The 72,089-nt window shown below is 34.9% G+C and overlaps 4 protein-coding genes across 11 annotated transcripts in view; 3 read left to right on the top strand and 1 right to left on the bottom strand.

Annotated features, from left to right (window-relative positions):
* Window positions 1-3,578, top strand: part of LOC114288687 (SNF7 family protein) — a 6,207-nt gene extending 2,629 nt beyond the window's left edge. For both annotated transcript variants that reach the window (XM_028232252.2, XM_082899792.1), the window contains exons 4-8: window positions 58-240; window positions 1,230-1,360; window positions 1,786-1,954; window positions 2,063-2,192; window positions 3,040-3,578. In XM_028232252.2, coding sequence (XP_028088053.2) covers window positions 58-240; window positions 1,230-1,360; window positions 1,786-1,954; window positions 2,063-2,192; window positions 3,040-3,338 — 912 coding nt within the window. In that variant the 3' untranslated portion in view covers window positions 3,339-3,578. The remainder of the gene's footprint in view (window positions 1-57; window positions 241-1,229; window positions 1,361-1,785; window positions 1,955-2,062; window positions 2,193-3,039) is intronic.
* Window positions 3,579-4,957: 1,379 nt separating this feature from the next.
* ASY3 (asynaptic protein) lies at window positions 4,958-13,703 on the bottom strand. 2 transcript variants are annotated; one of them, XM_028232251.2, is made up of 11 exons: window positions 13,540-13,703; window positions 12,994-13,079; window positions 11,133-12,656; window positions 10,879-11,023; window positions 9,640-9,777; window positions 9,422-9,485; window positions 9,147-9,296; window positions 9,014-9,072; window positions 7,797-7,931; window positions 6,346-6,437; window positions 4,958-5,668 (listed from the first exon to the last, which is right to left on the bottom strand). In XM_028232251.2, exons 2-11 carry the CDS (start codon window positions 13,024-13,026, stop codon window positions 5,597-5,599), a joined length of 2,412 nt encoding a protein of 803 aa, XP_028088052.2. In that variant the 5' UTR covers window positions 13,027-13,079; window positions 13,540-13,703; the 3' UTR covers window positions 4,958-5,596. The 2 variants fall into 2 exon arrangements, with proteins under 2 accessions (XP_028088052.2, XP_082755917.1); XM_082899791.1 differs by lacking the exon at window positions 9,640-9,777.
* Window positions 13,704-26,796: 13,093 nt separating this feature from the next.
* Window positions 26,797-35,296, top strand: PPOX (Flavin containing amine oxidoreductase family). The gene is made up of 9 exons (XM_028232250.2): window positions 26,797-27,507; window positions 28,171-28,356; window positions 28,511-28,595; window positions 29,150-29,297; window positions 29,400-29,480; window positions 32,063-32,234; window positions 33,860-34,019; window positions 34,196-34,299; window positions 34,788-35,296. The coding sequence occupies exons 1-9, from the start codon at window positions 27,025-27,027 to the stop codon at window positions 35,094-35,096; spliced, it is 1,728 nt and encodes a 575-aa protein (XP_028088051.2). The 5' UTR covers window positions 26,797-27,024; the 3' UTR covers window positions 35,097-35,296.
* Window positions 35,297-43,828: 8,532 nt separating this feature from the next.
* Window positions 43,829-60,788, top strand: LOC114288684 (uncharacterized). 6 transcript variants are annotated; one of them, XM_082899799.1, is made up of 6 exons: window positions 43,829-44,283; window positions 44,427-44,575; window positions 45,523-45,614; window positions 47,942-48,022; window positions 48,097-48,147; window positions 55,652-57,692. In XM_082899799.1, the coding sequence occupies exons 3-6, from the start codon at window positions 45,559-45,561 to the stop codon at window positions 55,776-55,778; spliced, it is 315 nt and encodes a 104-aa protein (XP_082755925.1). In that variant the 5' UTR covers window positions 43,829-44,283; window positions 44,427-44,575; window positions 45,523-45,558; the 3' UTR covers window positions 55,779-57,692. The 6 variants fall into 6 exon arrangements, 5 of the variants coding, with proteins under 5 accessions (XP_082755925.1, XP_082755928.1, XP_082755924.1 ...); XR_014347143.1 differs by lacking the exons at window positions 44,427-44,575; window positions 55,652-57,692 and adding exons at window positions 59,184-59,854; window positions 59,938-60,788 and having other exon boundaries at window positions 43,852-44,283; window positions 48,102-48,147; XM_082899800.1 differs by having other exon boundaries at window positions 43,854-44,283; window positions 44,502-44,575; window positions 55,652-55,926.
* The last annotated feature ends 11,301 nt before the right edge of the window (window positions 60,789-72,089 follow it).

Here is a 72,089-nt window from a genome sequence, read left to right as displayed (position 1 = left end):
TCTATACTATTTTAGTTTAGAATGTTGTTGTAAAAGTTTTCCTTTCTTAATATGTAGGATAAAGCTGCTGAAGTTGTCAAATCTATATCTGAAAGTCATTGGACTTCTTCATGCATCATTACAATGAGGAAGTTCCAGGACATCTGTAGAGGATCCAAGGAAGCATCTGCCATTTTGAGTTACTTGTCAGGATGCAGGAAAGTGCAGTACCTTGCAATCAATAAGGGGGAATTCATGGAGGTACTGTTTGTGATATTTTTATTCCTGGATGTTATGTGAAGTTTGATTCTTTAAGGAGCTGAATCATCATTGATGAAGTAAAATCATGGTATACTTGCAACTGATTGACACCTTTGTCAGTAGAAATAACACAATGTATACAAATTATAGCATACCAGTAAAAGAGAAAACTACACTCAGTTTAGTCCTTCATTTGATGGGGGTCTTTGGGGGGGGGGGGGGGGGGGGGGGGGGGGGGGGGGGGTGTAGATTGGGTACAGGCCTAACCTTTGGCATGATTTGTGCAAAGTGGCTGCCCTCAGCTTCAAACCCACAATCTCAAGGTTAGTAGGCTGAGTTTTAACCACTGAACAAGTGATGTAAAAATGCATTATGTAGTCAAACTTATATACTTGAGGCAGTATGATTGAGGGGCAACGAAAAGGAGTTGGATGAAGAGAGATTTAAAATTAGGGTATTTAATGATTTATTTTGACATTATTTAAAAGAATTTTGTATCAAAACCTTCTAAAGATGCTACCCATGTGGAGGAAATTGTTCTCAGTTGCCTCAACATTCAACTGAACTGCTATCAGCAAAGGAAGAAGATCATTGTTAAATGGCTGAAACCTACCATTGAGATTGAGATATTTGATTGGGATTGGGATCCCGGGTTTCTTCTTCTTCTTCTTCTTGGTGCTACAAATTTTTGAATTCATGTCGAAAACAGCCCAAAATACATTTATCAACCCTGACAGAAGTTCTATTTCCAAATCGTCACCTTGATTCAACTATGCCTTTGTGAAATATCTTATGCATTTTCTGTTATTCTGTTTAATACTTAAGCGTAGTTAGTCTTATCATATGTAATTAGCACTCTAGGGTTTTTTTTCATTTTGCCTATTTAACTTGTACTAGCTTGATGGTTTTTTCAATAAGACAATATAATATTCTGGTTACATATGTTTACAACCTTTAGTTATGTCAAGACATGTATTTATCTCTTGCAGGGTGTCAAAGTCTCTCTCTTGCCCGAAGCAGTTTCAAGTATCACAAGTCTGGATTGTGATGTTTTGCATTTGATTTCAACAGCAGAAAAACTTCAGCAACAACTTCATGTGATTAATCAACGTTGGGAAATGTGATCATAGCTAACTCTTTATACTCTTCTTATGTTAACATTATAGGTTGGCAGAACGCAAATAGATTAATATAGTCCATCTGAATTAGTATGAGGCAATGTCATACAAATCACTAGTATTGCAAAATGCATACATAATGGGTATTATAAAAAGGGGACACAAATTTTTAATCATGATTCAACATGACATTCTAGGAAGTGTGGATTATTGATATTGACCCCTTTCTGGCACTGTGCCAGCTCGTTAAAGCATTTTATTTAAATATTCTCTGAAGTTTAAGCCAATTAGGAGAGAATCAATTGACAATTTCTATGGTGGGGATATAATTGATTATTCTTTATGGTTTCTCTTAACATGTGAATACTAAGCAATAGTAACATGGATTTAGTTTCTTTTCTCATATAAACATTGGTTCTTTGCACAGGTATAGAAAGTTAGCTTTAGCTTCTCTGCAATCTGGGAACAAAAAAGTGGCTCTGAAGCATGCAAGGGAATTAAAATTATCCTCTGAAAGTAGAGAAAAATGTACTACACTTCTCAACAGAGTGGAGGAAGTCCTCAGAGTCATTGCGGATGCCGAATCCTCAAAAAAGGTAGGCTGACAAAATATTTTGCATTTGCTTCAGCTGCACCTCCATTGTACCATATTTCTTAACACCAAAATATCTTCGATTCACTCACCTGTCACCTTCTGATGGCAGGTTTCTGAAGCCATCCAGATTGGTGCACGGGCAATGAAGGATAACAGGATCAATGTAGAAGAAGTTCAGCTCTGTTTAGAAGAACTTGAGGACGCCATTGATTCACAGAAGCAAGTTGAAAATGTTCTAGGTAATTTTCTTGGTTTAACCGATTTGAGTTGTACTTTTTTTGGATTATTCAAAATAAATAACTTACTAATTTTTTATTGAAGCATACTACTACTTGAACATGACAATGAAACAGACCGGGGGAAAACTTACTAAAATGTACTCTCTGTGTTATAAGGGGGAATGGGGGAGTGAGAGAAGGGGTTCGGGGCTGTCGGAGGGAGGAGCTGAAGGAAGAAGAAGGGGCTGGGGGGAGGAGGAGTTGGGTGGTAGCGGGAGTGGTGGTCATAGCTAGCATTTTGCAAAGGGGAGGGTCGCCTGAATGGAGGGAAGGGGGTGAGGACTGGTGGGAAGGAGTTAGGTGGTTGCATTGGGGGAAGAGGATGGGACTGCCTAGAGATCGGGGAGTGATGGGCAGGCAGGGAAGGGGGCTGTTGAAGATGGGGGTGGCGGGGGAGGGAGATGTCCAAGGTGGGTGGCAAGGGTGGGGTCCTAAAGGGTATAGTTGGGATTATCGTGGGGGTTCAAAGAAAAAAAGGTTGAGAGCAATTTTGGGAAGTTTCCAAAGTAAAATGGTGGGGGCTATTTGCAACGCTCACCAAAAAAAGGTTTTCAATCAATTTTTTGTTTTTACTTGGAAATGGAAGTGGCATTGAATTCCACAATTGCCGAGAATGGAGAAATTATCTTGTAGGTGTGATCTATAGGACGCATGGTGTATGCTCCCAATTGTAGGGGAATATATGGCCACCTTATTTCCTACTATAGGAGGGTGAGCACAGTCACATGGTAGGCCAGATCTCTACTAGAATGAGCCATTCTGCTTGTTTTGATACCTTTTTTAACTCCAGTCTGTGTTGCTACTGCAGAATCAACTTCATCATACACAGGGATTGAGGATGAAGATGTTGAAGATGAGTTCAAGAAACTGGAGCTGGAGTTGGAAGTTGGAAGCGATTCCTCCCCCTCCCAAGTTTGCATCTCCGAAGTTGGGGTGAAGAGTGTGAGGGAAGAAATGGAGGATCAAAAAATTGCGGAATCGATAAGTGATGCTTTATCAAATCTTAACCTTGTGGATGTTGCACCCATGGTATCAATAACTCGGCAGGATTCTACGGACTCAACAAGAAACAACTTATCAAAAACTCCCAAGCTTGAAGCTGCATAGTTTGAGCTTTTCTCATTCTGTAAAAACTTATAATCAGATTCACCCTGTAATTTACTTACAGCTTGACTTTTAGAAGAACAAAAAAAATTAAAACTTTTTCCAAAATGTTGTTAAGACCCCAAGGAAACATTTGTAATTCAAATGTACTTCTGTAAATATTAGATTTACACTCATTTGTAAAATGCAAAAAATGTGTGCAGAACATTAGTTTTTGATTTATATAACTTGCATTTGTGGCCACTATAAACATATTTGACATTTTTCTTGGTACATCGGAGACTGTAGCTGAGGAGCACCTATGGTAAAATTCAAACCCGTTAATAGTTCCAACCAACTGAATTAGTCCAAGTTAGTTATATTTGATATATTTTTCTATGAAGATATTAGTGTTGGTACTTTCTAAATAAAAAGTGAAAATTATCAAAAAAACATTGATTGGTGGCCCGAAAAATCATGGCTCAAATGGCTCGAAACATCTAAAACGACATTGTTTTGGGTGTAAAACGACGTCGTTTTGACATATTCGAACCATTCGAGTCACAAAAATTTAGACCACCAAATATTTTCCATTATCAAATAAGGTGATAAGTGTTATGTAAAAGGTCACATAAGATGTCTCTCGAAAGTTGTCATCCTAGCATAGTAGCATTATCTTTGATCAAGTGTAATTTCTGTTATAATTGGTTTTAAATGGTTAAAGAAAATTCTAGATACTTATATGCCAACCATTGGCATAAACACAGCACAAGTAGGGTTGTAAATGAATCGAGCTGTTCATGAATAAGTTCGGCTCGGCTTGTTAAGGGCTCGGCTCGTTTAGTAAACGAGCCGAGCTCGAGCTCGAATATTAGACTCGTTTAATAAACGAGCCGAACTCAAACTCACATAAGCTCGGCTCGTTTATCTTTACTTAAATTATATAATAAATATATTATTTATATATTAAATAATATATAAATATATATATAAATAATAATATAAATACATTTTTTATATATTAAATAATATAAATAATATTTTTTATTTAAATATTTATGTTTAAATAATATAAATAATACTAAAAATAATTATCGAGCCGAGCTGAGCTCGAGTTTCATTAAAATCAACAAGCCGAGCCGAGCTCGAGCCCAACTCTTTATCGAGCCGAGCTCGAGCTCAATAAACAAGCTCGATAAGTAAACGGGCCGACCTCAAGCTCGGCTCGGCTCGGTTTGTTTGCAACCCTAAGCACAAGTGGCTTGGCGCAAGGTTCAGATATAATATTTTACTTAGTCCCTACAACACTTGCAAAGTAATCTTCTAATTACCCTAAACTCATCACAAAATCACATCATATTATGTTGTGTTGTCCTAGAGATAGAGACCAGTTCCAAGTCCCCACTCTTTTTGGACTATAGGGAGAGTCCAAGAGGGAGACAGCAAACTCAGGAAATTTACCAAGAAAAACACCGGAAATAAATTTTCCCAGTCTCCACAGTCCACAATTCAATCCAAAATAAAAAAAAAAAAGGCATTTCAAAGGGCATTGACATGTTAACAATAATAAGGGCGAAGAGATATTAGCACTTATAATACTAGAGGCAACTGAATCCCACATTGAAAAGTAAGAGAGTTATGAATAGCTATAATGGCAGTAAATTTAATATAAATTTCTAATAATATGTATAGTAGTAACATGTACCAGGTGACCTCTTTTTCTAGCACAATCTTCCTGTCAGGGATCCACAATGAGAAGATTGTATACCGTTGTGCACCTCCACTCTTTAGAACAATGCCAAATGGAAAACAAAAAATGCCTGGAGTCCTTTTACAAATGAAAACAAAGAGAAAAAAAAAAGGGCAGGGGGAAATCATATTTCAGTGTATTTGTTCCGTGCAACAGTCAGTTTTTTTCATCATCAAGTATTTTACTATCCTATGCTGTCAGTTCAACTCTTGATTCATCTGAGTTCATTACATATATCTGGTGACTAGGCAACCCACTCATTAAGCTACTCCATGAACCTAAAACAGCAAAAGACCAAGTTAACGCCATTCGGAGAGAATTCTCTCATCTTTACAACTAAGAATGTAAGTGGAAAACAGTTGAAAAATGAGCAATGAAATCCAAAGTAGGAGTTGATTGCAGCGCCACTCTGTTACTGACGAAATGAGTAGGTTTACATTCACAACCAAGTCCTCAGCACAAACAAAATCTTAGGACTATTGCCTAGCTGCATATTGTGTCTCCAACGTGGTAGATTCCAGTAGAAATCATGTCAACTGAGAATACCCTCTTTTAAACACTCCGCTACAACATATTTTAATTGAAGCATCTTTTCCCTTGCCGACTGCAATGAATAAAACAAATTACATGAAAATCATTTAAAATATAGAAGTTGCCTCAGTAATAAAAGGTAAAATGCAGAGTTTCAAGTAATATGGAACTATAATATTATATCACAATTTTCAGACAGCTGAGCCTGGCTCTTTTACATATGAGGATCAACTGGCCTGGCTCTTACATATGAGAACCAAAATATGGAATACGCTATACATGCAGCAATGACATATGAGGATCCATTTTGATAGGCAAAGCTCTGGGATCCATTAGCATGAAATATGGTGTAGATGATTAAATATACAAATATTCTCAATGAAAAGAGAACATCTCACAGTGGAGAAGAAGAGGGATTATTAACTCATAAGCTTTACTTCTAAGTAACACCTTACAAGTGCAGCCCACTTGATGGAGAAGGATTATATAATACTTAACAGGTGTGACCTATAAATGGAGATATCAAACCACTACATGCTATCATTAACACATATTGACATTGTGCTCACCAGTCTAGTCATCTCCAATACCTATATCAAACCACAACACGCTAAACGGATAGCTAGGAACATGCTAAATGTACAGCTACGAGCCTAGGATCCTGCTAAAAAAATAACTAGGGTCCAAAATCAAGTAGAGAACCATTTGGAATGCAACAAATTATCCAGATTCTAAGAGAAGGAAACTTGCATTGTGGACAGCGGTGATTCTTCTTTGAGCGTCACTGAGTTGGGTCTCAACTGCTTCTTCCAATTGCTTGAGAAGCTTTCTCTGCGATGTTTCTGATCACATTAAAGAATCAATAGAGCATATCAGAATTATGAACTGCACAAGTGTACTTGTCAAAAATAAAGCCCAAGGTCTCCCAAAGTCCCAAGGTAAGACATAGAATGTAAATAAGAGTGAAAAATGACAAGGTATAGGCATTTCAATATCTTGATTCTTCATTTCAACAATTAAAAATAGAAAATGGGGAGAACATGATAAATGAAAAAAATTAACCAATCTAACACAGTTAAGGAGCATATTGGCATGGTTAAACCCAAAAGGATAAAATCAAAAAAAAAAAAAAATTGCGTATGAAGCACATTAAATATAACAAATACACATGCAAAAATATGCATTTGGTAAGACACTTGGCTGTTATTAATTACGACCAAGTCACAGAAGAGATGTAATTGATCAATTGTAGAGTTGATGCGTAAGGCACCTCATGAGTCTTGAGGTGCCTTAATAATGCATGTACCTCTTGGACCCTTGCCTAGCTTCGAAACCCTCGAAACGTTTTAGGACCACCTCTCCTCAAGGCAAGCTTTGAAGGGAGCCTCAAAAAAGGCTAAAGAACATTGAGGTTACAGGATCACCAAATATAGGAGCTTGTGTTTAGTTTAGCATATTTTAGTTCAACCAGAAATGAGGATGATGCATGTGGGCATCCCTTGGATATCAAATAATTGGCTCTGTTTCACATAGAATTTAAATGATGCACCGTATTTCTTTAAGCATTAAAATAAATCTGTTCCTTTCTCTAAAATTAGTTCAAACTAAGGGCATGTTAAGACTTCAAAGATGAAGCTCATCCATTTGCTTTCATAATGAGGGTAATGTTGTTGTACTACCTACCTTTTTCTGTCATATGTGAACTTAAAAGACTAGTCGATTTCTACAGGAAACCCAAACTTTCCCTAATTGTATAATTGGGCACAGATTCCGAGCAATATCCACTTGTGAAAGCTTCTACACAGTTGTATTCCCACCCGAAGATGATGACATAGGCACATAGTATTCATATCTCATACACAGTAACAAAATATATAGCATGTATTCACATGACAGATCACATTTACATACAACCCAATTAACAGTCACATCACATCCCACTAAATGGTTGCAATTATAATGTCCTACAACTCCCATTTGACTGAAGATTGGGCATTATGGTTCAAGTTTTCAGTTTGTATCATGTTACAGGCCATAGATGTAACAAAATATTCACAGAAAATATGGACCAGCTTGCATATGTTTAATGTGGAGATGATAGGGTATGATTACTAATATCATGACTGGACATATAACTTGTCAACTATCTGAAACCATTAAGGCAATCAAATAGAATCTATAAGATAAAGCTAGGGCCATACTTTGTTTCTCCACAACTCCTCTAAACTCTCTCTCCTGTGTGTCCAGTCCTTCAACTGTGCTCTTGCATTCCTCCAGATGCCGATTAACCTCTGCTTTGAACTTTTGATATATGAATTTCAGTTGTTCCTGTTGCTCTGCATAATAAATTTGCCCATTTAAGTTTAAAAAACAGTGGGAAAAGAGTCCAACCCATTTGTGCATGCGTAAATACATTCTCTGAATGGACATGACCCATTGCAAGGATCACACAGCCATTGAAGAGTAACCTCATAGAAGGTATGCTGAAAGCATATATGATCTATGACACCCAAACACACTAAAATGGAAAGCATATTGAAGGTATTCTCTAATACTAAAATGGAAAGCATGGTGCTGCAAAGCTTAGTCTCAGTCCAAGTACTATAGATGGATATAGGACACACAGATAGTGGGCTACTAGGCTAGGACTCAGCAATAGGTGTTGGCAATCATGCCAAAAAATGAACATAATTACCGGAAGAAGTAATTTGAGCAACAAACTAAGCACTTTGTATATTTTCATAAAATATTATATATATACATATATTGTTAGGACATCATTAGTTAGTTTGGCTATTTTTAAATAACAAGATCTCCAGGATCTGTATTTTTGGGGCTTTGGATTGGTAAGATTTTTAGTTGAGCTAGTGAGATTGAGTTCACCTCTTGAAGATTATTCTCAGCAGTTGATGTGATGCAAGTCTTCAATTTGTTTGCCGGAGGTTTGAAGACTTGTTAAAGAGGATATTTTTCAACTAAGGTCAACAATTTGTTAAATATGTGATGCAAGCTTTAGTTAAATATAACAAAAGACAAGCTTCAGTTAAATAGGATATTTTTACAACCAAGGTCAACAATTCGTTTGCCGGTGGTTCTTTTATACCACATAGATCCCATAGGCGTAAACTGTGATTTGATGGGGTTTTATGTTTTTTTGCAACTCAAATATGTACAGTACGTAAGGTGCTTATTGAAACCTAAACACCCAATTCAAGAATTTCAAAATACACAGTACTGTTTAACTTCTATCATGATCTGTATTTCGTCATGTGCCAAATGCCAAAGAAAAATAAGCACATTTAACGGTGGGTATGTGGGCAAATATATCCAGTTATCGTAGCAATCTGACCAATTCAATATAGAACTAGTACTCATTTAAAACCAATTAAGGTCATCACATTATCACAAGTTTCATTACCTTCAAATTCAGTTTCTAGACGTTTTCTTTTTGATTTACTGAGGCTTGTTAGCTTCCCCCTGAAACAACATCACAATCACATTTAAAAAGCTAATTCCTTCAATTCTCAATCCTGTAATCTCAAAATACGTACACATCTCTTTGGATCTGAGATTCAGCATTCTGAAGCTGTGAGTGTATTCCCTCAGCAACAGGCATCAGAACTTCAGCAGATTTCTTGCTAGTCACCAATTTTATTTTGCTTTTAACTCGTTCTAAAGCCAAAGCAAATAGAGTGATGGCACTGAGACATTGAGAAAGAGGAACAAATGTCAAACAGAAACAAGGGAAAGAATATATATTGGCACAAAATAGTTATATTTTCCTTCAACAAAAACTTTTGTGGCTTGTTTGAACAAAAAGAAATACTTGGCCAATCCATCCTCTTGGTTCTGGCCTAAAGGTCCCTGGAGTCCTTTACTTTCCTCAGTCTCTGTCCATATTATACAGCCAAAGAAGAAGTCAAAAACAATAACAAACAATAAACAAACAACTGCAACGCTGAGAGAGAGATTAAGAGAGAGAGAGAGCAAAGAACAACAAAACAATGATAAGGAAAGCATAACATATTAAATTTAGTGAAGTGCCTTTGGGAGAGTTTGAGATGGGACTGAATCCATTAAATTTAATGTTTTCTTGGCTCCTGATCCGTTTACTTGGATGAAGTGCAAACTTTGAATTCCAAGCATTACCAATTTCTGGAGACAGCGATTCTGTTCCCCTACCTGCACATGTTCCTTAGAATTAAAAAAAAAGTGGCTGTTTCTTAAAAAGAAAATAAAGAAGGAAATGAGAAATGAAAACACAATGAGAGAAACACATGGTGGTATCCCACACAACAGGCTCCACCCTGGTTGGAACCTATTAATCCATCAATTGCCTGGATGAATTATGGTTCAAAAGTATACCTACACTGAACAGGTATGATTAAACTGTGACTATACTAAAGCTTGCATCCTATGAATATAGTGTTCCTGCAAGGTTTATCCATACAATAATCATCAAAGGAACATTATTAAGGCTTCATGACCTGATGCAGCAATCACTAAATATTGTAACTAGAATCTCTGACTCCATGAACTCATTCTATACCAATTCTGGGTATATATGTATGTGTGTGTGTAAGCAAGAATGCGTGCACATTTGGATTTGTTGTGGGTTTAGATCAAGGTTCATAGACCATTGACTTTTTCTAACTAATGTCATGCAAGACAAAATTTTTGACACACGACAACCTACATTGGACGATCACTTTTATTCAGGGCTACATTCCTTGATCATTTTAGTTTTGTTTGCTTATTAAGAACTCTCACTGGGATAAGAATGGATGTATTATATTTAAAGTACAAGGCCATTAATCACTTGGGCACATTCACATGCAACGAGGTATAACAAGAGGTTCACCCAGCCAGGAATTGAGAATTTTTTCCAGTGGGAGTTAAATGTTTAATATTAGTTCCACTCCTGTTCATCAGAGTCAAGCTTGAGCCCAAATTGATTGAGGTCTTGATGCCTTGGCCGGTTACCAAGAACAAGTCTACAGCCGAAATTGGCCAAGTTTAGAGCACCAGATACTAATTCTGAACCTTGTCTCGGGTCCATGTAAACTAATATCAGTTTATATGCTTTATACATTTCCTCCAAATAATATTGTGTTCAAAGCAGCTTTCTCACTGCAGGTTGAGCATGAGAAATTGGTTTCCTTACATGAATCTAATGTGTGTTCTTTTGTTGTTAGTGGAGACATTAACACATTTTTAAAATAGTAAATAAATAATATTAGAGGAATATATTCATGTGTAAATACTTTAGTGTGTCTTTATAACCTTTGTGAATAGATGAACCTTCTTTAGAGCTCTTGGAGTCCCTTTCTTTTGATGATGATTCAGACAGTCTATTTTTTGCATCTTCCTCTTCCATAATAGGATCTGATTTCATGAAAGGAGAACCTTCAAGTTCCTCTGCATCATCCTGAAAGCTAAATAAGGAATAGCAAAAGAAAAAAAGACTGAAGCAGGTTGGAAAACAATACGTGTAATTGAAATCATCAGAACTGGGACCCGCATGACAGCAAGGATACAGATGATTCCGTCCCCACATCTGTTCTATAATAATCTGGTTTTGAGGCTAACAAACTATTGAAGCTACAGTGTGCATGACTGTGATCATCCAGTTCTCCATGGTTGGTTTTTGGTGGGGAGCAAGGAGAAATGCTTTTGGTGGGTGTTCTAATCTCAAATGTCGGGCTCTGGAGATCAGAATGTGGATCCACAATGTTCTCTAAAGATGAATTAGCCAAGTCTTCTTGCTGGCCCCGATGTTGTGGGAATGTTGTCACATGGTTAACATTACGTGGCTGAACTGTCATCTTCATCGTCTCTGATAACTGATGGGAATCTTTTTTCTGGATTCCATTCTCCCGCTCAACAAACTCAATGTTGTTCTCATGAGATAACCTTTGAAAACTCCCTTTTCTATTTCCAAGTGATGATGTCTTCTCAGCACATCTAGTTGTTTTATTCATATCAGTTGCCTGCTGAATCTCATCGGCATTGTCCTTTGCAGGAAAGCAGATCTTATGTGCCTCAGTTTTGAAACCCTTTCTCTCTCTCTTCTTTCTGTAGAATTTTGGAGAACCACCAGTGACAGCAGTATCTAGTCTTCCAGAAAATCCGTCTTCAAAAGAATAAATGTTCTCTGGGTATTTCTTTGTATGAGTAGAGGATGTCAGGTTCCTAAGTTTGTTTGTTTGTACTTTACTTGGAGCTCTATTCCTGGTCGAAGAACGAGTTACTGGCCTCCTAATAGCATGATCAGGACTCTCGGAATCAGTCTCTATTGTGTCAGAATTCTGTCTAGGCTTGACAACAGATTTACATTTTTTATCAATGTTCTGCTCTGGGCTTAAGTTATTCACACACATCTCAGGATCCTGAGAAACTTGCTTGTTTGGTGAAGAAACAGTCCCCAATATATCCCAAAGCTTCATTCTCAAAGTTTCCCTCATGTCTTCTGTTTTGTTTGCTTTATTCTCTAACACTTCTTTTTCTGGAACAAAACTGTCCTGTACTGCAAACGAAAACTCTTCCACACCCTTTCGGGTTCCTTCCTTGCCTCCCTCAGTTCTGCAAGAGACCTCATCAAAGTTCTTTTGCTTGCCATCATCAGACTGTAAAGCCGACATCTGGTTCGCAAAAAACTGAACAGAGTATGTTGTTGGTGCTGCCTTTACACCATTTAATTTGTTGCTCATGCCATCACCAGACGGTAAATTTGTAGTTAGGTTTGCATAATGAACGGTCTCTGAAGTTGTGTTTTTCTGGTGGAAGGATCTAGTAGAGACCCATGGGGAAGTCTCATTCTCTGGAGCCTCAGTTTGTTTTCCTTTAATGGCAGCCTTGACTCCTTCCCCGTTTCTTCCATCACCCATGGAATTTACCTTGCTAGAAACCTTTTCCGCAATTGGCATTGAGCCCTCATCTTCCTTTGTATTTTTGGGTCTTGTTTTCACAAATGAGTCTACCATGACTCCTATTGAAATCTTCCTGGACTGGCTACATTTTTGGGAATTGCTACCAAAACTCCGACAATCACTCTTGCGATTCTGAAATTCATAATAAGAATGCATTTTCAAACTAAGTTTGTCTAGTTTGCTATGACTAAAAAATAAAATAACAGAAACAGTAGTAGGGTACTTAATAACATAAGTTTTGTTAAACATAAAGCACCAAAGCAAAAACTGGTGTCTTAAGGCAATCATATGGTCATGACAACATGGATATAACTTGACAACTTAACCCAGAATCCTCCAAAATTTATAATAAATACGGTGAGAAATTCTACAGATAAGTGTTATACAAATTCAAATCATTCAAGAACCATGAAAAAAAAAAATGGATTGAAATAATAGCTAAACTTGTAGAATGTATGTAACCCCTTACATCTCGTGCGCGTCGGATTCTATCAATGTCCATTGCCACAAGTTTAGCAGCGTGAACAGAGATCGATATAAAAATCAGCTAAAAACCTGCAAATTAGCCACAGCAATCAATAAGAACTATTGAATCAGAAGTAAATAAGTAACAGGCCAGAACCAACAAAAATTAAATAAAAAATAAATAAATTCATGCTTATTTGTGTGGGTAGATCACATTATCGGGAAATAGTAAAATTGTTTACAGTTTGTTCTTGTGTGTCTCGTATTATGATATGAGAATATCATTTAACTAGCGCAACAAACATGTAAAACCTGATAATTATGAAATCGTTACACAAATTCATTGTCAGACATTCATAAACTTCAGGTTTTTCAAATTAAATCCCATACAGATCAGTTTACACATTTATTCAACTATGAAATTTTTTGAAGATTCGAGAATAATCGAGATGAACCTATAATAATCATCAAAATCATAAAATAATAAACCATAGAAAAAAATAATAATTTGCAGAATTAAGTAAATAAATGGTTATAATTCGGATAATACCAGAAATAATCTCAGCGCCGGTGATCGAGCAACTCCATTATCCCCAATTATAATGGAAAAATTCGAATCGAAACTTTCAGAAACAATGCCTGCACGCTGAGAGAGAGAGAGAGTTTTGCGAAATGTAGAGAGAGAGTGACGAGTTTCGTGCTCGGAAGATTTACAGAAACAAAGAGGCGGGAAAAAATTAATTAATACTTACTAATAATAATGTAAATAATAATAATTGGTAAATTAATACGATCAGACTTATCAGACTGAGGATATAGATATCAACAATGATTCATCCCACTAAAAATATCACCACTAATAGCATTAATGCATTAAAAAAATAAAAAAAATAAAAAAAAATTACAACTCCAAGACCAAAACATCACATCATTCATGACGGGACCCACTGCCACCTAATTAGTGGGAGCACTAATTAGTGCTCCCAAGCATTTTTCTATAGATATTCGTTTAGAGGAATATTACGAATCTCAAATATTTTACAAAACAACGATGATTCATCCCACTAAAAATATCACCACTAATAGTACTAATGCATTAAAAATGTAAAAAAAAAAAATATAACTCTAAAATCAAAACATCACATCATTAACGGGACCCACTGCAACCTAATTAGTGGGAGCACTAATTAGTGCTCCTAAGCATTTTTCTTTACAAAATTTACACGGGTGTGAGATCCAAATAAATACATTTGTGTATAGGTCTTATATCTATACGTGAGATTTGATAAAATATTTAATAAATTATTTAAGGTTCATAACATGTTTCTCCTTCTAAGCTTAATTTGTTTGGGAATAATTTTTTTAACTTGTTTTTTTTTTTTTGATTAATTTAGGCCTCGTTTGGAAACCTTTCTTTTTAGTCAAAAAGTCAAAAAGTTACTAAATTAATCAAAAAATCAACAACGTATATCAAAAAGTCAAAAATTCTCTTTTCTCTTTACTTTTTATACATCTTTTCGTAAAAATTCCAATAGTTATTCCAAACATACTAATTTTTTTTAGCTCATATTTTAGCCAAATAGTCAAAAAGTTACTAAATTAGTCTGTTCCCAAACGAGGCCTTAGTCGGACTAAATTAGCTTCACTTGGAAAGAATTTTTTATTTTTATGACATTTTTATTTTTTTGTAAAAAAAAATTAAAATAATTATAATTTGAATATAACATTTTATTTTATTGACTTGTTTAATTTATTTTGTCTTTTTATTTTTTTTAATCCCAACTAAACCCTAACTCACTTGACAAACAGTAACCTAAAATGATTAGATTAGGCCCAATACCGAACTCAACTGAGTTTTGAATAACGAGTAACACACATGCTCCTGCAATATGGTGACGACCCAACTCGAGCTTAGCCTAACTCATGTTTGTACTCCCCACGTTATCATTACTTTTAATTTTAAAAAATGAATAATTTATTCAAAATGAATAATTTATTCTCAAAACCATAAATATATTGTTTATTTTTATAAATAAATATAATAAAATATACATACAACAACTAAAAAATAAATAAGATGGACAGTTTGATCATCTCACAAGATGTAGCTAGATAATCCCTTCCATATTAATGTGATAAAAACAATCTAAATCCAAAATAGTATTCACCATGTTTTCTAAAAAATTGAATCAACTCTTCAAAAAATTAAGTTTTTTATTTTCCCATTTTTTAATGAATTTTTAATATATTTTATGCAATTTTTTATTTTTATTTTTAGATACATCTAATATAAATACACTTTAAAAGTATAATATTTGTAAGAAAAAAACTTTTAAAAAAAAATTACAAAAAAAAAAATCAATATCTTTTCATTTTTTTTGTATTCAATTAATTTTTTTAAGATTTTTGTACATTTTTTTTATAAAAAACTTTTTGAGTAAGTTAGTGGATCTAAAATTTTTTAAAAATTATTAAAAATAAAAAAATGCAAATTAAAAACTCATAAAAGTGTTTTTAAAACTCAAATGCTTCTACCCAATTGAATCACGTGCTATACTTTTGAATATATTTTAAAATTTCAAACAGTTTATTGGGTTAATTGGTGAAAAATCTGATTTAAGAAAAGTATATGGCTAGGTTTAGTGAATATATTTTTGTTGGTGGGAGGTCAACTTTTGTGAAATAATTTGATGAGAAGTCTAAAATGATATTTTGTTTCAAATTTTACCCCTTAATTTATTTGTTAATCGTTTTTTATCTCGTTGGCTATCTATTCAAGTTTATATCTATCTGCTTAATTATTTTCTATCTGTTTGACTTTTTTGATTTTCTGTTCAAATTATCTTTTATTTGTTGAACTTTTTTTTTTTATTCAAATTTATATCTATATGTTCAAAATTTTCCCTTATCTGTTAACTTTTTTTCCATTATTTGTTCATTTTTTTCCGCTATCTATTTAATTTTTTGATTATCTGGCCAATTTTTCCCCTTATATATTCAATTTATTCTTATGCATACGCAAATAGATAGAGATAGAAATAGAGCTCCTACAATTTTATCTGTTCAAATTCTCAACAATGGCTATTTGTTCAACAAGACACTTTCAACAGATCTGTTCTGTAACAAATCTGTAACAGATCATATCAAAATTTTCAAAAAAAAAAAAAAATTCATCCACACTATCTGTTCAAACAATAACAACAATCAACAACTTAAAAAAAAAAAAAAAAAAAACTACAACAGTCAACACATATCTAATGAGAAAGTAAAGCAAAAATCAAAATGAAGCACATTCAAGCATATATGTATATATATATGTTAGTATATATTAGTGATTAGTATCTTTTGTATATTATGTACATCTAGTAGTGTTAGTCATAATTATTAGTGTATCATTATGTCTAGCTTTCATAATGAGTGTTCCCCATTTGCTTTATGCTTTCGGTGCTAATTGGCACCCTATGTATCTTTTCCTCTCTATAAAAGAGAGTGCACATTTCCTTGTAATATATACAATAACATACATCAATCAATAACATCAATCATAATATATACAATTTCTCTGTATATCAATTTATCTTACATGGTATCAGAGCAAGGTTAAGAATCTAGTAATTTTGCTTCACCGGCGGGCGGCAATCTCGCCTTGGCCGCCCGCCGGACCTCAACCTATTCCACGGCAGTGGTGGTAGTTGTTGCCGGAGTTTAGATCCAGAAAACGCTTCAAAGATCATAGGTTACATCTTCATTCAAGAACCTGGTGAGAAGGAGATGATTCGCTTAGCCTGTGGACCTGAGACCCTCTTGTTATCCCTCATCAGCCAAGCCAAAACTCGGTTGGGACTTTCGTCGAACACTTCGTCTACACCCTCAACACCCTCCTCTCCTTCTCCCTTCAATCCCATGTCTAACCCCAACAACAACAACAGACCCAACCCATTTCTCCAATCTTCGCCAAGAATCATCATTTCCAACAATGGGTTTCACATGAACCCTTCTTCTTCTCCTTCCTCACCTTGGTCTGTTTCTGGGTTTTCGGTCACTCTATTTCTCACTTTGTGTTGGCTTTCTCTTGCTAATCGGCCACCAAGAGATCGGATTCAGACACTCGATTTTCTTACCCACAAATTCAAACATGAAAATCTTCGTCAAGACGTTCAAAGGCACTCACTTCGAAACCGAAGTGAACCCTCAACACACTGTTGCCGATGTGAAGAAAAATATGGAAACAAACTCAAGGAATCGACTACTGGTCCAACCATGAGCGCACCGGTTGGCTCACCAAACAAGGCGACTACATCAAGACCTGGCGTCGCCGCTGGTTCGTCCTCAAACAAGGCAAGCTCCTCTGGTTCAAGGACTCCTCCGTCACACGCGCCTCCCTCCCCCGCGGCGTCATCTCCGTCGCCACCTGCCTCACCGTCAAGGGCGCCGAGGACGTCCTCAACAAGCCCTTCGCCTTCGAGCTCTCCCAAATTTCACTTCACACGATTTTTCACTCTCATCAATGATACCTTTCATATATTCAGTGACTTCAACCGTAATACCAATTCCCGTGCTATTTGCTTTGGGACGTGGTTTCGGCACATCAGTAGGCACAGTCAAGCCAATAGTTTTATTTTCAGCTTCTTTAACAGAGTTTCTCCTAGAATCCTGCACTCAACAATAAGAGCATCATAAGAATGGAACTCAAAAACAGTAGCCTTTTACAGACAGCATTCGCAGCTCATAACTTGACTGCTAACAAGCAGGTGCTTCAGTCCACATCACAACATCAGAGCAGAATGCAATGAACCTTTGGAAGAGTTGGCATCGATCTGCTTATAAGGGCATCTACTGGTTTGGATTGGTCCGTCTGGGTCTTAGTCTGATTGCCGGAGTTTGCCCTATTGTGTTGCTCAAAAACTTTAAGAACATTTGAAGTTGAAGTCTGCGGCTCTTCACCGATCGCTTCACTGAGAGTTGCGGCTGCCAAGAGGGACAACCCGGAGGTGTTGACGAGGTCAAGTCAAATCTCTCTCTACCCTTAGATTTGTCTCTCTTTTCGATCCATCAATGGCTTCTGTCACTGGATCGTCCTTGACCTCTTTCTCATGCTTATTCAAACAAAACCAGGCACCCACCAGGATCTCTAGTCCGAATTCGGTGTCCCTGTTGATTAAAGGGACAAGCTTTACATCACTCAGGAGTCACCCATGTGACCCACTTTACAAAAAAAAAACAAAAAAACAAAAAAAAAAACAAAACAAATGGCATGGCATGCATCATCGTCACCTTTCATCATTCCCTTCACGCTTTTACACACCACCTCCACTCAACTTTCTTTTATTTTTTTCATATATATATATATTTACATACGAGCCCACAGATTCCATCACCTTTTGCTTCTCTCACATCTGTTTTTCCTACTTGGGAAGTGGACTCACGTGGATGGTAATTTGACCCACGGTTTTGATCAAACCCAGTATATAATTTCAAAGAGGCACAGAGATGCTCCACTTTTTCTATTCAGACACCACTCTTCTTTTTTTTTTTTTTTCTTTATTTTTTTCTTTTATTTCTTTATTTATTATTATTATTATTATTATTTTTTTTTTTTTTTTTTTGCAATCATCATCATCTCTTCCACCCAAACATCTTTCACATCCATATCCATCACATTTTTTTTTAATATTTCCACCGGATGCTCTCTTCTTTTCATTCTTTTCTTTTCTTTTTATTTCTATATATTCGACCGCCAAAAAAAAAAAAAAAAAAAAAAAAAACAACAGCAACTATCTCGGTTTTCATTCCACAAACTTGTCCTTTTTTTTTTTTTTCATGACGGGATCTACCCCGATCACACTTTTACACATCAACCAAAAAAAAAAAAAAAAAAAAAAAAAAAAACAAAAACAAAAAACAATAATACAAACCAACACAACCACATCCACAGGCGGGTTTTTTCTTCTCTACTCTGCCGCCGGTCTTTTCTTCTTGCCTCCGTCCTGGGCGGCCCTTGCCGGTGTTGCCTCCGTGTTTCCCACTCCACTGGGCATGCTCACTACTCCCTGCTCCTCCACTGCAGCATATGGTGGACCTCCAAATCGGAACATAACGGTGGCCTTCCGCTTCAGTTCCTTATTTTCCGCCTTTAGCACACTTATCTCTGCTCGCGCATCCTTATACATGCGTTGGAGCAGAGCCAGTTGGGCGTTTAACTGCTGCACCTCATTTGTCCTACTCTGCAGCCGGTGCGACAGGTTTGTGACCGCCGTCATGGTCTCCACACATGACTTCAAAGTATACTGATTGGCCTCAATATCCGTTTGCATCGCTATTTTTTGCTCCACAGACCGCATCGGAAAGTTCAACGGAGCAAAACCAGAGGTGTTTGGTTGAGGTTCACTGGCCACCGCCCCAGTTATTTCTCTTGTGGACTCGTTCAGTTCTGGAAAGAGCGTGAGCAGCCCACGGGAAGAGGATGCCATGTTCTGGGTAGCTGGACGGGAAGAAGAGGCCATGTTATGGGTTGCTGAGTGTTTCAGAGAAGGGTTGGTTACAGAATGTTTACAGAGTGTTACAGAGTTTCTCTCTCCGCAAATGCAGATTTTTTTTTTTTCAGAAGTTTTTCTTCGCAAGTTGTTTGTCTTCGCCTCAGCCTCAGCCTCCGTCTTATAGCCAAGGCAGACACGCGCATCATGCGCCGCTCGACGACAAACGGGCACGCCAGCCACGGCACTCACGTGCCTCGCCATCATATCTGGCACGCCTTTTGATGCATCGGGCACGCCTTTTGATGGCACGCCTTTTGACAGATTGGGTACACCTTTTGAGGGCACGACTTTTGAGGGCTCGATATCTACATCCATGTATATTTTTTTTTTTTGGGCAGCCTATATACACACTCATACAGTGTCTTCTACACCGGTCAGCTTTATCAATCCCTTTGTTTCAACCTCAAATAGGTTTTATCTTCACACCTATTTGAGTTTGAGGGGGGGTTATACACAGTATCATGTATAAGTCGCTCATGGCGCACTCCCTAAGTCGCCCCCTTGGTGCACCACTACAACGGTCCGACATGACCTCGTAAACTGTCTTGACATTGATTCCGGTTAGCTTTTACATCGGTCCGACATGACCCCATAAACTGTCCCGACATTGATTCCGGTCAACTTCTACAACGGTCCGACATGACCCCGTAAACTGTCTTCTACATCGGTCTGACACGACCACACAGTGTCTGCTACAACGGTCCGATATGACCCCGTAAACTGTCTTCTACAACGATCCGACATGACCCCATAAACTGTCTGCTACATCGGTCTGACACGACCATACCGTGTCTCCTATCCTGTTTTATTTTATTTATCAGTTTACTTTCCTGTCTGTTACTCTCTCCAAACTCAAGTTGGTTAGTACCTATCCTCCTTGAGTTTGAGGGGGGCTGTTAGTATATATTAGTGATTAGTATCTTTTGTATATTATGTACATCTAGTAGTGTTAGTCATAATTGTTAGTGTATCATTATGTCTAGCTTTCATAATGAGTGTTCCCCATTTGCTTTATGCTTTCGGTGCTAATTGGCACCCTATGTATCTTTTCCTCTCTATAAAAGAGAGTGCACATTTCCTTGTAATATATACAATAACATACATCAATCAATAACATCAATCATAATATATACAATTTCTCTCTATATCAATTTATCTTACAAGAGAGAGAGAGAAATAGACGAAATGGAGCAGATCTGCTCAGATCTGAAGTTGCAGAAAGAGGAGCTGGATCACCCAGGGTTCATTTTCGTCGTCACCGTTGTGGACCACCACGATCTCCACCAGTTGAGGCGGATCGAAGCACTCGGTGTATACATTTGTGAGGCACGTTTTCGGCAAAGCTGCTGGTGTACAGATCTCTGTTCGGCGAAAGCATTTTTGCGGCGGAGGTGGATCGTCTGGCGGCTAGATCAAACGATGGAGACGCTGAAGGCATCAGAGGCGACTGCGAGCTTGATGGAGTAGAAGTTCGCTAAAGGAGGATAAGACAAAGCGAGAGAGAAAGAAATGGAGACCGGTTTTGATTGTTTGGCAGTGTATAGAATCATGAAAAAAAAAATCATGAAGATGATATGAAAAAATTTTCACTTTTAGGTTACATATATAATAAAATATCACACATTTATCAAAAGAAAAAAAAAATCATGATATATTTCATGATATTTTTTCATAATTCCTAACCTTACTCGATATATATAAAAGGAATTTTGTTCATTTAGCCTGAACTTGTTCTTATAGTCAAACTAATTCAACGCTTGATCTCTCACCAAACAAAATTTAAAATTGGATCTTTGGCCCAAGCATCCTAATTTATTTTGTAAAATTAAACAAAAAAATCAATGAAATTGATTGAAAATTAATGTTATAGACTGTTTTGTTATGAATGTATAAGAATTCATCTTTTGAATATTTTGGAAAGATGGTTAAAAGTTATTATTTTTTTTATTATTTAACTTTTTTATTATTTTATGTGAGAAGTGATGTGATTCAAAATAAGTTAAAAATTAACTTTTGATTTTTTTAATATATTGCCAAACCACTCTTTTGTTGATTATGAAAATGCATAAATGCTACTTGTTGAATGATAAATCAAAACACGTGGTGGTAAAGACAATTTATAACATCATTGTTTTTTTAAGTAAATAAACTTTAAAACAATATAATATTAAAGTATGTTTTTAATAAAATTAATATTTATTTATTTATTTGATCAATATCTTTAAAAAAAAACAACAATGATTCATCCCACTAAAAATATTATCACTAATAGCACTAATACATTAAAAAAGTAAAAAAAAAATAAAAAAATACAACTCTAAGACCAAAACATCACATCATTAATGACGGGACCCACTGTCACCTAATTAGTGGGAGCAGTAATTAGTACTCCCAAACATTTTTTTAAAAAAAATCAATAACATTGAAGAAAAAAAAAAGTCAACGGTTAGGTTTATTTGTCCCATTTTGAAATTAATTTAATTTGATAAGGATTGAGGTCAAAGTAACCTCAGATAAAAAATATATTTTATACCATCGAAACTATGATTCAACAACAAAATAAGACATAAACTTGTTTAATCAGATGACATGACTTTTCAATAAAGTCAAAGTTCAAAATCAAAACAGTCAATTTTTGCAAAAATAACCACTTATAATTGTTTTAAGTGCATAGATTAAAAAATAAATAAAATTACTTTCATTCAAACACCATAAACTTAAATAATAACACATAATATAAATAAAATTTTAGCACCAAAATCAAACTGAGCATTCACACACTCTTGTAGCGTATGAAAATTACGCTTAATCAACCAGTATTTGAGTCGGCGAAGGTGCTTGTTTAATAGAGTTGCAAAATTAAAAATTAAAATTTGAAATTTTAAGTGTTGAACTAAAAGTAAATTGTTTGATATGTATAAGATTAAATTTAAAATTTATTATTTTTAAATTATTTTAATTTTTATATTGTGATAGTAGTGGTGGTGATGGTAATGGTAGTGGTAGTGGTAGTGGTAGTGGTGGTAACAGCGGCGACGACGATGACATAGTAGTGGCGGCGGCGTTTGCTATAGTGGCATGATGGTTGTCACGACCCGCTCCACGTATCCAAGGGTTAAGTATCGTGATGGCCAGTAATTAAAGTTACCTACGGCCAATTCATAAACAAATTAATAAACGCAAGTAGAAGAAATATTTGAGTAAGGGTACCAAAATAATCATTGGAACTTCTATTTTTATTACAAAATATATTGACAAAAAATGCCAATATTTACATATAAAAATATATCAAAAAAGTACTGTGTGGGTGTCTACTCTGCAGCCCCGCATCTAAGATTTTTCAAAGGCTATTTTTGAATTGCATGTTTCCTGAAAATGGATAAAAACTATAAGCACATGGCAGAGTGAGAAATATTATACAAAGAGTATAAGGGACAAGAAATAACCATGGATCGTTAGTTAGGCCAAAACATTTAAGATAACTTAGTCGGAACAAATAATCTTTTAAGTAGCAAAACTGAGATTATTTTCATTTAAGTGGCAGAAACTGAAATACAGATATTATATAAATATATAACCATAACTACGGTACAGAACAGAACAGAGGTCACAGAACTGACAGTCAGAACAGAGGTACGGATTCAAGAGGTGGCTCGTATGGATTCTAGAGGTGGCTCCTACAATAGTGTAGCACTTAGTTCCGCACAGCACTTTAGTCTGCACAGAACAGAGGTACGGATTCAAGAGATGACTCGTACGGATTCTAGAAGTGATTCCCACAATAGTGTAGCACTTAGTTCCGCACAGCACTTTGGTCCGCACAAAACAAAGGTCAGTGGATCCATGACAGACAGAAGACCACAAAGCGGTCAAACAGAGACCAATGGTTATTTAAGTCCTCCAAGGCGTGGGACTCCATGTAGTACTTACAAAACATAATTGTTTATAAGGTCATAATCAAATTTTCTTTAAAATATAAACAGACATATCCATGGGTTTCATTTTAAACAAATAGAGTTCAGAAGATAAATCACGTAACTGAAAACTTTATAAAACATAACTTTTATTAAAAATATAATTTGTATGAAATAGATTTTGGTAAGTCAAAACATAAGTAAAATACATTTTGACAACTCAAGGTATAATATAACTCACTTTAACTTTAATACCCCACTCTTCCTTTCCACTATCAAAAACTTTTCCACCCTCCATTATTTTTCCCTTGTCTTCCTTTCTTTTCTTTCTTGTTTCTTTTTCTTTCTTCCGATCCTCCTCAGCCTCTACTCAACACGCGTCCCTCCCCAATTCAATCAGCAGATTCGATTATAATTATATAGATTCGTTTATATCCTTAATAGATTTTTAAGATAATTACTTTTTGGCCTAACTTTTTAATATAATTATATAAATTAATTAATTTTTAATTAAATTATACATTATCACATACTAACAGCAAAATAATTATTTATTTTATTATTATGTCTATTATTATTATTATTATTTATATTTTAACTCCTAAATTTTAATAATTATATTATTTTACAAAATTACACATAATAATATATAATAAATTATATATTTTTCAAACTGAGATTAAATAATATTAGTATAAATTCTATAGAATAATTAAAAATCTGAGTTGTTACAATGGTGGTTATGGTAGTGAGTTTATAATAGTGTATATTGATACTTATATCTAATATTTATAAATTCAATCATAATTAAGTAAATTTCATATGACTTAATTTTTTTTAAAGTTTTAACTTACATTTTAATAGGTACTTAAATTTTTAAGTGATATCAGTTGTGATTATTAAATGGATTTAATTGAATATCACTTAATATATTTAGTTTTGGGTTATGTTAGAGATCCCAAATGATTTATTAAATTTTTTACCAAACTTCTCATATGGATGTGACAACGCACACATTTGGATTTGTATAAATCTCACACCCATGTAAAAAGTTTGATAAAAAATTTAGTAAATTATTTTGGGTGTGTAGCATTTTCCTTTGGTTTTAAGTGCCGAATCACCTAAATTAATGATAAAATAATCGCAAAAAATTACAATGTGCACTCTTTTAAATGGTAAACATTGTAAAGAAGTTATGATTTTTTTAGGATAAATGTTATAATTGTTTGTAAGGTGTGTTATGATATTTTGTAATAGAGTTATAAATAACAAATTTATGATGTGCATCTTAAAGTTAAGAATGATAATGTTATGATATTTTATGATTTTTGTTATGATACTTTGAGATTTTATTATGACATTTTTTAATAAAAAAAAATTATGACTTTTATAATGAAAAAATGATGACATTTTAAATTTAGCCTGCGTTTGGCAAGTTGAGTTTAGGCTAAATTAGCCACTAAATGACAAAAGTGGCTAGTTTAGCCACATCCGGACAAAAGCATGACAGGAGCATGGCTGCAACAATTTTACTGGTAAATTTACCATATTACCCCCACGTTAAAGAGGGGCGACGTCAGCCCACACAAAGTAAAAAAAAATCAAATCAGGCTTTTTACCAGGAAAAATAAAGAAAGTTGAAAAAAAAATTAAAAACTTTTTTTTTTGTTTTTTGTTAAAATATTTTATGAAAATAAATTTAAACTATATTTTATAAAAAAAAAATTAATTTTTTTTTTTTGTTATGTATTTGGTTATGATTTAAGTGTAGAGTTGTGAAAGTAGTATGGAATTTCGAGTTATGTGTTTGGTTATGAGTTAACTCAATAATTTATTAATTGAGTTTTATTTTATGTGTTTGGTTACGACTTGAATGTAGAGTTGTTTTTAAATGTAAAATATTAACATTTTAAATTATTTAAATTTTTTGAATATTTAAATTATTTAAATTTTGTTGTTAAAATAATTTTTTGAATATTTAAATTGATTAAATTTTTACAATTGAAATATTTTTTGAATATTTAATTTAAATTTTTTAGATTATTTACAAATAAATAAAACAAATGAAAATCCATTTTTGAAATATAAAAATAAATTAATATGGGTTAATAAAAAAATGCCAAAATCGTAAATTAAAAAAAAATAACGACAAAAATATGCTTCATTGAATTTTTTTTTAAAAACAAAACATGAAAACATAAATTACCATTCGCCGCGTAATTAAATAAGGCAATAAAAATAAAATTAAATAAGGCAGAAAATAAATAATTAATGTATAAAACAATAAATAAAAATAAATATGGCAAAAAAATAAATAAATAAGGAAAAAAATAAATAATTAATGTATAAAACAATATATAAAAATAAATATGGCAAAAATATAAATAAATAAGGAAAAAAATAAATAATTAATGTATAAAACAATAAATAAAAATAAATATGGCAAAAATATAAATAAATAAGGCAAAAAATAAATAAATAATGTATAAAACAATAAATAAAAATAAATATGGCAAAAAAATAAATAAATAAGGAAAAAAATAAATAATTAATGTATAAAACAATATATAAAAATAAATATGGCAAAAATATAAATAAACAAGGCAAAAAATAAATAATTAATGTATAAAACAATAAATAAAAATAAATATGGCAAAAATATAAATAAATAAGGCAAAAAATAAATAATTAATGTATAAAACAATAAATAAAAATAAATATGGCAAAAAATAAATAAATAAGGAAAAAAATAAATAATTAATGTATAAAACAATATATAAAAATAAATATGGCAAAAATATAAATAAATAAGGCAAAAAATAAATAATTAATGTATAAAACAATAAATAAAAATAAATATGGCAAAAATAAAAATAAATAAGGCAGAAAATAAATAATTAATGTATAAAACAATAAATAAAAATAAATATGGCAAAAAAATAAATAAATAAGGAAAAAAATAAATAATTAATGTATAAAAAAATATATAAAAATAAATATGGCAAAAATATAAATAAATAAGGCAAAAAATAAATAATTAATGTATAAAACAATAAATAAAAATAAATATGGCAAAAATATAAACCAACAATTTCAGACCTTTTTGGAAGCTGACGTGGACTTTGCAAAATTACAGATATATGTGGCTCAAGGGCAATCAAGGGCACTTTGGTAAATTAATAGGAAGACACCTCATCAAAAAGTTAAAAAAGTCAAAATTTTTTTTTAAATTAGACTTTTTAGTCCCAGACTAAAATAGTCAAAAAAATCAAAAAATCAACCAACTTCCTAAACAGAGACTTAATTTATGAAATTTTATGAAAAATTATAAAAGGCATACTCTGTGTACATTTCTAAGGGTACACATTGTTACATCTTCCAAAATAATCATCAATTAATAAGGTGCGTCAATCATACCATCGTCGCCACATGTGTAGTACGCGTGTGAGTGTATTAGACTCAAGGTTTTCCTAAAAGATAATGATATCAGTCAGGGTCGTTGGAGTTGCCTGAAACAACAAACGAAGGGGGAGCTGAAGCCGTCTATGATCCAGTAGCCTCTCTCTCTCTCTCTCTCTCTACTCAATGACTACCGTCACAGACTTTCGTTATTTAAATGCATACAATAGTCACAGTCAATTTCCAGCTACAAATCGCCATACAAAACCCTTGTCGCCCTCTTCTCGCATCCACCTTTCAAGCCTCTCTATCTATGGTTCGTCTCCGTTTACACGCAACAACCGAAACAGAGACAATTGTAGGTGGGGAGGATTCCGATGCTCGATCGCCGAGGAGTCCACAATTGCTCCGTCCAAGGTCGGTTTCCAAGACACCGGCGGCAGTGGTGGTGAATCCGTGTTGGATTGCGTCATTGTCGGCGCCGGTATCAGTGGCCTCAGCATTGCCCAGGCTCTGGCGACCAAGCACTCCGATGTAGCCCCAAATGTCATCGTGACGGAGGCTAGAGATCGAGTTGGCGGCAACATCACCACTGTCGAGAGGGACGGTTTTCTCTGGGAAGAAGGTCCCAACAGCTTTCAGCCTTCCGATTCCATGCTCACCATGGTGGTAAGTACGTTTCTGCTCACCTATACCCCTAGCCTAGGGTTTCCTCAACCCCTAAGATCCTGTTTAATTAATAGGATTTATGGGATTAGTTATCTAACTAGATTAGTGGGATAAATTATTATTATCTCTTGTCCAGGATGATTTTGCGTTAATAGTTATAAGATTAAACAATCCGTCAATTTTAATTGATACAATGCCCATTGAAATCTAATTCGGAAAACTAAACGCTGGAATCGAGTCCTAGGATCCTATGGCATAATCCACCCAAATTGTTGCTTATCTGTCATTGTTTTTAAAATTTTATTTTATAAAAGGAACTTTGTCACTCAGAAAATGTTATCCATTACAAATAGATTTAATTGTTGTTCGCACATTATTTTGTAAGCCTTTATTTATTTAGTTTTTAACCCAATTCACTGTAAGGACCCCCGCAGTACCAGCATTTCAAGTGTTTGTGATCAACTACTTGCTCATGCTGTAAAAGCATTGCACGATGACTACTGTCTTTTGTGAACTCTTCATCTTGATTTTGCATTTATTTTGCTCTATCTTTGAAATTTATGCATGATCTTCTCAAGTGTTATTTGCTTAATATTATTTTGTTGGGTTGTCTAATCTACTTGTATATCTAAATTCTCTCTCGCCCGATCAAATCCTTGCCAGGTGGACAGTGGTTTGAAGGATGATTTAGTGTTGGGCGACCCTAATGCACCTCGATTTGTATTGTGGGATGGTAAATTAAGACCAGTACCCTCCAAGCCAACCGATCTCCCCGTCTTTGACTTGATGAGCTTTGGTGGGAAACTCAGGGCAGGCTTTGGTGCTCTTGGCCTTCGGCCTTCTCCGCCAGTTTGTCCTCTTCTTGACCTCGTTTTTTTCTACACTTGAGGATAGCAAGTGTATTGCTTTGGGGTTGTTTGTGACTCGAGCACAATCAAACTCAACATTTATGTGATGTTGACTGTAATTTTCTCATTGGTTTATGTTTTGACGAAGGTGACAGGGTCATGAGGAATCCGTGGAAGAGTTTGTGCGTCGTAATCTTGGTGATGAGGTTTTTGAACGTTTGATAGAGCCTTTCTGTTCAGGTAATTGGGTCATCCTTGTTGTGGACCAATTTACAATTTCACTGGATAAGGTGAAATTACTTAAAATAAACTGCGGACCAATAAACTGCTGCTCTTGTTATCCGTAATGCATCCACATCTTGGAAATATGATTAAAAACACCTATACTTGCCATTACTTAAATCTTGAGAAACCAGGCTTGCTTTTATGATGCAGGATAATAAGTATGGCGTTATTCGAATGATATTGTTCTTGGCCTCCGCCTGACCATTTAACTTTGGTTGTCAATTATTGTATAAAATATGTTGGATGTTTCTTACTGTTAAGTTTTTTTAAAAACAATTTGCAAATTTCTTAATTGATGGGCTGTCACCAGGTACTTTGCATTCACTGAAAATGTCTCATGAAGTTTAAGTTTTAGTTTTTATTCCACCGATGTTTTCTGTCTATATTATCTACACACCGTCAAGACTGTTAGCCGATTCACATTTTTGGATGACATTACTTGCCTTGCTAGTCCTTTATCGTTACAAGTTGTGGTTCAATCTGAGCGCAGTTGGAAATGCTGTATGCAGGTGTTTATGCAGGTGACCCATCAAAGCTGAGCATGAAAGCAGCATTTGGAAAAGTTTGGAACCTAGAGCAAAATGGTGGTAGTATCATTGGTGGTGCCTTCAAAGCAATCCAGAAGAGAGCTAGTAGTCCAAAGCCGCCTCGAGACATGTAATAATTAAATAACATATCTATATCAGGGTTGTCTCATGCTTTTTCTTTTTAATTATTTCATGGAGATATGATGTTTTACTGAATTTAGTCATTTTGCAGGCGCCTACCAAAACCAAAGGGCCAAACAGTTGGATCATTCAGGAAGGGACTGGTAATGTTGCCTGAAGCAATTTCTGCAAGGTACACTTTTGCGGTTTGTTTGGTAACATTCCGTTTTCAGTTTATATTTATAAAAATTTTAAAAACTGTCATAAAAACTTATATGATAATTTTTTTGGTTTATAAATAGTTGTCTCAGTTTATAAATTTGAGGAAAAAACGTAAACTCAAAAAGTGAGTTTACGTTTTTAGTTTTCAATTATTTTTTTCAAATATTTTTTTTTTCAATTAATTTTTTTTTCCCAACTAATTTTTTTTTTCAATTATTTTTTTAATTAATTTTTTTCATTTTTTTTAATTAATTTTTTTTCAAATTAATTTTTTTTTTGGAAAATTTACCCATAAGTCCTAGTTTTTGAAACGTTGAACCATTTAGTCCTAAAAGTTTTCTTATGCTCCATTTAGTCCCATTTTTACATCAACATGATGTGAATGATGTAAATGATCTGATGTTTCATTCTATAATTTCAAAATTTATTGAAATCTGATGAACATTAGATGTTTTTCATCCTATATTTTCAAACATTATTGAAATTTGATGAACATTAGATGTTTGAAATCCAATGTTTGTAACATGACTCTGATGTTATTAACATTGTATCTGATGTTATTAACATTGTAATGGGACCTTTCAGTCTATAAGAAAACTTTTAGGACTAAATAGTGCATAAGTTATTAATTTGGGATTTATTGGTGCATCCCCCTTTTTTTTTCAATTATAATATGTGTGATCCCGTTGTCATAAATAATAAAAATAAATATAAATATTTTAGGCCTGAACAAATATATTTTTTAGTTTATGTTTTAAAATTTTTTTAAACATTTGTTCAAACCAAATGCGTTTGTAATTTATGTTTTTCTAAAAATAAACAAAAATCAGTTTATAAAATTTTTGTAAACATAAACAAAAAACGTAAACGTTACCAAACACTACCCTATTATTCCGTGTTGGATAATAAATTTCAAGTTCGGTGCACAGTGATTCTCTACCTACTTGTGCTTTAACATCGTAAACAAGGCGGAGGCGACCACATTTGTGCTTACTAATATTTATTTATATAGTTCTATAACTATATCTAAGAGAAACTGTCCGTTCATATAAAATTTAATTACAAAAGGCAATATTTATTAGTCAATCAATTTAATTAGGCCAACCGCACAATATCACAATAATAAAATAAAAACTGAACACAAGCAATGCATGCTCTGTTTTGGATTTTTTTAAAAAAATGTAGGCTCCGTTTGTTTTGATGTAAAATGCTTTACACAAAATATTTTTCATGTAAAGCTTTCTACTTGTAAAATAATTTCATTGATCTTATTTTCTGATGTTTGGCAACGATCCTTATAAAAAATTCAAGCCATGTTGGAAAAAAAAGAACCATTGCAAGACCCACTGTCCTGATAAATTGGTCCTTCATTTCCCAACAACTTTGGCTGAACCTTATAGAAGTTTTCCTGGCTTAGGCTACACATAGGGTGTTCTAGCATTTCCTTCTAGGTGGTGAGAGCATAGTTCGCATGTATCATAACTTTACTTATGGAAATCAAATCCATGTAAGTCATTTTCCTTAAAATTGTTGAAAAATATTTACCCCAATTTTGGGCAACCAAACACCAATAATTAATAAAATATTTTTTGCAAAAAATTTTACACTAAAAAATCCCTATGGCAAAAACCATGGGTGCCCCTATCAGAATAAACAATCCACTGGATCAAGAATTTTAATACAAAGATTTAAGTGAAATGACTTACAAACCCAAGCCAGATGTGTTTAGCTTTGACTTCTTTACCTTCAAGCTTGCAAGCTCGAACTCCATTCGCAAATGGCTATGACACCCTTGTTTTCATTCTCTTGTTTTAATCTCTGCTCTTTGCAGCTCCAATCGCAGCCAGCCATTTGGTAGGAATATTTAATGCACTGAAAATGATCTAAGTGCTAATAATAGTGTATGTCGATAAAATTTTCTCAATTCAGTTCTTATGAACAAGATAAAATATGTCTACTTTTCTTAATATATATAGACTAGGTTTCCTAAATTTTCAAGGGCTCCGGCAACACTAGGGTTGTTACATAAATATTTTTTGTGCATTAATTTGAAAAACACTAGCCCTATTTATAATGTTTTCAAAATCAAGTCATGCACAAATTTCAAAGTTCATCGTGCTGCTCAAGCAGTCTTCAAGTAGGCCACTCTAGAATTTAATTTTGCAGAGTGCCCTTCAAGCAGCTTGAAGTCCGCTCAAGCACTCTTCAAGCGTCCTTTAAGTGGGGCTCTCAAATTAATTGTTTCAATCTTGTTTTTCAAGCTGTTACGTACCAACACGGGACTGGAAGATGGAAAATCCAAGTTTTAATAATGAAAAATGTATCGTAAACTAATGCAACATGCTTGATACGTAAATTATACCTTTGAATGCATCGAAGTGAATTAGTTTAGTCTCTGACGATCTTCAACAAACTACTCTTGGCACACAGACCAAACCCTTTACTAGATGCTTCCTGCAATTTTGTCTTCGGAATTTGTCAACACTATATCATGTTTACACAGCCTTTGAGGTTTGATTCTGTAATGATAATAACCAGTCTGTATCTTGTCAGGTTGGGAAGCAAAGTTAAATTGTCTTGGAAACTCACAAGTATTGTACAGTTGGAAAATGGAAGGTATAATTTGACATATGAAACACCCGAAGGATTGGTTTCTCTGCAGAGCCAAAGTGTCGTCATGACTGTTCCATCGCACGTGGCAAGCAATTTGTTGCGTCCCCTTTCAGTATGTTTCATTTTTGAACATTTTTTTAGATTTCTTTTTCGTTTGTCATAAAAAGCAGAAAGCTCCTAAGTGGATTGTGTTCAAATTTTATTCCTTCATTTAACCTTGATTATTGCCTTTGCTTCGCATTGTTTCTGATGTGTTTTTCTCTTGATTTTATTTTTAAATGGGACTTCTTTTTTGTGTAGGTAGGTCATAAGTTTGATACCAATAAATAAAAAATATACAATGGGGCTCAATACACTCCCAAAGGGAACAAGAAACAAAAACACTCACGGCTCGAGAGCTTATGTTAGTTCATTTTCACTATTTAGTAGCTAACTCTACTTCCTAATGATCTTCTGTCTTATCATGTTAAATCATTGAAACATTCTCCTTTCTTTATAGGTTTTATCAGCCTAACAAGTTAATCACACTTGTGTTGAACATTTTACATATTGTTCAGAAATTCAGTTAATTGACAATTTTCAGGAATCAGGTTAGGTTCCAACTAAGTGTAGAAATATAGTATTGAAGAAGAGGCACATCTAATTCAAAAGACACTAAATGTCAAGAAGAGTACGCACAATATTAGATTAATGTCATTAGTCACTTTCTTTTTTTCTTTTCCCTTCTGCTTTGGAAGGTATATGGGTAAAGCTTAGTTTTTTCAGAAGGTATCTCTTAACATCCCCAACAAGTCATTCAAGAGGAATAAGTATTAACTGCAGATCAAACAAGCTGCACATTTTGGTGCCACCTTCAATATTTTATTTTTTTAAATTGTAGTTTTTGGTTGTAGTTGTAGCAAGTAAAGCTGGCATTTCCTCTACTTCTATAGTATAGCTTTAGGAAGAATAAGAGATTAATCCATCTCTACGAATGCAAGCAGCACATGATTGATCACCTCTAATTCCATCATCCACATTAGCTTTAATCTAACCGAAGGGCTGGAGATTCTACCTACCAGAAGGTGCATCCGGCATTTTGCCAGATTTAGTTCGTAAGATCCTCCTCTTTTGACCAAGCAGGTACTTTGATATGCATATGATTGATGATAAACAATTCATATATATGAAAGAAAATAAATAATTGTTATTTTTTTTATTTTTTATGGAATTAGGATTTGATTTGATTGGCTTCAGCATTCTCTAATACAATTTTTTTCATTGCTGATAAAAAAATAAAGAAAGAAAGATTGAGGCGCCACTCAGCGAGGGCCATCTAGATGATCCAGGCAAACCGAGTGGGTACCATGGAGGAAGGGTGCCGTTGGCCTGGGAATGGGCGCACTTGGGTCTTCATGGAACAATTAGAGGGGACACTCGGTTGGAGAACTACTTGGCCTAGCTGAGAATATACTGGGCATGTCAGCCCGGGTGCTGCAATTGGCCTGGAGGATGACTCGTCCCCATAGGCTCAAAGCTAGGGTGTTGTGTGCGCTAGCCTCGGCTGGCGTAGCTCGATTGGTCTTTATTGATCCACATGTCATCTCATGTGACCATATTCATAGGAGATGCCCTCATGGAATATCGTGGTAATGCCACGTAATGGAGCTGGATACTTGTACCTACATCCAGTATTTCAGTCTATTATACAACATTATTGAAGATTCACCATAAACTCCTGTATCCACATGTTTGTAGGCTGCTGCAGCAGATGCGCTATCAAAATTTTATTATCCACCAGTTGCAGCGGTATCCATTTCATATCCAAAAGAAGCCATTCGTACTGAATGCTTAATAGATGGTGAACTGAAGGGATTTGGTCAGTTGCATCCGCGCAGCCAAGGGGTTGAAACTTTAGGTAAATCTGCTTTTTATTGGCAACAACATTAATCATGGCTGTTAACTAGTTGGAACGGTTACCTTTTTTTATTTATTATTATTATAAATCTGCCATCCCAGTTGATGTTTGCACACAATAATAAATTATTTTGCTAGAGATGTTCTGGAGTTTAATCCAAATTAGCTTTTCTACAGGAACTATATACAGCTCGTCACTTTTTCCTAACCGAGCGCCACCTGGAAGAATTCTGCTCCTGAACTACATTGGAGGGGCGACCAATCCTGGAATTTTGTCAAAGGTGAGAACTTTTCATTAAAACTGGAACTTACCTCTGGGGATAAGTAAGGAGCAATTTAGTGTCAGAAGGCGTTTTGTTGCTTTCATTTGTGTAGCATTCTGGAGGTTTCATTCTGAATCTCATGCTAACAGTTCAGCTGGTTGACTGATTGTAATTATTAGTTTTCCCTTCATCTCCCCTCCTGCAGGTTCCCTTTTTCTTTTCTTTTCTTTTCTTCTTCTATATATATATATATATATTCTTTTGCTAGATAATTTTTTAATTGCCTTTTGAGTGAAACATTGTTAATGAATTACATTTTAAGTATAGCTTTGGCATATTATATCTTGTGGTGTTGTGTAATTGCTGCTCTTGGTTATGATGAAAATGTTTTTCCATTTTTGTTGTTACAAGTTTATCTATTAATTCAACAACCCCCCCCCCCCCCCCCCCCCCAAAAGCCTTATTATCTTCATTGTTATTCCTCCTAATGAAACATTGTTTGTCAGACGGAGAGCCAACTTGTGGAAGCAGTTGACCGTGACCTGAGAAAGATACTTATAAACGGTAGTGCAAAGGATCCACTTACTTTGGGGGTGAGAGTCTGGCCACAAGCCATTCCACAGTTCCTGATTGGTCATTTTGACATCCTAGATGCTGCAAAATCTGCTCTCAGCAATGGTGGGTTCAGAGGGCTTTTCCTCGGGGGCAATTATGTAACTGGTGTGGCATTGGGCCGATGCGTTGAAGGTGCTTATGAGGTTGCAACTGAGGTTACTGATTTTTTGTCACAGTATTTGTACAAACAGTCACAGTAACACGGTGGAACTTCCGGTAATTTATTTAAGGTTCCTCCATTTGGTTGAATTGGTCAATGAGGTGTATTTAGTTTTGGGGCATTTTGGCTGTAATTCGATGCCCCCTGTTTTGGCACCTTTTTACTTCGTTATTTAACCAAAAAAAGAAATATAAATATATATATATATATATATATATGAAATTCTTGACTTGTTATTCATGTGGGGCACCTACACAACACACGTTATATCATGTTAGCATGGGGACAATGTGATGTTATATTGGTGGTTTGATCATTGATGCCCATGTTCTTTTTGTGTGTACATTTGATGGATGGTGAAATGCTAGGAAAGCAAAGCCTTATGGCTCCGTTTGTTTCCCTCTTTCATAAGTCGGAGGGCTTCAGATGGGTCTTGCATGTTGGGATTGTTAGTTTGCTCCAACACTTAGTATTGAAAATTAGTCCGTTGGTATTAGAGGAGTAATTTACTTCTTTACCCTATCCTCTCCTCTTCTCTCCTCTCCTCCCTCTCCTCTTATCATATATATATATATATATATGCATATTTCATTCGGTTTTCTCTCCAATCAAACAGAAGTGTAGACAAATTGCAAATTAGATCAGTAAAATTGAAGAGTAATGCTCCGAACTTTGACAAAATTAGACAAAAGAGATAAATTAAAAGACTTACATGACATGAAATTATACAAAATTGAAATTTGCAAGAAAAACAAAATCGTGTTCACTGTGAATATCGGTGTCGTCGTTGTTGATGGTAATGATCGTTGTCATTGCATCATCGTTGTCATTGACGGTAAAGATTGGTGTCATCGTCCTCCTTGTAGTGATGCTCTTTTTTTTTTTTTTTTTTAACAGAGAAGGCAAAGATGATGATGAGATGAATGAACAATGAACTAATATTTAAGTGAAAAAATCTTTCCATACACTGTTTAAAACCATGGAATGGTTAAAACCGTGGGCTGGGTTAAGTTGTTTTCATAATTCAGTTTTATAAAAATAATAATTTTATATAACATAATTTGTAATATTAAAATATATCACAAATAAACACAAATTTTCACAATCCACTCACTAATAATTTTCAAATTTCATAATAATGTAACAAGGGAATTTATGGAATATAACTAGTTAATCTCACTCCTATCTCTCAAAACAAACATGAATTATTGTTAGTCCACTGGTTATCAAACAAACACAAATTTCTTAGTCCACTCACTAACAATCTCCTCACTAACAATTTCATCCAATCTATCTCTGCAAACAAACGAACCCTATGTGCATGTTTGATTGGGTGAATTAGAGCATGGGATTGGGATTATTATCCAATGTTTGTTTTAACATTTTGATTTAGGATAATTAATCCAACAAATTTGTAAGATTATTAGTAATGGGGTAGGGGTGCGATTATTAATCCAATGAATATTAATTCAATTGGATAGTAAATACCACACTAATTTAATAGAATTATTAATACTTCACTATTAATTTTGTAAATCAAACATGACCTATGTGTATCTTTCTATTCTATGGAATTTGAGCCATGTGATATCTCACAGGTCCTTCTAGTCCCTTTCTTACGATGATGAACACTCACGAGGATATACAAGGATCATTTGATACTTCTGTAATAAGAGGAGCCAATTAGACTAATATGATCCTTTATCGCGAGCTCACCCGAGGATACTATCAAATCGAGGATTTCATTGAATGAAATATATAAGTCATTTATTTATTTATTTATTTTCCTTCATAAATTCTTCTCAAATTTTAGTGGTGAGCATGGTCTGGATTGAACCGGATTAGGATAAAATCAGGACCAATCCGTTATTTACGATTTCTGAAAAATTAAAATCAATCCAATCCGTTTAAATCATGGAAGCAATCCGAACCAATCCATTTAAATACGGATTTGATCGGTTTAGGACCACGGATTCACATAATTAAATAACAATATATATATATATATCACTTTAATTTCATAAAAACATAAACATAGAGCTATATTAGTTCCACAATAGTAACATGTTTTTCTATAATAGCGACATACTATTCTAGAATTTAAACAACCATAAGAAAATTGGTTTCACCATAAGTATTTAGACCATTACAAATTAAAATTAAAAACTAACAAACAAAAGTAATAAAAGAAGATATTATGCAGGTTTAGGTTTGAGTTTATGTTTTATATGGAATAAGAGAAGATACTATGGGGATGATGTATAATAAAAATATAGACTATTTGTATACGGTTCGGATTGGTTCCAATCCGGAACCGTGGGATTTAATCCGGAACCAATCCGTGGACTACGGATTTTTAATTCTTTAATCCGGAACCGAACCACGGATTCAAAAAATCAATCCAAACCTATCGGATTGGACTGCACTGGATCGGATTACAGATTTCACGGATTCCTTGCTCAACCCTACATCTTTTAAGCCAAAAAAACTGAATTGACCAAAGAAGTATGACATTTCTAAAAGAGTGGCGTGTTTGTGTTGGACATCGACACTTGTCAGACATTTTCCTGACACGTGTTCGACACTAATCCAAGCGCATCCTATTTTTTTAAAAATAATTTATACATGGATACTTTTTAGATACTTTGAGGACACATGTGTCCATTGATTAGATACACATAAAATTAATTATAGGTTTGAACAAAATAACTTAGAATACAATGGTAAAAGAAAAATAATATCAGTTTATAGAAATTAGTATTGTATTGTATTTATTTGGGGCAAATTACACGAATAGTCCTTATAGTTTGGGGCTTGTGTCACTTTGGTCCCTGACTTTTCAATTGTGACACATTTGACCCTGAATTTTGAATCTTGTTTCAAATAAGGACAATTAAATATATAATTAGATTTTTCAAGGGTAAAATTGTCAATTCAATAAAATATAAACTAATTTGACAAAAATAAATGTCAAACAAATATTTTTGAATTTTTAAAAATTATTTCTACCTACTAAAAAAAAATTATGTAAAATTGATAAATCTTTTAGACATTTATTTATTTTTTACCAAATTAATTTTTATTATGTGTTTGGATGATGATCATGTAAAATTAATTTTAAAAAATTAATCATGTAATTTTTGTTAATTTTACATAATTTTATCATTGGTGGATAAAAATAATTTTTAAAAAATTAAAAAAAAAAATGTTGCATTTATTTTTGTCAAATTAGTTTATATTTTATCAAATTGATGATTTTACCCATGAAAGATCTAATGATATTTTCAATTGTCCTTGTTTGGAACAAGATTCAAAATTCAGGGTCAAATGTATCACAATTGGGACCAAAGTGACACAAGTCCCAAATTGTAGGGACTATTAGTGTAATTAACCTATTTATTTATTATCATAGAATAATATATTCATATATATGACATATAATAAATATATAAAATTAAATATTTTGTGTTTGTCCCTCACGTGTCGTGTCTTGTATTTTTTGAGAATTATCTTATCAATGTATCCGTATCATATTCATATTGTGTTACGTGTTCATATTCGTACTTCTTAATAACGGACTTAAGAACGGACTTATAGGTGATTAGTTACTTGTTATGAAGTTCTTTTGTGGTATGTATGCAGTTGGGCTACAATTGGATGCCATGGGATTCATATATTATTCTAGTTTGGTTTTGTTTTTAAAAATAATAATTTTTAATGAATTGTATTTGGTTAATTAATTTGGATTGGAATGGAGAATGAAAAGGTAGGTAAATGTGAATAAAATATCATTACATTTTACATATATATTTTAGAATTTTTACTAAAATTTATGATCTAAATAGTGTTACTGAGGTAATTTTAGTTTATTTAAGTTTATTTTTTGTCACATACAATTCTTCCCCCCCCCCTCATATACTTGCCTGTTGTAGGTAAAAAACTATATATTTTTTTGTTTAGAGCTTCACTGAACCGTTCTTGAGGTGACATGCTTCTTTATTTTCGCTTGCAATTTTATGAAATTTTTGGCATTGATTGAATGCTCTTGAAACAAGTTCATTCCTTAGCCCGTAACCACACTTTAAATAATTGCATTGATTTATGTCCTAATTCATGGGATACTCAGCTCATTTTTATCAATTTATTTTAAATGACTAAATACCTATTATTTTAAAATTTTATTTTGAAAATAAAAATATATATTAATGCATATTTAATAGTATTTACTGCACAAATCTAAAGATATAATTATATTTTAAAATAAAAAATAAAAAGCTATCTAAGGCCGAGTAGATCGAATTTGAATTTCGACATCAGCAAGTTTATCGTTTGTGTTAAACCGTGGTGTAGGGTTCTTCGGAGAGGTTGCCAATAGTAAGTTGGTAAATTTATGTGAGGGGCATTTGGTCATTTCATCTCAAACATAGTGAGGGGAGTTTTATTTTATTTTATTTTTTTAAAAAAAATTGGCCTTTTAGTCCATAAACCAAAAAAAGTACATAATCTTGACAAATATTTTTTTTCCTAAATCATTAAAGGAAGGGAAAATTACAAACACCCCCATGAGGTTTGGTAAAAATACAAATTCTCCCATGAGGTTTGAGAAATTACAAATTGCCCCGTGAGGGTCAAATTTTCATAACGAATTAGGGGAAATAAGGGTGGAATCTGTATGAAAATAAAAACCTCATGGGGTAATTTATTATGAAAATATAAACCTCAGGGGCGGGATGTAATTTCTCAAACCTCGGGGGAAATTTGTATTTTCACCAAACCTTGAGGGGGTGTTTGTAATTTGCCCTTAAAGAAAATATATATATAGCTAAAAAATTGTTGCCAAATGAGGAACATACAATTAAATCATTAAAAGCTTATCATCAACAAATATAAGAAATATGATAATTTCACATTGCACAGTATTATTAATGTCTCTTTAAATTAGTCATTTGATTAGAAAGGATAAAAAGTCCACCCGGTATAATTTACAAAAAAAAAAAATAAATAAAAAATTTCTATAATTTAAGTTCTTACAATTTTATCTTTTTTTTTTTTTTTTTTTGTCCAAATCCCATGTTTTAAGAAGAACAAAATCATTTAGAAAATCATGATGAGTTTCTAAAACTTGACAACTTAACTGTAGTGAATGTATTTTTACAATAAAATGCTATTGAAAACACAATAGAATGCTACACATGATTTCTGGAATAAATTATCAATAGGTCCTAAAAGTAGAATTTAATTACCATTAAGTTCTATTGAAAATAAGTCTTTTAGTAAAGCGGTCGCAAAAAATAATTATTTGTAATATTTTTTTTATACATGTCGTTAAAATTTGACGATTAATGACTTTTTTTTTGTCAAAGTTTTTATAAATTGTCCTTAAAACTACAATTAATGACGTTTTTTCATGAAGAATATTTCAAGCTGTCATTGAAAGTTAAAAATTATTAATTTTTTTGTGATATTTTTTTAAACCGTTGCTAAAACTTATAATTAATAACATTTTTTATGACAATTTTAAATTGTCGCTGGAAATTAACAATTAGTGACGTTTTTAATTTTTTTTTTATGAAAATGTCATTAATTCTCAGATGACCTATCCATTTATTAGGACGTACATGTAAGTTCCCTAACTTCAGTAACCTCATAATTTTTTTGGTGCCATGACTTCTTCAAAGTGAATATAAATTGGATAAAGTCTTATCATTTTCCACATCATCATAAGGTTCTTACTATGATAATATCAAGAGTATTGCTATTCAAATTAGTTTTACTTTTCAAACTTAATGATGTGACAATTAATTATAATATTTAAATCCACACTCTTTCTCCAATATTCTTTAATTATCAACCAATCATCATATTTACACCTCATTGGGTTTAGAAAGTAGATTTATATATCATTTTTCTCATATCAAACAATAAGGAGCAAATGAAGAGTTGATTATGCATAGAGCTTATTTTTTAAATTCTTTTATTTTTATTTGATAAAAATGATAGACGGGATTGATCAACCATAACAATTCTTTTTAAATGTGATAAGAAAAAGTCCCTACTTGCTTAGAAATCAAACAAGATTAGTTAGGAGCATTCCTAGTAGAATTAATGTGGTCGGATTCCCTAACTATCCCCTCCCCTTCCCCTTCCCCTTCCCCTTCAACTAGTCTAGAAGCATAAAACTCCAATTTCCTTAATAATCATAAATGTTAAAAATTTATAACACGATTGAGTTTATGACAAAATTAAAATTTTAAAATATAACTTGTTGTAGTGAGTTTCAAATGGTGAATCTCTTTCTTTCTTTTTTTTTTTTCCCTTCATATACTCGCTTGTTATAGGTAAAAAAAATATATATTTGTTTGTTTAGAGCTTCACTGAAACGTTCTTGAGGTGACATGATTCTTTATTTTCACTTGCAATTTTATGAAATTTTTGAGATTGATTCAATGCTCTTGAAACAAGTTCATTCCTTAGCCCGTAACCACACTTTAAATAATTGCATTGATTTATGTCCTAATTCATGGGATACTCGGCTCATTTTTATCAATTTATTTTAAATGGCTAAATACATATTGTTTTAAAATTTTATTTTGAAAATAAAAATATATAGTAATGCATATTTAATAATATTTATTGCGCAAATCTAAAGATATAATTATATTTTAAAATAAAAAATAAAAAGCTATCTAAGGCCGAGTAGCAAAATTGTGATCGAATTTGAATTTCGACATCAACAAGTCTATCGTTTGTGTTAAACTGTGGTGTAGGGTTCTTCGGAGAGGTTGCCAATAGTAAGTTGGTAAATTTACGTGAGGGGCATTTGGTCATTTCATCTCCAACATAGTGAGGGGAGTTTTATCTTATTTTATTTTTTAAAATTTTTTTGGCCTTTTAGTCCATGAACCCAAAAAAGTACATAATCTTGACAAATAATTTTTTCCCCTAAATCATTAAAGGAAATATATATATAGCTAAAAAATTGTTGCCAAATGAGGAACATACAATTAAATCATTAAAAGCTTGTTATCAACAGATATAAGAAATATGATAATTTCACATTGCACAATATTATTAATGTCTCTTTAAATTAGTTATTTGATTAGAAAGGATAAAAAGTCCACCCAGTATAATTTACAAAAAAAATAAATAAATAAAAAATGTCTATAATTTAAGTTCTTACAATTTTATCTTTTTTTTTTTCTGTCCAAATCCCATGTTTTAAGAAGAGGAAAATCATTTAGAAAATCTTGATGAGTTTCTAAAACTTGACAACTTAACTGTAGTGAATGTATTTTTACAATAAAATGCTATTGAAAACACAATAGAATGCTACCCATGATTTCTGGGATAAATTATCAATAGGTCCTAAAAGTTGAATTTAATTATCATTAAGTTCTATTGAAAATAAGTCTTTTAGTAAAGTGGTCGCAAAAAATAATTTTTTGTAATATTTTTTTTGCACATGTCGTTAAAAATTGACAACTGGTGACTATTTTTTGTCCAAATTTTTATAAATTGTCGTTAAAACTTACAATTAGTGACGTTTTTCTATGAAAAATATTTCAAACTGTCATTGAAAGTTAAAAATTATTGATTTTTTTGTGATATTTTTTAAACCGTTGTTAAAACTTATAATTAATAACATTTTTTATGACAAAATTTTAAATTATCGCTGAAAATTAACAATTAGTGACGTTTTAAATATTTTTTTTTTATATAAAAATATCATTAATTCTCACATGGCCTATCCATTTATTAGGACGTACATGTGAGTCCCCTAACTTCAGTAACCTTAGAATTTTTTTGTTGCCACGACTTCTTCAAAGTGAATATAAATTGGATAAAGCCTTATCCTTTTCTACATCATCCTAAGGTTCTTACTATGATAATATCAAGAGTATTGCTATTCAAATTAGCTCTACTTTTCAAACTTAATGATGTGATAATTAATTATAATATTTAAATCAACACTCTTTCTCCAATATTCTTTAATTATCAACCAATCATCTTATTTGCACATCATTGGGTTTAGAAAGTGGATTTATATATCATTTTTCTAATATCAAACAGTAAGGAGCAAATGAAGAGTTGATTATGCAGAGAGCTTATTTTTTAAATTTTTATTTGATAGAAATGATAGACGGGATTGATCAACCATAACACTTCTTTTTAAACGTGTCAAGAAAAAGTCCCTACTTGCTTAGAAATCAAACAAGATTAGTTAAGATCATTCATAGTAGAATTAATGTGGTTGGATTCCCTAACCATCCCCTCCCATTCCCCTTCAACTAGTCTAGAAACATAAAACTCCAATTTCCTTAATGATCATAAATGTTAAAATTTTATAATTCACTCACAACGACATGTCAAATGAGTTGAGTGATACACGATTGAGTTTATGACAAAATTAAAAATTTAAAATATAACTTGTTGTAGTGAGTTTCAAATGGTGAATCCCTTTCTTTTTTTTTTCTTTTTGTAAATTATAAGCAATTTGGGCATTTGACCTAGGGAAAGGACATGGGGGCATGCTTGGCAAGAGTGTTATAACAATCCTGTGAATAAGACAGTATTGTTGGACAAGTATTAGTAAAGCATATGTTCTTTGCAAAATAAGGTTTCATGATATCTTCAAGCAGACCATGTTTGCACATCACTCCTCTCTGTAGTGTTTAACGACGTTTTTTAAACGTCGCTTTTTTTAAAAATCAAAACGGCACCGTTTCCGTAACCGATGGCGTTTTACGTCTTATCTCCCTCCCTCTCTTAAATGGGCGAGCGGGTGAATATCAAATATAATACATTTTGTAGCCCTAATCTCCCTAATCTCTCACTCACTCACTCCCTCGTTCCTCTCTCTCTGCTTCATCTCTCGCTGTAGCCCTAATCGAAGTTCTCTCTCGATTTCGATTTCGATTTCGAAATCTATGTTTCGGTTATTCTTTCTCAATTTCGAAGCTTATTTTGAATCTGAGAATAATTGTTAAAGCCTTTGTAAACCCTTATTTTGAATCCTCAAGCCTTCAAATCTCGCCTCTATCTCAACCCTCTCTAAACCCTTATCATTCTCACAGATTCATCTTTGAGATTCAGAGCGATTTCGATTTCGATTTAGAAGCTCCACCGTCACCACCGTCTGCACCGGCTCGATTTCTCTGATAGTAATGCAGATGATATATTTGGGGGTAGATCTTTAATGGGTCGGAATCTTCTTCATGCCAAGAAAGGTGCTTTTTTTCTTTTCAATCATACCCTTTTTAATCCATTGCTTTAATGGGTATTTTTCGTTTGAATTTTTTTGTTTTGTTTTGTTTTGTTTTGGGCGTTTATAATGCATGTATCTGCTGGATTTATATGCTTAAAATTTCAGCAAAATATATGACGATTGAACATTAACATATGGGGGTTTATCAATACGAAGTTCTCTCTCTCGATTCCTCTTCAGCTCGGTGATTCCTCGTAGTGATTCATCTCAGAGGGGGAACGATGACATTTGCATGCCTTTGATTCAACATTCAGGCAAGGACTCTGTTTTTTTAAATGGAAATTGAGGCAGGATATGTTATAACAGAAGCAATTCTGAAGATTGATACTGAAAGACCTTTTGTGATTAAATTTGCATTGTATGTCTCTTAAGTATAATGACACATTAATTTCAATACTTTATCTGAGATTATTTTGATCGATATCTGTTTTAAGAAATAAAGCATTTTTTTCCATCTATATTTATTCACCCACGATTCTGTTACAGAAGTTACTATCTTTCCTGCTACTTTTGTGTTTGTGGTCAATAATTGCCTCTGCCTAGTTGTTTCTTGCCTGTATTTTTTAATAATGATAGGTAGTATGTCCATTGTATGTGTAAAATATGTTGTCTATCCTTGTTTCTGTTAACTGTTTTTGGCTAGAGTGTTATTGGAAGTAGATGTGGAGGCATATTACTGACTCTGCCATCACTTCTATTACCGACTCTGCCATCACTGACTCTGCCATTATTTGAACCATTTATCAATTTGTGCCAGTTAAGATGGTTAAAAGCATGAGTGCTGGTGGTTGTATGCATGAGTGCTGGGTCTGGTGGTTGTGTGCATGAAAACTGAGATGGTTAAAAGCATGGTTGGAGGCACTACCTTGAATCATGATCGAGTTTTGGCTAAATCCGTACTGGGGCACTTTCTTTAGCTTCAGTCCTAGAGTTTTTCAGTTACTTTGCAAATGTGATTTATCTTATTGCATATTCAAGTCCCAACACATACTGCATTTGTAATGTAGCCAAGGGGTGTTGACTGTTCCAACTCGTCAAATTATACTTAATAATTTTTGTACCTTCATCTTGTCTACTTCTCTGGGATAGTTGTACAAACAACTATGAGTTTGCTAAGTTAAAGATACAATTTTTTTGCTACATCCTCTATCATTTGATTTTGTTTTACTTTATTGAGTGCTTTGAGATGGCATTGTTGTAGGCTTCTTGCTGGTCTGGGAGCAGCCAGGACAGGAATATGAGAAGCCCTTTCGAATCACTATATATCCAGCCATCCTTCGAATCTATTAGTTGGTATGCTTAGTATTAGTAATTATGGTGTCTTAGCTCCAATCTCTAGCTCTTAGTAAAACTCTTTTTTTTTTTTTTTTTTTTTTGTGTGTGTGTGTGTGTTTGATTTAGCTTATAATGGATTCCTGAAAACATGCTTTCCCAATAGGTGTTGTTAATGCTTTCCTTGTTTTATTTCTTGTTGTTTCTCATCATCGCTTGTGAAATTCATGAATGACAAGAGGAATGTTGCTTTTATGAATGTGCATAAATAAAATGATGGTAACAAATGATATAAACAAAGTGTAGCAAATTCATAGAACAATAGATCTGCACAGCAATTGCAGGGAACATATGCATGCACAAAATCAATTCTTCCTTTTCAAATCATATGACGAGATGTATGCCTTGCTACAAATTGTGATTTCCTGCTGATATTGATTTTAGATGAGTGCCAGTTAATGCTGTCTGTATGATTCTGTTACTGTTACTTCTAATAGCATTGCGTCATTCCAAATGTTTGAAAAATGGGTGGAAACATTAGAGAACCATAAAATAATAAAATCTCCTGCCTTCGTGAACCCTAAATTCTTTTAGCCACTAGACATTTTCATGCATTTGCTTGGCATCCAATTTTTGTTTCCGCATCTTCGCTTTGTCTTTTAAGAGTAAATATTAGTTATAACGGTGAAAGTACATGATAATATTACGAACCGCTACATAGTTGGGTAGTGTCAAATAATCTCATTTGTAGTATTTTATTGGCCGATGATACTATGAGGATGGTGTTACCGTTGCAGTCCATATTTGTTTCATCTTTTTAGACATGTTTGCTAAATCATTTGCACCTAATCAGAGAGATTCTCAGTGTGTGGTGAAATGCTGCTTTTTATGTTGTCTTGAGATGGTTGGTGCGTCTATTATGCTCTGCCTTTTATCCATCCCTACCAGTCAATTTTTTATTTTTTGGCCATCCATCCACAAGTTTTCAAGACCTTGACTGCTTTTTACTGTTCAACAGAATCTTTAAATGGAAGGAATCAGTGAATTTGGTTATACCTTTTGAAAGTTATTTTATTGCTTTTAATAGCAAAACTTTGCTTTTTTGTGTGTAAAAGAAGAGTATTTTTAAAAATACCAATTATATAATAGCTTAATTTTTATTGAAATTTCCAGTGAAAAACCAATGAGCAGTTTGTTGCTTAAGTATTGTTAGGTTGAACGAGCTGTCTTACAATCCATTATGTGCGTATGTCATTTCTCGCATTATATCATTTTCTTTCCTGGGAATTACCAGGACAAGACAGGAGGCAATGAAAGCAACCACTACATTTTGGCTGTTATTTTTTTTTAGGTTGATGATTGCTCTTTGGATATCATCTTATGTGATAATGGGTCTTATCTTTATTTTTTATTTTTTCAGATGGTGGTCTTATCTTTTATTTAGATATTAATAACACTATTATTTTTGCTTAGTTACGATAATATGTATATTTATATATATATTCTTAATATTTTTGGGACATGGGTTCCCTCACCATTGTTGGGGAATTGTGTTAATAGACCAAAACAAGTGTTAGGATAGGGTACAATGATGGATTTTGTATCAAACAACTATGTCCAGTACATGCTATTGGATTTTGTGTGTATGGTTCAAGTTGGTTTTCTTTGCAGATCATTTAATCACTATTCTCTTTTACTCATTGAATGCATAAAAAGTTCTGAACTTGAAATAGCACAGATGGTGCAGGTGCCACTGCCATAGCTATGCTTTATGTATGCAATTCTTAAAGTGGACATTGTCATTGTAGACTGCTTCAATGACTATGATTTTGCATTAAGCTATTTCAGTCTTATAAAACTCCTTGTTAGTTTGAGACTAGGAAGGTGGATGAAGGTAGATCCTGCTGTACATAACTGTTTAACTAGTTGTGAGCCTTTGAATTAGTTTTTGATCAAAACAGAGAATATAAAAGCTCTTAGAGCAAAGAATTGGATATATAGACATTATGGATTTTCATAAAGACTGGTTTCAGGTTCTTTTTTTATTCTGTTTTTGTAGGGAAACTTCTCCACTAATTGGACTATTTAATTCTGTTCATTTCTCTGCATGTTGTGTGGTTTGAAAATTTAATGAAGTCTAGAATTAGGTGAGGCTAGGGATTATAATTTTTTTATCAATTGAAGAATAAGTTCATTTATAGAAAATGTACCAATGTGTGTCTCCCATGTACACTAGAGGTTCACAAACCCCCATTATATAGGCAACAGGTATTTTAACTATTTTTACTAGTTATTACTTTAAATTGCCTAGAGCTTATCTACAACTTAAGCCTCTTATTGAATGATAGGTTGTGGATTCACTTAGTAGTCATCCCACTATTCGGCCAATGTCACGTCAACAACAATCTCATGCATTTTCATCCCAAGAGGTGAGCAATCATTTAATCGAAGCTTTTTTGACAAATACAATATCTTATTAATTATAATACCTGTTCTTATTAAGTATAGGTTCACCTTTCAAAGAAAGAGAAGAAGAAGAAGAAGAAGTAACAAGGTAAAAGTACTAACATCACTAGTTTTTAATTTCTCACTTTTCTAAATCTATTAAGACATGATGTGATTTGGTGTTGGAAATTAGTGAATAATTGTAGATTGGGAAAAGACCTAGAAAGGAGAAGAGTGGGTTTTAGTTTGGAAACAAATTAAAAACTGAAAAATTAAACGCAATGCAACACATCTTTGCGCGATATTGAGATTGGATAACCTGAAAAAATGAGGAAAATGAAAAATTGGAGTGATACAATTTGGTTGTTTTTAGTTTGGAAACAAATTAAAAACTTGAATTAAGCCAAATCAGCCACATGGTTTTATATATTAACCTAGAAAATAGTACCTTGAAAAACATCCAAATCTTGTGGGATATTTGGCAATATTCTGTGCCTTTTGGTCGATGCAGCAAGTAGCCGAGTGAGTAATGGCCAAGGTTGTTAAAATCGGGATCCTAAGTAGGATCAGTGAGAGGGTCTAGTGGATCGGATCGTAGGATTGGATCGAGGATCGTAAGATCTTACTTTCTATTAAAAAAAAAGATAAAAATTAAAATTAAAATGATACATATTAAAAATAAGGTGAAAAATCATAAAATCTACGATCCTACTTGCGATTCTACCTACGATCCTATACGATCCTACTTGCGATCCTACCTACGATCCTATACGATCCTGTTATAACATCGATCCTACAACGATCTGGATTGTTTTGGCAAAGTAGGATCGTGATTTTAACAACCATGGTAATGACAATGGTGCAAGGTTTTGCTGGTAAGACGATGAATTAAAAATGCCGCCTCTACTAATATAACGATGTTTTTCAAACGCCACAAGGCTATAGCGACGGCCGCATTGTCGGCGTTTGTTACTAAATGTCACAAAAAGAATTAGCGACGTTTTTAGTACCTATAGCGGCATTTTAAAAATATTTTTAGAACATTTTACGAAACAAATTTTTTAATTATTCAAATAAATAAATAAATAAATTGGATGCCCTTAAAGGTGGAGTGTGTAATGAAAAAGAGGGGGTTGCTCCATTGCCACCTATGTCGAGGCAAGCCTTATCATTATTTGATTCTTCAAGAGGCAATTTCATTATTATTATTTTTTTTTTGAACAATTTGCATATTTTTTACTAATATATTCTGATAAATATTAATGTCACGCTTCATAATCAGTAATCAAAGTTTAACTAGTTTTTCACACTATAACCCTCATTTGTCCAAAAAAAAAAATTTTTTTTTAGCAGATAAAATAAACGATGCATGTTTAGTCTCGTCATAAATTACTTGTTATATATGAAGTAGGAGAATTTTATGTATTTGGGATTAATCGGAATAAAATTCCAAAAATGCTAGTGAAAAAATAAAATAAATTTTGGAGACCCCTGTTGAATCAATTACTCACAAATTTGGGGCTTTTGTTTTTGACACGTAAGTTATTCACCTAGTCTTGAAAGAAGAGTGAAAATGGGAAGACAGAGTAGTGCGACTACAAAAGAAACAATAATGTTTTATTATTAGTCTAGATAAAAGAGGACACTAAACTCACTTGATTTGATATGATCCGATCTGAACTCTACAAATTTTGTACAATCAAATTAACAAACAGTTTTGAGTTTTGTTTAACAATTGGCTAGATCATTCCCAAATAGACTCATTATAGGATAAGATTAGACATATATTATAAGACGAAATTACATACACTATTTTTCTTATCATCTAAACTCAAAATTAGTTATTCAAATTGCATTTTTTACCCATTCCATGTGATTTGAAAGATTCAAATCGGGTTGATACCTGAACAAATGGGTTGCCCCGGTTGATAAGGAATATGTTACCCGGCTCATTGATAGATAGGTAGGTGAAGGTTTTTTGGTTGGGATCAAACCCGGGACGACGAGTCATTGCTTAAGCAAATCCAAAAATACAGTTAGACCTGGCCAACTTTTTTGGATCAAAAAGAAATGTACATATGAAATTCATTTTAAGTGTAGATATATATTGTTGATCATATGGTGTAGCAATGGAAGTCGGTTTGCCTACCTAATGATAAAAGGACCACACGAATAGAGGAGTCAATGGAATCATCATTACCATTTGATGTCTTAGAGCTATGATGATTAAATTCAACAATTATATAGTTAAAAAAAAAAGGTGCATTTACCAATTGTGTAACATCAAAAACAAAGAATGGGAAATTGTTCAACTCATATAACACATTCAAACCACACGTATGAGCTTGGATGTATGCGACTTTATGGTTTGACTTTTGGGTTATAATGTATTTGTTTAAGGGTACATTACAATTTGCCCGTTATTTTTTTTTCACTTTAATCTTTAAAATATGTAATTATTTTCAATTTGCATCAACAACAAATGTCCATCTAAAATTGTACCAAAAATTTAATGTCTGTGTCACGTCTCTCAAATTTACGGTGTAAAAGAAAAAAAATATAATATTTTTAGTATAAATGTGACAAAAAATATAGTAATACTTAAAAAGGTTAATATGAGAAATTACCTATTGTAATCATATGGTTGTCCTTAAGTTTGAGTCAAATAAAATATCACATGTCACAATCTGATATCACATGATATTGGCATGACATTTTTCTATTTAATTTGAGATAAACATTAGTTATTGGTCTAAATTAAAAAGAATTACATACCTTGAGAACCAAAAGTTTTAAAAAATAGTAATAATAAAAATTAAAAATCATAGTTAAAATAATTTAGGAGAGAGAAAATGAAATTGACCTTTGGTTAAACGATGCGTGCACACACATGTAAACGGCCTATCTTTCGGCTTAAAGTAAACTTTCCTTTGATTGTTTTTTATGCTCATAATTAGTCCTACTCAAATATTAACACATTAACCAGTTTAAGTATGTACCGATGATGATCCAAAATTTGCGATTTTGATTTTATGATACCCTAGTGAAGAAACATTATTTACGGGTTTATGTTTTATAACTACACCAGAAAATAGTCTATTCCCTTGTCCTAGAAGATTGATTGGTTAATATTAATATTTTATATATTAGGCAATGAGAATAACTAATGTCACTAATTCACCAATCAAAGAGTTAGATTTTTTTCGTAGTTTGTCTGCAATAATCTTGTGTCTTTTTTGTCATAACAATACATATTAATAAAATATAAATTTTAATGGGTCGAGTTAAAATTGAAAGAAAATGATAACAAAAAAACGTTTTAATTTTTTATTTTTATTTTCCTTGTCCCACATTGATTTCTTATTAATTTCTTGCGCTTTTTATATGTAGACCTTTGTTATTGGGTAAGGGCCAAGAATGTGGGGGAAACTATGTAAACTTTTGGCCATATGTGTGAAGTCCATATATATATATGTTTTTTTTTTTTTTTTTCTCTTTTTTTCTCATTGATTTATAGTAAGATTCATTTCTTTTTATAATTAACAATGATTAAGGAATTAACTAGCAATTTCATAATTCGAGGGATTTTGATTGATTTATAATTAAAGGAATTTTTTTGATCAAATCTTTGATTCATTTCTTTGCCCCTTATTTTTTTTCCCTCACGTTAATCTTTAAAGTATCTAATTATTTTCAATTTGCATCAACAAATAATGTCCATCTAAAATTATACCAAAACTTTCATGTCTTTGTCATGTCTCTCGAATTTATGGTGTAATAGAAAAAAAATGAGTGGTGGTACAGAGCCCGAATGGGCAACGGCTCGAATGGCTCAAAAAAAATTTTCCTATTTTTTTTTTTTTTTTTTTTCTTTTCAGCCGGAGAAAGGAGGAAGACGAAGGAGGGGGAGGGGGAGGGGGAGGAAGGAATGGAGGGGGCCTAAAAAATGGAGGAGGTGGCGGCGGAGGCGGAGGCGACGAGCGGGGCAGAGCCGACGAGGGGCGGAGGCGACGATCGGGGCAGAGCCGGCGACGATCAGAGCAGAGCAGCGAGGCGGCGAAGGCGGAGGCGCGGCGATCGGCTATCGGCGACGACGACGGCGACGGCCTCTCCCTCTCCCTCTCCCTCTCCCTCTCTTTCTCTCCTCCCTCTCTCTCGCCTCTGCTTCTCAGGTTCAAAACGAAGAAGAAGAAGAAGAAGAAGAAAAGAAAGAAGAGGAAGGAAGAAGAAGAAAAAAAAAAAAAAAAAATCAAAACCCAAAACGACGTCGTTTTGGGTTTTGAGCCACTAATTTCGGGCCCTCAAACATTATTCAAAAAAAATATAATATTTTAAGTATCAATGTGACAAAAAATATAGTAACACTTAAAAGGTTAATGTGAGAAATTACTAATTTTAATTCTATGGTTGTCCTTATGTTTGAGTCGAATAAGATATCACATGACATTGGCATGACATTTTTCTAGCTAATTTGAGATAAATATTAGTTGTTGGTCTAATTTAAAAAGAATTACATACCTTGAGAACCAAGGGTGTGTTTGATTGGGGGGATTAGGAGGGGGGACTATCCACTATTTGGATTGTAATCCAAACAGTGCACCTTATCCGTCGTTTGATTTTTTTTTAGTCCGGCGGACTCCATGTCCGGCCGGACTCCATGTCCCCCATATGGGGGACTATCCTGTCCTGGGGGGGGTGGGACAGAAAGTGGGGGACTAATCACTGTTTGGATTATATGCGAAAATGACCATTTTGACCCTCTACTATTTAATTATGTATTATATTTAATAAAATTCAATAAAATTTAAATGTCTCAATTTAAAAATAAAATAATTTTATTTAACTTTTTATTAATGTTTTATTTATTTAATTTTTTAAAATAATTTTTTATAGATATTTTATTGATGTTTTATTTTAAAATTTTGTTTATGTTTTATTTAATTTCATTGTTTAAATTTAATAGATGTTTTAATAGATGTTTTATTTAAACAATTAAATGTTTAATTTCAACAATAAATAATTTCATTTATTTAAATTATGTTTTATTTAAACATTTAAACATTTGTACATCAACATGTTTATTAAATTATTTCAACATCTGTACATCAACATGTATATTTATTTAACATCTATTAAATTATGTTTTAATACGTCAACATTTGATTACATCTACATTTGTTAATTGTTAATTACATCAACATTTGTTAATTGTTTAAACATAATCTATACATCAACATTTATTTAATTGTTAATTGTTAATTGTTAATTGTTTAAACATAATCTGTACATCAAAATAATTTCAATGTTAATTGTTTAAATAAAAATTTAAACATTTAACCATTAGTATGTTTACTTTCAACAATAAATTTTTATTTGTTTAAATAAAAATAATCTATACCAGTCAAATTTTTTTTATCAATATTAGTATGTTTAAATATCTTTAAACAAAATTTAACCATTAGTATGTTTAATGTTTACTAAAAATAATTAAAATATTAAAGATATGTTTAATATTGCTATTACATAGTAAACAATTGAAAAAGGGTAAAATAGTCTTTTGTTCATTTATCCTATCCAGTCCGTCCAACCAAACGTTGGATTCACTAAAAATAGTCCTATCTAGACATCTAATCCCATGAAAAAACAAACACAGGATACATATCCAATCCGACCAAATAGTCCGGGGGATTCACAGTCCCAGGATTCAAGTCCGATGGATTCTAATCCCCCATTTTCCAGTCCGTCCAATCAAACACACCCCAAAAGTTTAGAAAGATAGCAATAATAAAATTTAAAAATCAAAGTTAAAATAATTTAGGAGAGAGAATGAAATTGACCTTTGGTTAAATGATGCGTGCACACATATGTAAACGGCCTATCTTTCGGCTTAAAGTAAACTTTCCTTTGATTGTTTTTGTTGCCCATAATTAGTCCTACCCAAATATTAACACATTAACCAGTTTAGGAATGTACTGATAATGATCCAAAATGTCCATTTTGATTTTATGATACCCTAGTAAAGATACATGATTTACGGGTTTATGTTTTATAGCTACACTTGAAAATATTCCACTCCCTTCTTCGTGAAGATTGATTGGTTAAATATCAATATTTTATATATTAGGCAATGAAAATAACTATTGTCACTAATTCACCAATCTAAAAGTTGGATTTTTTTTCGTAGTTTGTCTGCAATAATCTTGTGTCTCTTTTGTCATAGCGAGACATATTAATAAAATATAAATTTTAATGATTCGAGTTAAAATTGAAACAAAATGATATAAAAAAAGGCTCTAATTTATTATTTTTACTTTTTTTCATTTTGCTCCTTGTCCCACATTGATTTCTTATTAATTTCTTACACCTTTTATATACAGACCTTTGTTATTGAGTAAGGGCCAACAATGTGGGGGAGACTATATAAACTTTGGGCCATATGTGGGAAGTCCATATATATATATATGTTTTTTTTCTCTTTTTTTTCTCATTGATTTTTTGTAGTATTCATTTCTTTTTGTAATTAACTATGATTAGGGAATTAACTAGCTATTTCATAAGTCAAGAGATTTGAGTGATTTATAATTCAAGAAATTTGTTTGATCAAATCCTTGATTCGTTTCTTTGCCTCTTATTTTTTTTCCTCACTTTAATCTTTAAAGAGTGTAATTATTTTCAATTTGCATCAACTAATGTCCATCTAAAATTATTTGAAACTTTCACGTCTTTATCACGTCTGTCGAATTTATGGTGTAATAACAAAAAAATATAATATTTTAAGTATTAATGTGACAAAAAATATAGCAATACTTAAAAGGTTAATGTGAGAAATTACTAATTTTAATTCTATGGTTGTCTTTAAGTTTGAGTCGAATAAGATATCACATGTCACAAATTGATATCGCATGATATTGGCATGACATTTTTCTATCTAATTTGAGATAAAACATTAGTTATTGGTCTAAATTGGATAGAATTACATAACGGGAGAACCAAAAGTTTAGAAAAATAGTAATAATAAAAATTAAAAATCAAAGTTAAAATAATTTAGGGGATAGAAAATGAAATTGACCTTTGGTTAAACGATGATGCGTACACACATATGTAAATGGCCTATCTTTCGCCTTAATGTAAACTTTCTTTTGATTGTTTTTTATGCCCATAATTAGTCCTACCCAAATATTAACACATTAACCAGTTTAGGTATGTATTGATGATGATCCAAAATTTTTGATTTTGATTTTATGATACCCTAGTGAAGATACATGATTTACGGGTTTATGTTTTATAGCTACACTTGAAAATAGTCCATTCCCTTGTCCTAGAAGATTGATTGGTTAAATATCAATATTTTATATATTAGGCAATGAGAATAACTAATGTCACTAATTCACCAATCAAAAAGTTTGATTTTTTTTCGTAGTTTGTCTGCAATAATCTTGTGTCTTTTTTGTCATAACTGGACATATTAATAAAATATAAATTTCAATGGTTCGAGTTAAAATTGAAAGGAAATGATATAAAAAAAAGCTTTAATTATTATTATTATTATTTTTTCATTTTGCTCCTTGTCCCACATTGATTTCTTATTAATTTCTTTCACTTTTTATATGTAGATCTTTGTTATTGAGTAAGGGCCAAGAATGTGGGGCTTATTTGCAAAGATTCATGCAAACGAATCTTCGTAGGAAGCGCAATTCCGCATTTCTTAGAAAGAAACGTGTAAGAATCGCGTTTCTTTAGAGAGAGAAACATGATCCTTTCCAAGATGGGATCGTTGGTGGAAAAGAAAAGCAAAACAGAGAGATACACCCGAACTCGCAGAATACGCAGAGAGAAACCCTAACTCGAATACAGAGAGATAAAAACCCTAAAAGATAGGCACATAGAGAGAAATAGAAAGAGAAAGGGTGAAGAAGGACCTGTTGAAGCCCTAATCTGTTATTCTTCTTCGTTCTTTATTTTTCTTCTTCTGTTCATCTCCATGAGTCTGCGCGATCGTCTCTCTCTCGCTTTTGACTTTGTCTCTTGCTTGTGTTGAACTCATCGACTCTGCGCGATGGTTTCTCTCTCTTCTTTCTGATCAATCGTCTCTCTCTCTCTCTCTCTCTCTCTCCTCTTCTCTCCTCTGTTCTATTCGTTTGATGTCCCTAATTCCTTATTATACGTATATATATATATATTAACAAAAAAAAACCCTTTTTTTTTTTCCTTTCCTCTTTTTTCTATTTTTTTTTGAATATTCTTATTTTCTCAACTTAAACATACATAAAATAAATTATTTTTTTTGTAAGAAAAAATTAGTTTGTAAATAAAATTTGATATTAAAGTAAATAAATAAAATTTAAAAATAAATAGATAAATAATATATATATATATATATATTTTAATTTTACATATAATGAATAAAGTTATATATTGTCAAGTCTTTTTATTTGATTAGATGATTAAGAATTAATGATATTTTGTATTAGTGATGAATTTTCTAATGGGATTCTATTATATTTTTGTGTAGCAATGTAAGTCATCAAATTTAATATATTTAAATAAAGCCACTCCAAAATTTTTGAATTAATTTTATTTATATATGCATAATATACATATATATATATATATATATATATATATTGTATGGGAAATAAATAAACTTTCTCGTATAATCCTGTTGATCAAGATTGCGCTCCTCCGTACGTCATCGTTTTACTCCCTGAAAGCACAAACGTGAGCTAGCCGGCGGGTGTGTGCCGGATACCTCTCCGATGTCTAAGTCAGCCAAGTAGACAAATAGACAAAAAGCTCTGTGAATTCGAGAATCAAAGTTGTGTTACCTCTCCATAGGTGATGTTGTGAGCTTTTATAGGTTCCGTGTGGTATAATCCTAGTAGGACTCTTACTCCTTCATGTAGAGTCTTCTTAGGAGTCATACTCCTGAAAGATAATGCTTATCCTTTAACACCCTCCTCACTGCTTAAACCAAGTGAGATGGTTTTACCATGGTCGGACTCCAATATGACCGAGGTAAGCATGGCTATGCTAAGCCGCAGACTAGACCGAGCTAACTTTAGCTCGGCTCTTCCATTCACTGCTCTTACCCCGGTTTCTCCCAGTGCTAACCATGGTATGTCTCGACCGGGATAACGAATAACATGGTCCTGACCGGGATAACTTTGTGTGTGATGACTGAGTTTACCGTAAGCTTTTGGGGACCGGAGCAACTTCAAGCCTCTTTTGGACCGGAGTAATTTTATGGCCTTTTTACTCAGCCTTTCGTACTGTGGCCCATAACGGCCCATTACCTAGCTCGGCCCAATTTTCATATAAATTACCCTCTCAATTGCCTCTTAATTCCATCTGCGCAGCATGATAGGGATTTCCTTGCCTACCAGCCGAGCTAAAAACTTTAATCTTGTTACCGAGCTAAGCTTTTAAGCTTTTCCAGCCGAGCTAAAACTCTTTTAGCCTTTCCTGCCGAGCTAAATTCACACCGGGCTCTAGCTGTTCGGTCAAAACGTCTATTTAATCAGAGCAACTGAACCGCTTCTCATTTCAATGACACGTGGCATACTCCGATTGGCCCAGGGCAGCTGTCACGCCGTCCTCGTACCCCGTGTTTTTTGAACAGTCCCGCCCAAATTTTGGGCCTTCCATCAAAACAAATCTTTTCGATCTTTTTTTTTTTTTGAATCATTCACACCGCTATTCACCTCCTTTTCTCTCTCTCTTCGAGCCTCCATTGTTCTTCAACTTTGCAACTGTGAAGCTTGTGGTCCTTGCTGCTCTCTACTTCCATTTCCTTCCTCTTAACCTGGTAAGTAATACAAATCTGTTCTCTTTTTACACTGTATTGTTTTCAATCCACAGCATATTGTTTATGTGCCTTTTGCAAAACACATTTTTGCTTTTCCTTGCGTTTTCTGGGAAAAACCTTACAAGAACCACTTGTATTTCACTAAGCAATCTGTAGAACACTGTATTTGATCCAAAATCACAATATAACCGAACTAGGAAGTTGTTTGTAGTTGATGTCAATCTAGCCAGACTATCAACCGGACTAGCACTTCATGCTAAACTAGTAGTTTCATCATGTCGAACCATCTTTTGTTTCATTTATCTTAGCTTGGGCTAATTGATCCGTGCTACGTTTGTAATAGTATGCTTGAAAGCCTCGACCATGACCGAGCTTCAACTCGGGGCTAAACCAGCCTTCTTAGTTCAAACCGAACTAAGAATGCTGCCCCTATAGGCTCAGCCGGGCTAACAAATCCCTTGCTCAAACCGAGCTAGCAAACCTTCGCTTAAACCGAGCTAACAGATCCCTTGCTCAAACCGAGCTAAGACATGAAGCAATTCACATAGCCGAGCTAGGGCTTTATTTATCTTGCCTGTGTTTCTTTTAGCACGGTCCAACGATCTGTGCTTAACCTTTGGTTTTCACTTTGCAGACTTAGGTTGCTCAGACACTCTTTTGAGCGCTTAATCGAGCTACTCGGCACCATTCTCCGACCGAGCTAACACCCAAGTATAATTTATTCATAACTTAAACCATAAATGGGAAAGTATAGGTATTTAGTTAACACCTGGTGGTATGGCTGAATTCCGAAAAGATTATAACATCCCCGACGATGTTCACCTCACCTTAGCCAACCTAGAAACCGTTCCTTGGGGCAAACAGGGCTTTGTCCCTTTTAATGTTATTACCATTGTGGAGTGCGGTCTACGCTTCCCTGTACAGTCCTTACTTTGTGAATTCCTCAGACAAACCAAACTCTGCCCTACCCAACTTTCCACCAATTCTTACTGCATAATAAACGGAATAGCCGAGCTAAACCGCCGGGCTGGCCTTAACCTCGGTCTTGCCGAGCTCTTCCACCAGTATTCCATAGGATCAGCCGAAGATGGCTGGGTTTACTACTTACGAATAAAGCGCTGACGTGAAAAAATAATAAAGGACACACCGGACAAAGACTTGAACGATGATTTTTTCTGGGTATCTGGGAATTTTGAAGACTATCAAGCCCAGATCCCAAGCCACAGAATAAACTGGAACAAGGGTGTAGTCGGTAGGGTTACCTCGGCTTTACTGCATTCTTCTTGTTATTTCAGTTTTTTGATTGTGAACCGAACTAAATGTTGTCTTCTTTTTTGCAGATAGGAACTTTCTTAAGTCCCAATATAGCTACCCCAACTTGAACGTGCTTCGCGCCGCGCTGCGATATCCAGACCGAAGTTGGACTGACCTGCTAAATTTTGAGCCGACCTACCGATACAGTGGAAAACGAAGGACCAGGGTAACTGACTTTTTGCTAGAAGCCTCTCCTGAACCGGACCCATCCTTGCCTCAAATCAACCTTATCCCACTTACTGCCGAACAAGAAATGGCCAAGAAGAGAGCCGTGCGAGCCCTTCTTACCGAAACAAACCCAACTGAGGTACTTCCAGCCGGTCAACCTTAGGAGACCGTGGTGGCCCTTCCATCTCATCAACCCTCATCATCCCGCCAAAGGAAGCGTGCCCGGACTACTCCAACCGAGCAACGTCTGGTTGATGAAGACGAAACCGTGGTTCCCCAAACCACTCTACCAACTCCTCCACCGAGCCCACAGCCGGAGCGTTCAGACCGAGCTAGCTCTTCTAAGTGGGCTCCAAAAATCACCTTTCAGAACCGTGCTATCACGGATTCTGACTCAGTGGTCGCAGAGAAAGACCACCTGATGGCATTCAACCTGGCTAAAGGTGTTTGCCTTCCAGTCGACGTGAGGCACCACAACCACCTGACCGAGCTAAAGGCCCTTCGCTCGTCCACAAAATCCATGGTGCTGGTAAGTTGCCCTTTTTTCTTTATTTTTTTTGATTTTCTCAACTGTCTACTCGGTTTAAAAGGTTACTCTCTATCCTTTTGCAGGCTATACAGAAAAACCACATTGCGCACAGGCGAGTGTTGGAACTTAAGAAAAGAATAAGGCAGGCCATGGCAGAAGCGGATGCCAAATCGGCAGAGCTGAAAGAATGTCAACAGAAGACGGCCGAGCTAGAGGCCGAGGTGACCGTCTAACCGGACTAGTTACCTCGACTAATACTGATAAACAAAAGGCTCTGGCCGTGATGAAAGAAAAATACCTGCGTGAGCTAGCCAAGCTTGAAGGAAAAAAGAAAGCCGAAATAACGGAGCTTGAGAAGAAGCTGGAGGCTGCAGAGGACCGGGGCTTTAAAGAGGGTGAAGCCCTATACATCAAGCAGTGTGAAGCTGCAAAGGATCTTTTCTTTAAATGCGGGTGGAGGGGTGCTGTGGTGCAGCTCGGTCATGGGCCTGAGACCGAGGTCTGCAATCCTCCTCAATACTTCATACCGAGCTCACTGGCGGAGTATGTTGCTACCACTCAGCAACGGTTTCTTGAAGATTTAGATGATGAATAAACCGTGCCCAATGATACCACGGTTGTCAATGATCCCGCCTGTCAGTCGGCTCGGTCGGAGCCAACGGTGGAAGACCTGACTGTCGAACTACCCAACTGAAACCGTGCTTCCAATCGAGACCATACTCCCGACCGAAACCGAGCTTCCAACTGAAATCGGGCTGCGAGTTGAACTTGATGCGGATCTTGATGATCTGTTTGCCTGACTTTCATTTCTCTTCTTTTTGTTTGATTTCTGTATTTTCTTTTCTTTGCTTTTGGACACAGATTGTAACCAGGCTGAGGCCCCATCCTTTGTACTTGCTTTGAATTTTTAATGAAGTCTGCTTTTTTGTTCCAACTCTTATTTCGGTTGATCTCTATGCTTGTACTTTACTTTCTAGCTGAAGTCTTGGATGCGGTACAACATTCTCTTGCCGAGATACTTTATCCCGGTGATAATCGTTGCAACTATAAGTATACCTGCCAACCACTCCTTAGCCGAGATACTTACCTTGGTTAAAGAGTACTAAGAGTTGGTTTAGTCCAGCCAACCACTCTTTAGCCGAGATACTTACCTCGGCTGAAGAGTACCAAGAGTTGGTTTAATCCAGCCAACCACTCTTTAGCCGAGATACTTACCTCGGTTGAAGAGTACAAAGAGTTGGTTTAATCCAGCCAACCTCTGAATTGGTTATTCCTGCAATTTAGAATAAAGTGTTTGGTTATTCTGACCAAACGTCCTGCAGCCTGGATCCTTATCCTGGCCTTAGGAGGGGTGTTGATTTTTTCAGCTAACCTCTAGATTGGTTTTTTCAGCCAATCTAGAGTAAAGTGTTTGGTTATTCCGACCAAACGTCCTGCAGCCTGGATCCTTATCCTGGGTTTAGGAGGGTGCATAGTTGGTTATTCCGGCCAACTGTGCTTTCAATGTCCCTAACTCACTAAAAGACGATCTTTTACAGAAGGAAACAACTATACTGAAAAGAAGCTACTTATTTTATTGAGAAAGGAAAAAATTACAAGCATTCTTGAAAATTAGCAGTGTTCCATGGTCTGGGCATTGCTTTGCCATCCTTATTTTCCAAGTGGTATGCCCCTTTGCCAGCTAATCCCACCACTTTGTAAGGTCCTTCCCAATTAGGCCCTAACTTGCCATCTCTTGGTACCACGGTGTTTCCCATCACTTTGCGCAGTACCCAATCTCCGATTTTGAATTGTCTTGGATGTACTGGCCTTGTTTGGTTTGTGTTTCTCAAAAAATTTTGGGAAAAATTCTCTACAAATAAGTTTTCAAAAGTAATCAAACCAAACAAATTTTCTCAAATTTTTTTTTTCAAAACTTGTTTGGTTTACAAATTTTCCAAACAAATCTCTCTCTCATACACATCAAATCAATCACTTTTTTCAAAACTCTCTCACAAAATAATTTTTCAAAACATCTTTTGAAAAAAAACCAAACCGAACAAATTTTCGTGCTTTTTATCTCAAAACATGTTTCTCAAATACAAACCCAACAAGGCTACTGTTTTGTTATCCTTTTTGGACAACTCTTGTTGGTACGAGACAATGTGAACCAGTGCTCTTTCTCTTCTTTCTTCGGCGAGGTCGAGCTCCAATGCTATGGCTTCTCCATTCAAGTCTGGATCAAAATTTTCGCTTCTAATTGTAGGGAGGCCAACTTCCAGTGGGATTACTGCCTCCATGCCATAGGCTAAAGAGAATGGTGTCTCTCCAGTTGATCGCCGAGGTGTCGTACGGTAAGTCCACAGAACATGCGGCAGTTCCTCAGCCCACTTACTTTTTGCTTTTTCTAACCTCTTCTTTAATCCATCCAAGACAACCTTGTTTGATGCTTCTGCTTGGCCATTTGCTTGGGGATATGCCGGTGTAGAATTGTAGAACTCTATCTTGTATTCTTCACAAAAGCCTCTAAAGATTCTGCCATCAAACTGAGTGCTGTTATTTGATATTAGGGCTTTAGGTATGCCGAACCGAGTGATGATATTCTGCCAGACGAACTTCTTCACATCTTTTTCCTTGATTGATGCCAATGCTTCTGCTTCCACCCACTTTTTGAAGTAGTCTGTTGCTGCAAGAAAGAACTTGTTTTCGGGTGCTGTTGGAAGTGGTCCTACTATGTCCAAGCCCTACATTGCGAAGGGCCATGGGCTGGTCAATGGTGGGAGCTCTCTGGCTGGCTGATGTATTTGGTGTGCGAACTTCTGACATTTCTCGCACTTCTTCACATACTTCTCCGAGTCTGCTTGCATGTATGGCCACTAGTATCCTTGTGAAATGACTCTGTAGGCTAACGATCTTCCTCCTTGGTGGCTTCCGCACACGCCTTCGTGTATCTCGAACAAGAACGCTTCCACTTTACTGGGGTGGACACACTTTAGATAAGGTCTTGAGAATGACTTTTTGTACAATGCCATAGATGGGGAGAGCCAAAATCGCTGCGACTTTGTTCTAATTTTGTTGGCTTTTTTCTTTTCTTCTGGTAAGACGCCGCCTTTTAAGAATAGTATGATGGGATCCATCCATGAGGGGCCTAGTTCGGCGCAACATACCTCTTCTGCTTTGGGGTTTTCAATGCTTGGTCTTGGTTGGTAGTCAATTAGTAATGGATGAGGGATGGATGTATCTGCCATTGAAGCAAAGCCTGCTAGTTCGTTTGCTCTGCTGTTTTTCTCCCTGCCAATCTGTTCTATCCTTACTACTTAAAATTTCTTGATCTCTGTTCTGACCAATTCTTGGTACTTGGCCATCCTGTCATCCTTTGCTTCGTAGTCGCCAGAAATTTGGTTTACCACCAGCTGTGAGTCGTTGTAGACCATTAGCTCGGTGGCCTTCATGTAGAATGCTGATTTGAGACCTGCAAGAAACGCTTCATACTCCGCTTCATTGTTTGATGCTGGGAAGCCAAGGTTGACTGCTTGCTCCATAACCAGGCCGTCCGGTGAGATGAGGACTATGCCAACTCCTGCACCATGCCGGTTGGATGCTCCGTCCACAAAGAGCTTCCACATCTCTCCAACGAACAATTTTCAGCAAGTGGAAGGATCAGATGATGCCGTGGGGTCAAGAATGTTGCTGGTGTTTTCTTTAAGGTCCATGCTTGCTGTCTGTCCCTCGCTATCTGATTGAACCAAGTTTTTATTTGTTGGTGAGTCTTGGCTTGGTGTAGTATGGTTCGCTTCTGCCTTGCTTTCTTTATTTTGGTTTGCCTTGGGATCTGACTGAGTATCCTGCACCAGGGGTTGCGCTATTCCGGCGTCAACTTCCATCCCTAATTCGGTTGCGTCAGTCAGGTCGACTGGGCAGATATAATGACTTCTTGGGGTAAATTCTGCGACAAAGTTTGCCAAGGCTTGGGCCTTTATCGCGGTTCTGGGTTGGAACTTGATGTCGAATTGTCCCAACTTTACTGCCCACTTCCAGATTCGCTCAGAAAAGTTCGCCCTCTCAAACAAAACTTTTAATGGGAAAGCTATGAGGACGACTATGGTGTGGGCGTGAAAGTAGTGCGACAACTTCCTTGAGGCCATTATCAAGGTCAAGGCCAGTTTTTCCAGTGGTAAGTACCTTGCTTCGGCGCCCAGCAATGTCTTGCTGACATAGAAGATGGGCAGATGTTGGAGTCCTTCCGCTCGGACCAACACTGCGCTAATTGCGTGCTGAGAGACTGCCAAGTACAGGAAGAGTTCTTCTCCAGGTATTGGGGTGACAAGTAGTGGTGGAGAAGACATGTATTCTTTCAAGTTTTTCAGAGCGCGGTCGTATTCTTCGTCCCACTCAAACTTGGCTTTTAATGCTTGAAAAAATAGTCGCAGTCTGTCTGACGACCGGCTAATGAATCGGTTGAGTGTAGCTGCCATGCCGGTGAGATGCTGCATTTCTTTTACTGAGTTAGGCCTCTCCAGATCCTGAATAGCTTTGATCTGGGAGGGGTCTGCCTCTATACCCCGGTTGGTTACTAGGAAGCTCAGGAATTTGCCAGATCCTGCACCGAATGCGCACTTAGATGCATTAAGGCGCAACTTGTGCCTTTTCAGAATCTGGAACATCTCACCTCGGTCCCTTAGATGGTCGTTCTCATCCTTGCTCTTGACCACCATGTCGTCGATATAAGCCTCCATTGTTCTGCCTAACAACGGCTCAAACATCTTAGTGATTATTCTTTGAAATGTTGCCCCTGCGTTCTTTAGGCCAAAGGGCATGACCTTATAGTAATACAGTCCTCTTTGAGTTGTAAAGGACGTGACCTCCTGGTCTGGTTCGTACATGGCAATCTGATGGTAGCCTTTGTACGCATCAAGAAAGCTAAGTTGGTTGTGCCCCGCCGTTAGGTCTACCAGTTGATCTATCTGCGGTAGGGGGAAGCTGTCCTTTGGGCATGCTTTGTTGACTGTCTTATAGTCGACACAGACACGCCATTTGCCATTCTTCTTTGGCACCACGACTGTGTTGGAAATCTATCTGGGGTAGTGCACCTCTCTGATAGCTCCTGCCTCTAGCAGATTTCCCACTTCTTCTGCCACTATCTCGCCATGGTGGAGTGCCGATCTGCGAGTGCGCTGAATGATTGGTTTGGCGGATGGGTGGACATTGAGTTGGTGACAGATGAAGTTTGGATTAATGCCTGGCATGTCGTAGGGCGTCCAGGCGAACACTTCAACGTTAGAGGTCAAGAATTCCAAGACCTCTAATCTCTCAGTGCTGGACAACGACGAACCGAGCAAAAAGAACTTATTCGGGTTCTTTTCATCTATTCTTACCTCTACCAAGTCTTCCATTGCTTTTTGATCAGCTGCTTTGCCGACATCTACGAACAGTTCATTACTTTCAGATTTTTCCACCGAATGAACATATCCCTTGGCAGCGCGGTTACCATTAACCGTGACAAAGCATTGCTTGGACATAATTTGGTCTCCAAAGACCTCTTCAACTACCCTGACTTCGTTAGGGAATCGCATTACTTAATGGTAGGATGAAGCTACCGTTCGCATGGCATGTAGCCCCACGTTCTTCCCAAGATTATGTTGTAAGTGGAAGGGACTTTCAATGCCCAAAATTCCACTTGTTTTGTCACGTTTCCTGCCCTGACTGGAAGGATAATCTTGCCAACTGGCCACTCTGGCATTGAGTTGAATTCGATCAGGAGGGATACAGCTGGTGCCAAGTCTTTGTCCTCCAATTTCAGTTGTTTGAAGGTGTCATAGTACATTATCTCACACGAGCTAACTTGGTCTATCAAAGTCCGCTTGATGTCGTAATCTTTGACGCGGAGTGTGACGACTGACGCGAGTGTGACGACCTGCGCATCGTTGTGAGGGCAGTATATCCTCGCCAAGTCTCTGTCTGTAAAAGAGATGACATTGCTGGCCTCCGTTCTTCCTTTCTTGATTGTGGGTTGTGCACTTAGAACCTCCCTTAAGTGCTCAGCCTTTTTGATCATGCCCCTGAGCTCACATACGCGCTCAGGTTCGCATACCCCATGTATTACGTTTATCATGCCTTGAGGTGGGGCGTCGATTGGCATTCCGTTTGGGTGGTTGTCATTCTGGGGGGCTGGTTGCGCCCCTCCCTCAATGTATTTGTCCAGGTGACCGGCTGCCACCAACTCCTCTAGATGCTGTCTCAATGGTGTACAATTTTCAGTGCGGTGCCCCTTTTCTTTATGGAAGGTGCACCGTGATCTTTCGTCGTAGTCCTTATGAGCCTCTCTCAATTTAGCTGGCCATTTGACGAATGGTTCATCGCGTATCTCACTGAGAATTCGGTAGATTGGTTTCTTGAATACCGTGGTGATGGCAGTGCGGACTCTCAACCATTTTTTATCTCGGTCCTCTTCGTTATCTCACCTGCCTCGTCCATTCTTGCTTTGACGTTCTACTGTATTGACCTTTGCCGTAGTCTTCTTTTCCGATGTTGCTGTCGCACCAGATTTTGCCTTGGCACGGGCGCCATTCTCCTCCACCCAAATATGTTGGTGTACCCTTTCCATCAAGGCTTCCATCGTGAGGGGTGGAGTCATTGTAATCGAATCTCTCAATCTGTTTCTGACTGGAAGTCCTCTTTTGTACTGTGCGATGGCGAGATTGGTGGGGCAGTCCCCTATCTGGTTGAACGTCTCCCAGTAGCGACTGTTGTAGGACTTTAGTGTTTCTTTGTCGCCCATGTCGATGGAGAGTAGCTGATCAATCTCCACTGGCGTCTTGGTATTCGTTCTGAATCTCGTCACGAATGCCTCCGCTAATTGCGCCCAGAAGGCTATGCTGCCTTCTGGTAGCCTTTCGAACCAGGTTAAACCTAGGTCGCCAAGGCTAGATGGGAATAGGATGTACATCAAAGTTTTGTTCTGCCGGTATACTGCCATAACCTGGCGAAAGTGGCTTAGGTGCATGTAAGGGTCTGTCTTCCCTTCGTACGTGGTAAATTTAGGCTGGATGAAGCCTGAGGGTAATGGTGCGTTCTCAATCGCCGGAACGAACGGCGAGCAATGTAGTCTTGCCAACGCTTTGTCTGTTGGTTCGTAGGCAAGGTGCGGTATTGGCATTCCAACCTCGACGCTTCCATGCGTCCGAGGAGCCAACTGCTGAAGGCTGAAACCCTGTGTGGGTCGCGTGCCCTGGCATCCTCCTTCTGTCGTGCCCTTTCTTCAAGCACAGTCCGAAAGTCGGACGATCTAGGCAACTCCGTTTGCCTGGATGATGTCTGGTGCGTGTGCGAGGGCCGATAGGTACTTCCCTCAGTGTGAGACCTCAATGATCTCGTTCTCTCAGACCTGGAGTAACGAGTTCTGGAAGTCCTTGATTGAGTGTCGTCCGACCTGAGGCTTCTACTCTCTGCTTGCGATGGCGTGGTATACCTACCATGATTTTCAAAGTGGCGAGGAGGCATATTGCCTTTGCGCCCCTCTCCCGTCGCCACCTCTTTTCCCTTGATCTGGCGCTTCATGGTCTCCATGTCCGTCGCCATCTTCCTTATCAGTTCATCTTGCTGTTTTACGCGATCCTCCAAAGCTTGAGGGTCGATTTTTCGCCTTTGCCTTTCAGGACTTTGTGAGCGAGAGCGATGGGGGCTGTTGTTCCGCCTCCCCCTTGTATCCCTCCGGGGATTCTGTCGCTGGGGCTCTAAGTCCGCCATGGGAGGGATAAAGGGAAATCCCTCGCGCCTCCCACCCCCCTCTGGGGTTTGTCCGTCAATGGCGGATTGCGGCAAATTTTCGTTGTGCGCCATTTAATCAGCGAGGGAAACTTGATCAAGAGGTTTTGTTCTTTGTCTGGAATTCTCACAGACGGCGCCAATTATATGGGAAAGAAATAAACCTTCTCGTATAATCCTGTTGATCAAGATTGCGCTCCTCCGTACGTCGTCGCTTTACTCCCTGAAAGCACAAACGTGAGCTAGCCGGCGGGTGTGTGCTGGATATCTCTCCGATGCCTAAGTCAGCCAAGTAGACAAATAGACAAAAAGCTCTGTGAATTCGATAATCAAAGTTGTGTTACCTCTCCATAGGTGATGTTGTGAGCTTTTATAGGTTCCGCGTGGCATAATCCTAGTGGGACTCTTACTCCTCCATGTAGAGTCCTCCTAGGAGTCATACTTCTGAAAGATAATGCTTATCCTTCAACACCCTCCTCACTGCTTAAACCAAGTGAGATGGTTTTACCATGGTTGGACTCCAATATGACCGAGGTAAGCATGGCTATGCTAAGCCGCAGACTAGACCGAGCTAACTTTAGCTCGGCTTTTCCATTCACTGCTCTTACCCCAGTTTCTCCTAGTGCTAACCATGGTATGTCTCGACCGGGATAACCAATAATGTGGTCCGGACCGGGATAACTTTGTGTGTGATGACCGAGCTTACCGTAAGCTTTTTGGGACCGGAGTAATTTCAAGCCTCTTTTGGACCGGAGTAATTTTATGGCCTTTTTACTCAGCTTTTCGTACTATGGCCCATAAAGGCCCATTACCTAGCTCGGCCCAATTTTCATATAAATTACCCTCTCATATATATATATATATATATCTACGCGCTTCCCGAGACGCTTCCAACCTAAGAAACTTCTATTGGATCACGCTCTCCCGCTCCCTCTCCTGCTCCCGCTCCCGCCTCCACCCCCGCTTTGTGCAGCTAAGATGTGGGGGAGACTATGTAAACTTTGGAATATATATATATATATTTTTTTGTCTCATTGATTTTTAGTAAAATCATTTCTTTTTATAATTAGCAATGATTAAGGAATTAACTAGCCATTTCATAATTCAAGGGATTTTGATTGATTTATAATTCAAGGAATTTGTTTGATCAAATCCTTGATTCATTTCTTTGCCCCTTATTTTTTTTTCCTCACTTTAATCTTTAAAGTACGTAATTATTTTCAATTTGCATCAACAACTAATGTCGATTTAAAATTATACAAAAACTTTCATGTCTTTGTCACGTCTCTCGAATTTACGGTGTAATAGAAAAAAAATATACAATATTTTAAGTATCAATGTGACAAAAAATATAGTAATACTTAAAAGGTTAATGTGAGAAATTACTAATTTTAATTCTATGGTTATCCTTAAGTTTGAGTCAAATAAGATATCATATGTCACAAACTGATATCACATGATATTGGCATGAGATTTTCCTATCTGATTTGAGATAAACATTATTTATTGGTCTAAATTAAAAAGAATTATATAGCTTGAGAACCAAAAGTTAAAAAAAATAGTAATAATAAAAATTAAAAATCAAAGAGAAAATGAAATTGACCTTTGGTTAAACGATGCGTGCACACATGTAAATGGCCTATCTTTCGGCTTAAAGTAAACTTTCCTTTGATTGTTTTTGATGCCCATAATTTAGTCTTACCCAAATATTTACACATTAACCAGATTAGGTATGTACTGATAATGATCCAAAACTGTCCATTTTGATTTTATGATACCCTAGTGAAGATATATGATTTACGGGTTTATGTTTTATAGCTACACTTGAAAATAGTCCATTCCCTTGTCCTAGAAGATTGATTGGTTAAATATCAATATTTTATATATTAGGCAATGAGAATAACTAATGTCACTAATTCACCAATCAAGTTGGATTTTTTTTCGTAGTTTGTCTGCAATAATCCGGTGTCTTTTTTTGTCATAACAAGACATTAATAAAATAGAAATTTTAATGGTTCGAGTTAAAATTGAAATAAAATGATATCAAAAAAACACTCTAATGTTTTTTTATTTTTATTGTTTCATTTTGCTCCTTGTCCCAAATTGATTTCTTATTAATTTCTTACACCTTTTATACGTAGACCTTTGTTATTGAGTAAGGGCCAACAATGTGGACGAGACTATGTAAACTTTGGGTCATTTGTGTGAAGCCCATATATATATATGTTTTTTTTTCCTCTTTTTTTTCTCATTGATTCTTTCTAAGATTAATTTCTTTTATAATTAACTATGATTAAGGAATTAACTAGCCATTTCATAATTCAACGGATTTTGATTGATTTATAATTCAAGGAATTTGTTTATTCAAATACTTGATTCATTTCTTTGCCCCTTATTTTTGTTTCCTCACTTTAATCTTTAAAATATGTAATTATTTTCAATTTGCATTAACAACAAATGTCCATCTGAAATTGTACCAAAACTTTCATGTGTATGTCATGTCTCTCGAATATATGGTGTGTTAGAAAAAAAATATAATATTTTAAGTATCAATGTGACAAAAAATATCGTAATACTTAAAAGGTTAATGTGAGAAATTACTAATTTTAATTCTATGGTTGTCCTTAAGTTTGAGTCGAATAAGATATCACATGTCACAAACTGATATCACATGATATTGTTCTAAATTAAAAAGAATTACATACCTTGAGAACCAAAAGTTTAAAAAATTAGTAATAATAAAAATTTAAAATTGTAGTAAAATAATTTAGAAGAGAGAAATGAAATTGACCTCTGGTTAAACGATGCTTGCACACATATGTAAATGGTCTATCTTTCAACTTAAAATAAACTTTCCTTTGATTGTTTTTTATGCCCATAATTTAGTCCTACTTAAATATTTACGCATTAACCAGATTAGGTATGTACTGATAATGATCCAAAACGGTCCATTTTGATTTTATGATACCCTAGTGAAGATACATGATTTACGGGTTTATGTTTTATAGCTACACTTGAAAATAGTCCATTCCCTTGTCCTAGAAGATTGATTGGTTAAATATCAATATTTTATAAATTAGGCAATGAGAATAACTAATGTCACTAATTCACCAATCAAAAAGTTGGATTTGTTTTCGTAGTTTGTCTGTGATAATCTTGTGTCTTTTTTGTCATAAGAAGACATTAATGAAATATAAATTTTAATGGTTCGAGTTAAAATTGAAAGAAAATGATATGAAAAAAAGGCTCTCATTTTTATTTTTTTTTTTCATTTTGCTCTTTGTCCCACATTGATTTCTTATTAATTTTTTACACCTTTTATATGTAGACCTTTGTAAACTTTGGGCCATATGTGTGAAGTCCATATATATATATGTTTTTTTTTTTTTCTTTTTTTCCTCATTGATTTTTTGTAAGATTCAGTTCATTTTATAATTAACTTTAATTAAGGAATTAACTAGCCATTTCATAATTCAAGGGATTTTGATTGAATTATAATTCAAGGAATTTGTTTATTCAAATCCTTGATTCATTTCTTTGCCCCTTATTTTTTTGCCCTCACTTTAATCTTTAAAATATGTAATTATTTTCAATTTGCATCAACAACAAATGTCCATCTAAAATTGTTCCAAAACTTTCATGTCTTTGTTACGTCTCTTGAATTTATGGTGTAATAGAAAAAAATATAATATTTTAAGTGTCAATGTGGCAAAAAATATAGTAATACTTAAAAGGTTAATGTTGGACATTACTAATTTTAATTCTATGGTAGTCTTTAAGTTTGAGTCGAATAAGATATCGCCTGTCACAAACTGATATCACATGATATTGGCATTACATTTTTCTATCTAATTTGAGATAAACATTAGTTATTGGTCTAAATTGGAAAGAATTACATAACGTGAGAACCAAAAGTTTAGAAAAATAGTAATAATAAAAATCAAAAATCAAAGTTAAAATAATTTAGGGGAGAGAAAATGAAATTGACCTTCGGATAAACAATGCGTGCACACATATGTAAATGGCCTATCTTTCGGCTTAAAGTAAACTTTGTTTTGATTGTTTTTGATGCCCATAATTTAGTCCTACCCAAATATTTACACACTAACCAGATTAGGTATGTACTGGTAATGATCCAAAATTGTCCATTTTGATTTTATGATACCTTAGTGAAGATACATGATTTACGGGTGTATGTTTTATAGCTACTCTTGAAAATAATCCATTCCCTTGTCCTAGATGATTGATTGGTTAAATATCAATATTTTATATATTAGGCAATGAGAATAACTAATCTCACTATTTCACCAGTAAAAATGTTGGATTTTTTTTCGTAGTTTGTCTGCAATAATCTTGTGTCTTTTTTGTCATAACAAGACATTAATAAAATATAAATTTTAATGGTTCGAGTTAAAATTGAAAGAAAATGATATAAAAAAAAAGCTCTAATTTATTTATTTATTTATTTTTTCATTTTGCTCCTTGTCCCACA

This window comes from Camellia sinensis, chromosome 12 (assembly GCF_055761805.1).
Source record: "Camellia sinensis isolate YWXY chromosome 12, ASM5576180v1, whole genome shotgun sequence".
NCBI classification, from domain to species: domain Eukaryota; kingdom Viridiplantae; phylum Streptophyta; class Magnoliopsida; order Ericales; family Theaceae; genus Camellia; species Camellia sinensis.
This window is presented reverse-complemented; position numbering and strand designations above follow the sequence as displayed.

Coding starts and splice junctions, on each gene's coding strand:
- ASY3 (XM_028232251.2), bottom strand. CDS start 13,026: ATGGACATTGATAGAATCCGACGCGCACGAGAT. Junction 11,024..11,132: donor ATGTGGGGACGGAATCATCT/GTATCCTTGCTG, acceptor TTTAGCTTTCAG/GATGATGCAGAGGAACTTGA. Junction 9,073..9,146: donor TCTCAGATCCAAAGAGATGT/GTACGTATTTTG, acceptor ATGTTGTTTCAG/GGGGAAGCTAACAAGCCTCA.
- PPOX (XM_028232250.2), top strand. CDS start 27,025: ATGACTACCGTCACAGACTTTCGTTATTTAAATGCATACAATAGTCAC. Junction 32,235..33,859: donor ATTTGTTGCGTCCCCTTTCA/GTATGTTTCATT, acceptor ACATGTTTGTAG/GCTGCTGCAGCAGATGCGCT. Junction 34,300..34,787: donor ATCCTGGAATTTTGTCAAAG/GTGAGAACTTTT, acceptor ATTGTTTGTCAG/ACGGAGAGCCAACTTGTGGA.
- LOC114288684 (XM_082899798.1), top strand. Junction 45,615..47,941: donor TCCTTCGAATCTATTAGTTG/GTATGCTTAGTA, acceptor ATTGAATGATAG/GTTGTGGATTCACTTAGTAG. Junction 48,023..48,096: donor ATGCATTTTCATCCCAAGAG/GTGAGCAATCAT, acceptor GTTCTTATTAAG/TATAGGTTCACCTTTCAAAG.